At 36.4% G+C, this 60,556-nt stretch overlaps 1 pseudogene; it reads left to right on the forward strand.

Moving 5' to 3' along the window:
• Nucleotides 1–20,788: 20,788 nt before the first annotated feature.
• Nucleotides 20,789–21,429, forward strand: LOC141552853 (high mobility group protein B1 pseudogene; annotated as a pseudogene).
• Nucleotides 21,430–60,556: the final 39,127 nt, after the last annotated feature.

Genomic DNA, 60,556 nt, shown 5'->3' on the forward strand with positions numbered 1-60,556 from the left:
TTGAGGGACTGAATTTTAACTAGTTGTTGTAGTTTCATTTCATTCTGATACTGACTGAGGTCTATCACATCATATCATTGCATTAAAAATCCACAAATTCTATGGAAAATTTCTCTTGATCTGGCATTAACACTGATAAGTTTACTAAACACCTGTCAGATTGGCTAGAATGACAGGAAAAAATAATGCGGAATGTTGGAAGGGATGTGGGAAAACTGGGACACTGATAAATTGTTGGTGGAGTTGTGAATGCGTGCAACCATTATGGAGAATGCTATTATGCTCAAAAAGTTACCAAACTGTGCATACCCTTTGATACAACAGTGTTAATACTGGCTTATATCCCAAAGAGATTTTAGAGAAGGGAAAGGGACCTGTATGTACAAGAATGTTTGTGGCAGCCCTCTTTGTAGTGGCCAGAAACTGGAAACTGAGTGGATGCCCATCAATTGGAGAATAGCTGAATAAATTGTAGTATATGAATATTATGGAATATTATTGTTCTGTAAGAAACGACTAACAGGATGATTTCAGAAAGGCCTGGAGAGACTTATATGAACTGATGCTGAGTGAAATGAGCAGGACCAGAAGATGATTATACACTTCAACAACATCTATTTGATGATCAATTCTGATGGATGTGGCCCTCTTCAACAATGAGATGAACCAAATCAGTTCCAATAGAGCAGTAATAAACTGAACCAGCTACACCCAGCGAAAGAACTCTGGGAGATGACTATGAACCACTACATAGAATTCCCAATCTCTCTATTTTTGTCCACCTGCATTTTTTATTTCCTTCATAGGCTAATTGTATGATATTTCCAAGTCTGATTCTTCTTGTGCAGTAAAATAACTGTTTGGACCTGTATACATATATTGTATTTTACTTATACTTTAACATATTTAACATGTATTGGTCAACCTGCCAACTGGGGGAGGGGATGGGGAGAAGGAGGGGAAAAGTTGGAACAAAAGGTTTTGCAAGTGTCAATGCTGAAAAATTACCCATGCATATATCTTGTAAATAAAAAGCTATAATAAAAAATTAAATGTCTGGGGCCACTAAAAAAAAAAAAAAAAAAAAAAAACAATGATAGGTTTACAAAACAATAAAATTATCCTAATGTCAATTTATATACAGACACATATACATACATACATACATACATACATGGGTAATCAAATGAATATCTTTAATTTCAATATTATTTTATCTACTTGCAATGAAAAACAGGAAGTTTTCATTTTTTAGTCAATTGTTTACAAAGACATAAGGACAATTCTCTTTTCTACTATACTATTGCATCAGAAGTAGCTTTCACCAAAGCATTGTTCTGAACATATAAATATCTGTAGGTGGCATCAATGTTCCCTGTTTTCTACACTTAGCAATTCTGTAATCAACTTTATGTTGTACAAGCAATCCTTTTAATGAAACAGACATGATTTTTGAAAAGTTTAGTTTTGCTTATTAAAATCATCTCATTTTCTCTGAAAAAAATTGCCTTGCCAAAATATTATTCATTTATATTTTCAAAATGTCTTTTTAATTCATTAGCTTTTATGCCCCCTACACCAAAAGCATTTGTATATGTTAAACTGTTTTTTTTTTTCCCTTTCCATCAACAAAAGCACTTATGAATCCCAAAATAAATATAATGGATAAGATATTTTAGATTTGGACTTTTTCTATGGGTTTCTATATTTTTATACTTAAATTTTCTATTATGCTTTCTTATAATATAGTTTCATTTGATTTTAGTGGATTTTGTTTTTAATTTTTAACAATCTATCACAAAGGGATACAGTTTCACTTTTGAAAAAAATTGGAGCATGATGATTTCAGAAAAACCTGGAGAGATTTACATGAACTAATACTAAGTGAAGTGAATAGAAGCAGGAGAACAGCGTACACAGCAACAAGAAGATTATGTGATGATCAACTGGGATAGACTTGGCTCTTTTCAACAATGAGGTGATTCAGGCCAATTCCAATAGAAGTGGGTTGGAGAGAGCCATCTGCATCCAGAGAAAGTGCTGTGAAGACTGAATGTGGATCACAACATTGTATTTTCACCTTTTTTGTTATTGTTTGCTTGTTTTTGTTTTCTTTCTCATTTTTTCCTTTTTGATCTGAAAGAAAGAAACAGATATAAACAAACAAATAAGGAAACAAAGAAAGGAGAGAAGGGGGAGGGAGGGAGGGAGGGAGAGAGAGAGAGAGAGAGAGAGAGAGAGAGAGAGAGAGAGAGAGAGAGAGAGAAAAGAAAAGAAAAGAAAAGAAAAGAAAAGAAAAGAAAAGAAAAGAAAAGAAAAGAAAAGAAAAGAAAAGAGAGAAAGAACTGATGTCATTATACCAAACAGCAATTTCTTTGGGGGGGAGGGGAGTGTTGTAAAAAATGAGAGAAAAGAAAGATGCCCCATTGATAACGGACTATTACTGTTACAAGAAACAATGATTATGATGAATATAGAGAAGCCTAAAAGGACTTTAATTAATTACTCAAAATGAAGTAAGCAAAGCCAAGAAAACAATATACACAATGACCACAATGATATAAATAGAAAGAACAACTACAAAGCAATGAAAAATGAAGAACAAGGTTAACCCCAAAGAAGAGACATGAAAAGAACTTTCTCTCACTCCTTTACAAAGATAGGGTTGGTGGTCAATAAGTGTGGTCAAACTGAGATTTTTTCATTATATATTGTTTTGCTTATTTTTCCGCTCTGGTTTGTTTATATTTTTCTTTTAAAAATTTTATATGACATAACTCTCTGAGAGGCAGAGAGGAGAAGTATAGGAGGAAATTTAGGCAACAAAAAAATTAAATCCCTGAAAAAAATTTTATTTACAATTATTCTTGAGTTACATTAATTTTAAAGATTACTATTATTTGGAAAGCCATCTTATAGAATACTAAACAAATTGGTGCTGTTAAGGAATATGACAGACATAACGGTTAACAATTTTCTCACCAGTTTCATTTAACTTTTGAGTTTATATACTCCATATTCAAAATCATCAAAGAAATCAATGTCACAACTCACTTGTGTTAGGAGTTGTAGTGACAGGATAGTGATAATGAAAATTCATGCTTGAATTGAGATTTAACCTCAAATTTTAGCTTATTTATAGATACCATTTCACTGCTAGACTATATTCACTGTTGGTTAAACAAATTTGGTCCATATTAGTTTCATTTTTGTTGACTTTGATTGGAATTTCATCATTCTTGGAAAAAGTAGATCTATTCATATGGGAATTCTACTGAAAAAATACTCCAAAATTTTAGCTATTGCATGATATTTCCCAAGAGAGTCTCCCATATTCTCTTCCACCACATAGTTTGGAAAACCATCCTGGGGATGTACATATATACAAATATGTGTGTGTGTATGTGGTATGTGTGTACATATCCATGCATACATATATACATATATATTAAGAAACAAAATGCCCTGCCAACAACTTCACTGAGTAGCTGATAAATTCAGGAAAAGATTTTATTTTACTTCTTGCAAGAGTGAATAGCTAAACTAGTAAGCAGCTCTTGTGTAAAAGCACAGCCTTTTATTCCCTATCCCAAAATAGAAATCTTTCTCCTTTCCCTCACTGGCTATAAACTACAGAGGTTATAGTCTGTCTGCAGCACCTAATTCCCCATGAGTCTCCAACACTAATTACATCTCCCCTTGATATTCACTTTATTTGGACATAGTTCAGTCCCTACCCTGACTTCCTATTGATTGTGTACTACAAAGGTCTATTTGGAGAGCCTAATTCCCCACATGATATTTCTTATTCTAATTTATGGCTTCCCTCAATAATTGTTTTGTTTCCTCTTGTCAGCCTAACATTTAGATTTCATTTCTTAGTTTTAAATTTTGGTTTTTTTTTCTGATTTAATTTCACTTCTCTAATTTAAATTTAATAACTCTGTGGAAATTAAACCCTCATCCAAATTCTCACAATACACATATGTATTATGATTTTAAAGAAAAGTTCGGATTCGCTCCTATAAATGATTCTCTCAAGCTCAGTTAAAAAAGTAAAAGTAAAAAGTTTTAATCAAACAAGACAAGGTACAGACAATTTAGATTTACACAAAAAAACAAATAGAAATAAGAACAATTAACAACATGACAATTATAGCAGATAGAGGAAGAGAATACATCACCAATTCAAGGGAACCTCAAAAACTCAAATGGCTGGGAGCCCCGTTTCAGCCTCAATCAACTTGAATTGTTTAAAGATTTTCCTGGGCGAAGCGTCCTCCCCACAAGTGAAGCTCGACGGAGATATAGGACACTTAGCCTTTTATACCCTTTTTAGACAAAGAGGGTTTTCAGCCAAGAAGTCTGGCACGTATATCTGTGTAAAATATGTGACCATCTGGTGTTTTGATTCATTCCATATGTCTATATCTTGACGTATTTCCTTAGTAATTGTATATGCTTGGGGAGGAAGCCACCCAGCCCTAAGCATAAACATTCCTAGAGATGGCTAGTTCCTGGTATCTATTGTCAAGGATATATAGAGTTCATGGAATGGTCAAATTCCCATAATTTAGAAGCTCAGGCCTGTTAGATTTGAGTGAGCTTACAATTCTAATATGAAATCTTAATTTCTTATTCAACATATATACCCATACCCACACACACACACACACACACACACACACACACACACACACACACACACAAAATCAACACAATAGTCCCAGATTGTTTAGATCAATAACATTTCTCAAACAGGGAGTACATTCTTAATGCATTAAAAAAAACACCTTTTATTCTCTAAAAGGTGATCCTTACAAGTTAGACTTCAAGAATACCCTATTTGAAAGGCAAGCAATAAAGTCCTGAGGCAAAGAAGACTCCTGGATGCCTGTAGTAGTGATTTTTTTTATCCTCAGACATAAGAGAGTTGAAGACATTTTGCTGATGCAAGTGTAATAGTGTCACAGTAAGGGGATGGCCCCATTACATTTCTATTCAGCAATTTAAGTATAATTTAAAGCTGATTTCAGGTTTTTTTTTTTTTTTTTAGGGTTAGGTTGTTTTTGTTTTTGTTTTTTAATAGCACATGGGAAGATGGAGATATGTAGAAGCAGAGAGACTGACTAGTTAGTTGTGGATATAAGCAGAGGGAATGTGAATCAGTGAATCACCTCTGGGGATATGGGTCCATGAAAAGTGTAGAGCTCCTGTGGATAGGAGGACATGATTAGACATGCATGGGATACATTTCTAGATATCACAGATCTATCAAAGCAAATCAATGTAAATAAACCATGAAGTATAACCTTAACACTCAGTCTCCCTTTCTTTGAAAGATCTGTGATTTCAATGCACAGGCACTCCTTCCATTGACACAAATCTAAACTTTTCCACAGATTAGCAGACAGTCTTCATGAATTGCCACAGCTCAAAAATTTATCTAATCTTAATTCTGGTGATGAGTCTCCCTGAGTAAGTTTATCCTCAGGTAATAGACATGCAATCCATCACCAGTTCTCCAAAGGATTTCTATCTTTTTAGGACATGCTAGAGCTTGTACTACATTGGTATGTCCTTCAAGCACAAAGTATCAGCAGCATAGCAGATGAAAAATTGAAAGCATGAATTAAAAAGCCTTTATTAGATGTTTACTATGTGCAAAATACCATGCTAAGTGCTGGGAACTCCCATTCTAAAAAGGGAAGAGAACACATATAGGAAGTTTCATTTGCAAGTCAGATAAAAAGGCTCATTGGTCTTTAGTGTATACAGCAGCAAAGTGAACAGTCAACATATATTTATTAAGAGCTTGCTATATGCCAGGCACTGTACTAAGTATTTCAGATATGAAAAAACAAATAAACAAAAGCAAGCCCTTTCTTTTTTGTGGTATTTCATTTTCCAAATACATACAAATTTAGTTTTCAACATTAACCTTTGCAAAACCTTGTGTTCCAAAATTTTCTCTCTTCTCTTCCTCCCTTCCCCTTCCCCAAGACAGCAAACAATCTGATATGGGTTAAATACAATTCTCCTAAACATATTAACATATTTGTCATGCCAAGCAAAAAAAAAAAAAAACAAACAACAATATAAAAAAGGTGAAAATATGATGCTTTGATCCACATTCAGTCACCATAGTTCTCTCTGAATGGGGATGGCTCTTTCTAACACGTCTATTGGAATTGTCTTGAACCATCTCATTGTTAAAAAGAGCCAAGTCCATCACAATTGATCATCACATAACCTTGTACAATGCTTTTCTGAAATCAGCTTGCTCATCATTTCTTATATAACAATATTTCATTATATTCATATACCATAATTTATTCAATCATTCACCAACTGAGGGATATCCACTCAATTTCCAATTTCCTGCCAAAGAGTAAGCAACCCCTTTCTTTTTTAAAATTAAAGCTTTTTATTTTCAAAACATATGCATAAATAATTTTCAACATTCACCCCTACAAAATCTTATGTTCCAAATTTTTTCTCCCTCCCTTCCCCTAGATGGCAAGTAATGCAATATATGTTAAACATGTACAATTCTTCTATAAATATTTCTACAATCATCATGCTGCACAAAAAAAAATCAGATCAAAAGGGAAAAAACAACTCCTTTCTTAAAGAAATTCATAGTCTAAGGGAGGAAACAGTGTGCAACCAGCTACATATATATACAAGATATATTTAGAGAAAATGGCAGGCAATCTCAAAAGGAAATCACTAGGATTGATCAGGATCAGAAAAGCTTCTTATATAAGATAAAATTTGAGCTATAACTTGAAGTTATCCCAGGAGTCAAGGATAAGAAAAGAGCATATTCCCAAGTATAGGAGACAGCCAGTGAAAGAGCAAGGGGAATGAAGTGTAATATATAAGGACTACTAAAAAGGCCAGTATCTCTGAATCATAAAATACAAAGAAGGAGTCAAGTCTAAGAATGGAGGCATAGAAATGGATCAAGTTGTGAAGAGCTTTAGAAGCTAAACAGGACATTTTATATTTGATCCTAGGAGATAATAATGTTTACTGAGAGGAACTGACATTTAGACATGTACATGAGGCAGCTGAGAAGAAGATGAACTAGAGTCTATCTAGACTGGAGTAGGGAAAGATATGAGGCCAGGAGACCAACCAATAGATTCTGGGCAACAGTTCAGATAATAGGGGCTTGCATCTATATGTTAGAATAAATAATAATGCATCTTCTTTATTTATAAAACCATGTCCATTTCTGATATTGAATCATTTGACAGTACCAAAATCTTTGGTAGTGAAAAATGTTCTTTTTTTTTAATAGTTTTTATTTACCAGATATATGCACAGGTAATTTTACAACATTGACAATTGCCAAACATCTTGTTCTAATTTTTCCCCTCCTCCCCCATTCCCTCCCCCAGATAGCAGGTTGACAAATACATGTTAAATATATTAAAGTATAAATTAAATACAATATATGTATACATGTCCAAACAGTTGTTTTGCTGTACAAAAAGAATCGGACTTTGAAATCGTGTACAATTAGCCTGTGAAGGAAATCAAAAATGCAGGTGGACAAAAATAGAGGGATTGGGAATTCTATGTAGTGGTTCATAGTCATCTCCTAGAGTTCTTTCGCTGGGTGTAGCTGGTTCAGGTCATTACTGCTCAACTGGAATTGATTTGGTTCATCTCATTGTTGAAGAAGGCCACGTCCATCAGAATTGATCATCATATTAACTACATACTTGAACATTATCATTTTGGTTACATACCCTTGGAATTATAATTATAACTTAAAAAAAGACTTTGACCTAATTTTTCCCTAGTTTAAAGCAATAAGTTCAATAGTTGAATAATTTAAATGTATCAAAGTATTTTGAGACTTGGATATAACTTTAAAAGCCGAATGGTTATGGTGTATAAGTTGACTGGTAGTTCATTTGAAAGAATTGCCTTTTGAAGCACTGTAGCCTCGTTTGTGACCTAAGTTAAAATATCAGTAATGTTTGGGGTGACCATGTCTCCATATATCTAAATAAGACTATTGCATAAGCATAATGTTAATGTTTTGAAAAGTTCCTATTTGAGAATATGGAGCTAATAATGTCACTATCCTAGGAGGTTTATTCAGGTACCAAGTCCCTAGGTATGGAACAAAAAATTTTAAGATTGAAAATAAAAGAAATTGAAGTAATAAAAAAAAGAATTGATCATCATATAGTATTGTTGTTGAAGAAAATAATGATCTCTTGGTCCTGCTCATTTCTTTTTTTTTTTTTTTAAATTCATTTTTCCAAATTATCCCCTCCCTCTCTCCACTCCCTCCCCCCCATGGCAGGTAATCCCATACATTTTACATGTGTTACAATACAACCTAGATACAATACATGTGTGTAAATACCATTTTCTTGTTGCACATTAATTATTAGCTTCCGAATAAGTAACCTGGGTAGATAGACAGTAGTGCTAACAATTTACATTCACTTCCCAGTGTTCCTTCTTTGGGTGTAGTTACTTCTGTCCATCATTGATCAACTGGAAGTGAGTTGGATCTTCTTTATGTTGAAGATTTCCACTTCCATTAGAATACATCCTCATACAGTATTGTTGTTGAAGTGTATAGTGATCTTCTGGTTCTGCTCATTTCACTCAGCAACAGTTGATTTAAGTCTCTCCAGGCCTCTCTGTATTCCTCCTGCTGGTCATTTCTTACAGAGCAATAATATTCCATAACCTTCATATACCACAATTTACCCAACCATTCTCCAATTGATGGACATCCATTCAACTTCCAGTTTCTAGCTACAACAAAAAGAGCTGCCACAAACATTTTGGCACCTACAGGTCCCTTTCCGCTCTTTAGTATTTCTTTGGGATATAATCCCAATAACAGCAATGCTGGGTCAAAGGGTATGCACAGTTTGACAACTTTTTGGGCATAGTTCCAAATTGCTCTCCAGAATGGCTGGATTCTTTCACAACTCCACCAACAATGTATCAGTGTCCCAGTTTTCCCACATCCCCTCCAGCATTCATCATTATTTGTTCCTGTCATCTTAGCCAATCTGACAGGTGTGTAGTGGTATCTCAGAGTTGTCTTAATTTGCATTTCTCTGATCAGTAGTGATTTGGAACACTCTTTTATATGAGTGGAAATAGTTTCAATTTCATCATCTGAGAATTGTCTGTTCATATCCCTTGACCATTTATCAATTGGAGAATGGTTTGGTTTCCTATAAATCAGGGTCAGTTCTCTATATATTTTGGAAATGAGACCTTTGTCAGAACCTTTACTTTTAAAAATATTTTCCCAATTTGTTACTTCCCTTCTAATCTTGTTTGCATTAGTATTGTTTGTACAGAAACTTTTTAGTTTGATGTAATCAAAATCTTCTATTTTGTGATCAATAATGATCTCTAATTCTCCTCTGGTCATAAATTCCTTCCTCCTCCACAGGTCTGAGAGGTAGACTATTCTCTGTTCCTCTAATCTATTTATGATCTCATTCTTTATGCCTAAATCATGGACCCATTTTGATCTTATCTTGGTATATGGTGTTAAGTGTGGATCCATATCTAATTTCTGCCATACTAATTTCCAGTTTTCCCAACAGTTTCTTCCGAATAATGAATTTTTGTCCCTAATGTTGGTATCTTTGGGTTTGTCAAAGATTAGATTGCTATAGATGTACCCTTTTTTGTCCTTTGTATCTAATCTGTTCCACTGATCTACCGTTCTATTTCTTAGCCAGTACCAAATGGTTTTGGTGACTGCTGCTATATAATATAGCTTTAGATCAGGTACACTTAGGGTCCTGCTCATTTCACTCAGCATCAGTTGATGTAAGTCTCTCCAGATCTTCTGAAATCACCTGTTGGTCATTTCTTGCACAACAATAATATTCCATAATATTCACATACCACAATTTATTCAGCCATTCTCCAATTGATCATCCAGGTAGTTTCCAGTTTCTGGCCACTATAAAGAGGGCTGCCACAAACATTCTTGCACATACAGGTCCCTTTCCCTTCTTTAAGATCTATTTGGGATATAAGCCCAGTAGTAAAACTGCTGGGTCAAAGGGTATGCACAGTTTGACAACTTTTTAAGCATAGTTCCAAATTGCTCTCCAGAATGGCTGTATGTATTTACAATTCCACCAACAATGTATCAATGTCCCTCCAACATTGTTCATTATCTTTCCCTGTCATTCTAGCAAATCTGACAGGTTGTCTCAGAGTTGTCTTAATTTGCATTTCTCTGATTAATAATGACTTGGAGCATCTTTTCATATGGCTAGAAATAGTTTCAATTTCTTCATCTGAGAATTGTCTATTCATGTCCTTTGACCATTTATCAATTGGAGAATAGCTTGATTTCTTATTAATTAGAGTCAATTCTCTATGTATTTTGGAAATGAAGCCTTTATCAGAACCTTTGACTGTAAAAATGTTTTCCCAGTTTATTGTTTCCCTTCTAATCTTGTCTGCATTAGTTTTGTTTGTACAAAAACTTTTCAATTTGATATAATCAAAGTTTTCTACTTTGTGATCAATGATGATCTCTAGTTCTTCTTTCGACATAAATTCATTCTTCTTCCACAGGTCTGAGAGGTAAACTATCCTATGTTCCTCTAATTTATTTACAATCTCATTCTTTATGCCTAGGTCATGAATCCATTTTGACCTGATTTTGATGTACGGTGTTAAGTGTGGGTCAATGCCTAGTTTCTGCCATATTAATTTCCAATTTTCCCAGCAATTTTTGTCAAACATTGAGTTCTTATCCCAAAAGCTGGGATCCTTGGGTTTGTCAAACACTAGATTATTAAAGTTATTGATTATTTTGTCCTTTGGACCTAAACTATTCCACTGATCAACTAGTCTATTTCTTAGTCAATACAAAATGCTTTTGGTAACCGCTGCTTTATAATATAATTTTAGATCTGGTACAGCTAGGCCACCTTCAAAAAAATGTTCTTTTTTGAGTCTTTCAGTGGCTATGGCATCTGAGAAGATGGTCCAGGTCATATCTTTATAAGGACTGAGTCATTGAATGATGGTGGTAGGACAGGTGAGAGAGAGAGCGAAAACAACTGGAAGCTGGTACAAGAGCAGGACTAGTTGTCCAGGGCTGATGTCATTGTCAGCACTCTTGGGCTTATCTATCCATAAATGACTATTGGTCTGTCATTAAACTTTTCACTATAATACCACCTTACATTTGTATAATATTTTTTAATTTGTAAAGCAGTGTACATTAACAGAGTATCTCATTTGGAACTCAAAATAACTATCTAATAAAATATAGAATTCTGTTGTTCAGTTGTTTCACTTGTGTACAATTCTTCATGACCCCATTTGGTATTTTCTTGAAAAGAATACTGGAATGATTTGCCATGTCCTTGTACAGCTTATTTTCCAGATAAGGAAACTGAGCAAACAGGACTAAGTGACTTGATCAGGATCACAGAGATAGTAAGTATCTGAAACTGGATTTGAAATCAGTCTTCTTGACTCCAGGTCCAGTGCTTTATCTACTTTATCAACTAGCTGCCCAAAAGATAGGAGAGGTATCATTATCTTCATTTTACATACATGAAAAAACTTTCTAATAGACATTTAATTAGTAAATGGCAGAATCAGAACTGAGCTCAGGTTTCTTGACTTCAAGGTCATGCTCTTTCCACCATACTTGCTCTCTCTATTATATTACATCAGTATCCTTGTACTAGTATCCCTGCATAGGCTAAGGCACACAATAGATTAGCGGTAATTCTCCAAATATAAGTGGGCAAAGGGTGTGAAAAAATAGTTCACAAAAGAATAAGTGCAAACTATCGACAACCATATGAAGAAACTTTCAAATTATGAATAAAATAAGAAATTAAAATTAAAATTAAAATAACAGAGATTTTACCTGTCAAACTTGAAAAAAGTCATTTATTCATTCAACAAGTATTTACAAAGTACCTACTATGTAGACTGAGGACCACCGCTCACTTGGTAACTTGTAATAGGAAAGATAGAATGAGAGTAAAGATAAAAAGGGTGTAAATAATGTTGGAGGAAATGTGGGGAGGTAAACACAATAATGTCTCACATGCAGAGCTGTGAATTGGTCTTATCTTTCTGGGAAATAATTTGAAATTATAGGGGGATCAAGGGAGTCACTAAACTATTCCCTTTGACCCTTTCAGCCTATTATTACCCACATATCCCATGGAGATGAAAGACAGAAGACCAATACATATCAAAGCATTTGCAGAAGCATTTTTTATAGCAGCAAAAAATCAGAAACAAAATGAGTGCCCGTTGATGGGGAGTGATTGAACCATTTCTGGGATATGACTGCTTTAGAATGTTATTTACCTTAAGAAACAATGACAATAAAAAATCTAGGGAAACATGAGAAGACATATAAGTTGATTAAGGATGAAGTAAGAACTAGAAGGATAATATACATAATTACTGTGAAAACATAACTACAATAACAACATCCCTAAAACATAACTAAATACAAATAAGTTTCAATGAATCATTCCAGTTCCAAAAGATAGGGAACATACTTCTTCCTTCTGAGTAAACCAGGTGAGGGATTATTAGGAGCAAAATGCTGTACATTCTATCAAAATGATCATTTTGGGGGCAACTAGGTGGCACAGTGGATAGAGCACCAGCTTTGAATTCAAGAGGACCAGAGTTCAAATCTGGTCTCAGACACTTAACACTTCCTAGCTGTGTGACCCTGGGCAAGTCACTTAACCCCAGCCTCAGGGAGGGGGGGGGAAAATGATCATTTTGACAGTTGTGTTTGTCTAACTGTTTTTCTTTGTTACAAGGGAGGATTTTATGGAGCCAGGGAATATCCTAGGAAAGATATAGCCTAAAAGACAAAAAGCTGATAACACTTTAAAAAAATAATAAAATAAAATAAATTTTTAATGAGTAGGGGATTTGAAAGGCATAGTAGAAAGAGTAGGCAGAGGTACACAGGGACTTCAGACAGGGTAGGACTAAGCTGGATAGAAATGAGAATATATAAAGAGCTAATAGAAGAAAAGGCATTTTGCCTCAGCAGATGGTGACTGAGTCACAGGGATTAGATAGAAGGTTACGGGAACTTGTAAGCCATAGAAAAGAGGAAGAACCAGTTGAGCAGTGTTCCAATTTTCCAGAAAATTGTGATGACTGATTGTACCATCTCTAAAGTGGCAGCTTCTACAAATTTTCACCACACACATCAGGGGACTATCACTGGAGTTGAACAGGCTCTCTCAGGCTTGGCATCTGGGGTAGCAATATCCAGTGATCTCCAGGGCCAAATCAAATCTACATCTTGGTTTCCACTACATCATCCTAACTGAGCAAATTCACAAAGCTGAAATGAAAAGTTGAAAATTATCTGGCAAACTTGCTATCATGTAGATAGCAGCTTCTAATAAATTAATCTTTATTAGACTTATTCAGGTTGACAGCATATAATAATAAAGGGCCACTTTTGTAAGTCATGCACTTCTCTACTAAGGAGGAGAGGGCCTTACTTTTGAATTTAAGTAGATGAGGACCAATCTCACTGGGAAAGCTGGGCCTCTAATGAGAAGGGTTAGGTTCCTTCTCTCACCTTTGGCTCATTAGGTCCCCACCACAGATCCATAAGGGAAAATATTATTAAAAACTTAAGCTGTGGCTTATACATATATGGGGTTTCCACCAAAAGGAGAATGGAATAGAAAAATACTCAATGTACCATATTAATCAATCATGGGACAGCTATTTATTTCCTCTACACAAAAGAAATGCTAAATACACACAAGCACACTTCTCTACGTGGGAGATTATTGATACTTAAAACATTAAGATGTGATGTATAATATCATAGATTTAGAGATGAAAAGGATCTTAGAAACTATATAGCCCAGCCCCCTCATTTTACATATGAAACAGATCTAGGAAGGTTAAGTTTCTTGCCCAACATCAAACAAAGCAGAAAGGGGCTAGAAATAGGATTTAAACTCCTGTCCTTTATTCCAGTGCTCTTGATTTTTTTCAGGTTTGCTAAATAGGTATTTTGCATTTCACCTCAGATCTGCAGAATCCAAACTATTCCTTCTAAAGCCACTTCTGCTGGCAAGTCAGGAGTAAAGTTTTTTCTCCTGTTGGTGGGGATCCTTTCAGATTCCTTGTAGCAAATCAGCTCCAACCAAGAGATTAGGGTTTCCAGCTCTCATCATAAGATCATTAGGTCACCAATTCTCAGGGAAAGAAACACAAAGTGTGAAAGGAAGGAGGAACCAAGGCCCAGAGTCAGGTTTACCTAAGCCTATACATGTACTTTAGTGACCTTGTGTCCCAAGTATAGCATTTCTCCTGGGTTGGATGGGAAGTTCAGAGACAGAATGATACTTGTTACATTGGAAAATTGGGGGAAAAAAGAAGAAACTGAGCTGAAAGCTAAACTGATACAGCTTCCCCCTCATCTCTTAATTACCACTCCTTTCAAGGATTTGCCTTGGGGCTGGAGAATGAATAAAGAGACTGTTTCATCATCCTTAAATGCTCCTGTCCATCCATGCTAAGTCAATGTGTATGATCATCCAGAAGCAGGCAGGGCAGTTCAGTACATGTGCTATGGGATACAATCCCTATTACATGTTGTGGAAGGAGCAATATCCTGAACCCAGCCCCCATGTCCTCATAGCTAATTTTTCCTTGAAAGATACTGAGATCACCTTCTAGAATTGTTAGGTCCAAAAAACTAAGGGTCAGGAAATCAGCATAATTTCTTGATTGCCTGAATATAAGGTGTCCACCAGGGAGGTAATTTGTGCCCATCTGCACCGTCTCATCCACTATAATTCTTAGCTTTATCTTTTTTACACTGGTCCATGCAGTATTCAAGCAACATGCTGGTGACCTTCCCCTCAATTTTTGAATGTCCAGCATGTAACAATATGGCATTTTGGCAGTGACATATTCTTAATACATGATTACATCTTTTCTGGTCACATATGGTTTCAGTGACCTTTCTTCTATTCCTTTACCACACAAATCATCATTGGTAATGTGCTACAGCCTACTTTGTCTTTTGATTTCTAGTATTTTTGTTGTTCTGATCATTTCATGATTTGGATCCATGTGGCATCATAGAGAAAATGGTGGTTATAGATCTTTAAGAATACCTTATAATCCTTGAAAGCATAGCACAATATTTCAAATATTGTGGCCTGAAAGGCAGCTAGCTATCTAGCACAGTGGATAGAATGCTAGATCTGAAGTCAGGAAGACTCATCTTCATGAGCTGAAATCCAGGCTGCAAATAGGGTAACTCTGGGTAAGTTACTTAACCGTGTTTGCCTCAGTTTCCTCATGTGCAAAGTGAGCTGGAAAAGGAAATGGCAAACCATCCCTGTATCTTTGTCAATAAAACCCAAAACATTTAGCTAAAATTAAATAACATTCCAGCCTGATATTCTCTTTCTATTCCACTCCAGACCAAGATCCATGATCCATTAGCTGTCTAAAATATATACATATATACACATATCATCTTCATCCATAGAATCATTTCTTTGCTAATCTGAATATCAATATTAGAAAAATAAAGCATATGAAAAATCATGTTGCTTAGACTACACGTGTCCTCACAGGCAGCCTGAGTGTCTATGTCTCAGTGTATATATGTACACTCATGAATATATGTGTAGACATATGTATATTAATTGAGATATTATATACATATTTTATTCTAGTATAAATTATATATATTCTACATATTCCATATGCATATATGCATACTCTACATATGTTTATTCTGCATATGTACATTTATATAGAATAAAAATATATGCTTATATGAAAACTATCTATTTATATGTTGTAATCTGGGAAATTTGAATTTTTCATTTACTTTTTTTTTCTAATATAAATGTTCAGATTAACAAAGAGATAATAATAAATGCTAATATATATTAACAACTTCGATATTCTTTCTTAATAATGAAACACCAAAACCAGTTTTCTGAATAAGAGGAAGGAAACATTGTGTTATATTTGAGATATTGAGAAACACTTTTAATGAATCTAAGCTGCTCAATACAAGAAAATCCGTCTTTCTGACACCAATATTCTTGCAATAATTCTATGACTGTCATTTATGAAACACTACAACCTTCAAAACATTAAAATTGTGGGTGATCCTGGATTACCAACGACTGGGATGTATGTTGTGTGTGGCAGGGAGGAGAGGGGAATTATACAGGGGATGTTTTGTATAGAGAAGTTAGCCCATTCCTTGTGAGTCACAAGCCCCTCTTCTGGGAGAAACCACTGCAGGTCACCCTCTCTATGCCTCCCCTTTGCCTGTTTGAGATCTACAAAGTAATAATACAGGATATTTTGCAATAATTCAGTCTTGGATGAAAGCATAAACCAGGAAGACAAATAGAAAGAGATTAGGAGCACCTCTCTGAAACTCAAAAGGCTCAGTGGAAAATGATCATGGTTCTAAAAAGCTTTAGGAGGCAGATGACATAAATGGCTGCTATTCACCATATATTGACCTAAAATGGAAAACAGATTCATTAGAATAGTCCTAAGAAAGAACTATTACTTGAAAAAACCCTTTGTTGGTAAGAAAGATCATGGCACCTGGGTCAAAAACATCACAGTTTAAATAGATGGGAGGCACTTTGGTCTCCATCAGGCCAACTTAAGCCCGTACCCCTACTAATTATCAAAGCTCTAGAGACCCACTCTAGAGTCCACTGAGACTCCATTGTCATCACTTCACAAGTTAGCTATTTCAGAGGGCATCCATTGGTGGAGACATGAAAAAACAAAGGTCAGTAAAATACATCTGGGGACAACAATGGCCAAGTCCTACTCTCAAGAAGCTTTCATTGTACTAGAGCATAATAAATACCCAACAGAAATTGAAATAGCATTTAAAAAAATGACCTACAGAACACCACCAGCAAAAGAACAACAAAGTAAGATAGTTGACTTCAGAGGAGTTGATCTTGACCTCCCCTCCTTCCAGGGCTCCAGCCACCACAAAACTATATAGGTCCTTGAGGATAGGTGATCCAGGAAGGGAGACCCCTTCACTCTCCATGGGTTTGGATAGCACTGTTTCCCTGTCTATTCCTGAATATTATAAGAGCTGATAGCTACCCTTGGCAGATGTTAGCCACTGAACTTCTCGGCTATTAAATATGTGTGGAGAAAGAAACCAGAAAAATGAGAGGGCCCCAAAATATACTCCAGTCTCTAAGTAGGAATAGGAGGTAGAGACTTCCTGATAGAAATATGATCAATATGATCAGAAGATGAAGTGGCATGTAGAAAGAGCAAGAAATAATCCCTGAAACAGAGTTAGAATGGGTGGCCCTATCTAGCTTTGTCAGATTCAGAATCTTGCCCCGTGCCATTAAAAAAGCAACACACTTTTCTTTACTTCTTACTTTTTAAATTTTTTTTAACATTTTGCTTAATTGGCCCAAGATTTCTTAGGATTACAATACTAATGATAGCATTATTTACACAGCACTTAGTCTTTCTACATCTACAAACTAACCTGATTTTTCTCAACAACCTTGTGAGGTGCAAAGATGCAAGAAGACAGATGTTTACTAGAGCCCCCCTCCCCCAATACATTATCCCCAACACAAATTTTTTTTTTCTTAAAAGGTGAGAAATGCTTGTTTGCTTTTTTCTTTCTAATTTTTTTCCTTTTTGATCTGATTTTTCTTGTACAGCATGTGCTGTGTACATATGTGGAAATATGTACAGAAGAATTGTACATATTTAACATATATGGATTACTTGCTGTCTAGGAGAGGGGTGGAGAGAAGGGAGGGAAAAAATTTGGAATACAAGGATTTGCAAGGGTGAATGCTGGAAACTATCTTTGCATATATTTTGAGAAGAAAAAAAATATATTATTAAAAAAATTAGGTGACAAAGCCAACACTTGACATGGGGAGAGGTAAGGCTTAAGCTGTACCTTCATTGATGTAATCTCTTGGTAAAAGTAATTGGTCGCATAGTGCCTAGATCAATGGGCCTAGAGATAGGAAGATCTAAGTTTAGTTCTGGTCTCAAACAATACTAAATTTGACCCTATTCAAGTCATTTAACTTCTGTTTGCCTCAGTTTCCTCAACTATAAAATAGGGATAATGATTGCACCTACTTTGCAGGGTGTTCTGAAAATTAAATGAGATAATGTTTGTTTTTGTTTTTTTGTTTTTTACATTTTTATTATCAAGTTAACATTTCACCTGCATTTCTTTTAACTAATTAAACCTATTCTTAACTGATCACCTTGGGAAGAAAATATAAAGATTAAAAGTCACCTTGCTCTGAATTTGATATACTGACCATTACTATAATAATCCTTTCACTACCTATCTCTCACATTTGTTGTAAGGAAAGTATTTTTGTAGAATCTTATGGGGAGCCATAAAAATAGAAATAGTAATATATTATGTAGTAAGTTTAAATAGCTTATCTTCAAGTGCCCCCCAACTCTTCCTCAAATTTTTCTATTACATATAATGTAGAAGGAAAAAGTCTTGATTTTGTTTTAGTTATTTTCTAGGTGTTGCAACATTTTTTCATCTGTGAAATTAGGATAACACCACTTTCCTCACAGGATTGTTGTTAGAATCAAATGAGAGTTATTATTTTTTTATTATTATTACTAGCTGGGTGATCCTGGGAAAGTCATTTAATTGCTGTTTGTCTCACTCTCCTCATTTGCAAAATGGGATAATAACAGAACCTACTTCACAGAGTTGTTGTAAGGTTCAAATGAGATATTTGTAAAGCATTTAGCACATAATAGACACTACTATATAAATGTGTATTCTCCTTCCTAAACACACACACACACACACACACACACACACACACACACACACACACACACACACACATTGATTTTGGAATCAAAGGGCCTGTATTTCTCCATCACTTGCTGCCTCTATGATGTTAAGCAAGTTGTTTAACTCTCTGGGTCACAGTTTTTTCATTTATAATATGAGCATTTATACTAGACAACCTCAACACTTATCCTGAGGAGATCAGCATAAGCAACATAATTTCATTACCAGAAGATGCTGGTAGCATGACTATATGAGAGGCACGAGTTATTCCTCCATGTCTGTGTGTGTCCTGAACACATACATTTCCTTTATGGCTCTTTCTGTGTATGTTTCCATATGTTCCCTCTTCTCACTAATGGTGTGTATATTTGGGGAAGAGTATACCCAAGCTTACTCAATAACCTTCTTACTATGGCATTTGTTCGATGATTTTGCTTTGAAATGATTGTTTTTTGGCTATAGGTAAACACATCAGTTGGGCCATGACTTAAAGTTTTAGAGGATGTGGACACACAAAGAACCTTAAACCTAGGATAGCCATTTCTGGGGGACCTGCTCCAAAAGTGAGGATTCCCCTAGGTACCACATATACAAAGCAACTATAAATTTATTCCAATGGAGAAAAAGGAAAGGGATGGGCTATTATTAGGGACTTCTTCATGTGGGATCCATCAGAAGAGAGAAACAATGTAAAAATTGATCTATAAAGCTAAATAAAAACCAGATTATGAAGAGTTTTAAATTCCAAGTACTCCTCAGCATCCCTGGGCAAAATGGAGCAGCAATATAAAATGAAAATATGGCCTTATATAGCTGGAATGGGATAACATGGTCGGAGAATGTGAAGGTCCTTTAAAAGGATCCAATACCTTCATCTTAGAGGTGGCTCGAAAGAAGTTATCCAAGGTCACACAAGGAGGTAAACTGGAGAGTTGGGATTTGAACATGTTTCCTCTGATTCCAATTTCAGTGATCTACTTGTTGTTTGTCCTTTCTCGAAGAGAACTATAATGTCAGGGAGATGATGGAAAGACATGTAAGTGAGTTGGATTTAAGTGAGAGACGGCTATGCAAAGTCACCTGCCTCACTTTCCCCTCTAGAACCATCTAAGTCCAATAGCTAGTTATAGATCAGATGGATTGGAGATGGCTCTGGATGCATGAGATACATTATGTAGACTATTATGAACCCTATAGAAAACCTGCTTTCATACCACTTAAGCAATTCTTAATGGAAAAAACAAAGCAAATAATGTTTGTTTATAGACCAGAGAATCACAGGATTAGAAAGGATTTCAGTGAAAGTAGATAGGCAGACTGGAAAGCAGAGTGAATGAGGCATTAAGAGAATTATATAATGGAACAAAGATGTTATAGCACAGTAAAACAGCAATACCTTCACGTACAGAAATACCTTGGACTGGCTCTGTGCTATGACAGAGTTGGGATTTTTTTTCTTTTTGGCACATTGAGATGCCCACTAAATGACCTAAGACAGAACTTCTTAGAGTGGGAGAAAGTCCAAAAACGCTCTTTTCATCTGGGATCTATATTTTAATTGAGCCATGGGACTATATAATACAATGGAGCTATGTACAATTTTAGGTGTGCCATAAAATTTCTCTGGCTCATTCCCCTCTTTCACCCTGGAAAACATTTCTATAAAAATCTGCACTTCACACCCTCATCATCTAGGAAAAAAACTAGTAATTTCAATATCTGGCTCATTTTGTTCTCCCAAAAACAATCTTTGGTTTCCCTGCAAGCATGTAGGCTAATAAAGTGTCAAAAATCAGAAAGATTTTGTTTTCACAACAAAAATACAATGAAGGATAAAGATAGTGCCAGGCAAGTAAGAATCGGGTAAGCAATGGGCTCACTGTGTGGTACTGAAGGAAAATAATCAAAATGGACAAAGATGATCCTAAGAAGATTACCAGAACAGAAGATATTACTAATATCTTCATATGACTTTGTGCAAACTTGTTGAGAGAAATACAAGAAGCATCCAGATGGTTCTGTGAACTCACAATGTTCTAAAAATTACTCAGAAAGGTAGAAGATAATATCTGCTAAAGAGAAAGGGGAAATGGAGGACATGGCAAAAGCTGATAAGGTTTATCATAAATGAGAAATGAAAACTCATATGCCATCTAAAGGAGAAAGAAAAAAAGAAGAAGAGGAAGCTTAAGGATCCTAATGCACCAAAGAATCCTCTTCAGCAATTTTTTTATTCTGTTCTGAATATCATTTAAAAATCAAAGGGGAACATCCTAGTCTTTCTATTGGAGATATGGGCAAAAAATAAATAAATTGGGAGAAATATGAAATAACACTGCTGCAGATGACAAGCAATCTTATGAAAAGAAGGCAGCTAAACAGAAGGTGGAAATAGAAAAAGAATATTGCTGCATACAAAGCTAAAGGAAAACCTGGTGGGGGAAGGGGAGAAGAGGCATTGTTACTGCTGAGAAAAGCAAGAAAAAGAAAGAGGAGGAAGAAATGATGAAAACAAAGACAAGGAGGAGGATGAAGAAGGGGATGAATAAAAAATAACTTGGTCTAGAGCAGTTTTTTTTTCACTTGTCCATAAAGCATTTAGTCCCCTGTACACCACTCTCTCCTTTGAAAGAAAAAAAAAACTGAAATGTAAAAAGATTTGTTTTTATAATGTATAGTGTCTTTTGTGTATATATATAAATTAAGATACCACTGAATGTCTTTAGATAGCCTTATCTTTTAGTGGTATTTTCGATAGCCAGAATCCCTTGCCTGGTATATTATGGGGGGTGTGAATTGGCATGGAAATTTAAAGCAGGTCCTTGTTGGTGCATAGCACAAATTAGTTATATGGGAATGCAGTTTCTTTTCATTTTCAGTTGGCTTTGATGCAGTATATAAAATAATTGTCGTGTTAACTGATGCCACTCTATAATTGCAACCAAAAAAAGGCAGCTGTTTTGTTCACATTCTGAATGCTTCTAAGTAAATACAATTTTTAAAAAATTAAACAATATAGTGAAGGCTTATAACTGGACTCAGTTATGATCAGAAAAACCTTCCACCATCCATATAGAGAGGCTGATGAGTTGTTCTTCATTGCATCTCTATCTCCCTTACTTCCTTTTTTCTTTTGAGATGTTATAGTTTCCCTATTTAATCTTCTGTCACATCAGTAAACTGGTGAGCTCAGTCTCTGTATCTTTCACATCTTTTCAATGTCTCTGTTGTCAACTCAGTGCATGTGATTCCTGGGCACCTTTTAGGTCTCTCTGTTCAGCTTGGTGTAACAAAAATAATCAAGAGAACCCTCAATTTGATGAGCCCCAAATCAATCTCATGAAATAGATAAAGCATTACCTAATGTTTACAAGCATAGGGCTGAGCTCATGGACCTTTGTTTTAAGGGACACTTCCCATGGAGCTAGACATGTACCCTAGCCCAGTGCAAAGGGGACACAATGAACTCCTCTGATTTATCCCCAGTGGCTGAGGATACCGCCTGATGATTGGCTGACCAAGGATCAGAAGGATGAACTGTTTGAAGAGGAATCACCTCCCTCTGTGAGCTATAGAAGGACTCAGTCTCTTTAGTTTCCTAGCAAGTGCTCTCTCCATCTCTGAAAATCTTGGCAAGAGTTCAACAAACCTGTGGGAAGGAATTTCTCTGCCCCACTCCCTCCTGAAGCAGAAATGGCAATTTACAGCAGAAACAACTATAAGGGTATTTAGGCAAGTCTGAAACTGATTCCTGGACCTCCCATTTCTTGACTGACTCCTGCTCTTCTGTTGCCTTTTATGAATATGGAACTTGACTAGAAATCCAGAGAAATAAACATACTTCAGGCATTGGGAATTATCTCTTGAGCAATCTAAAATTTAAGTTTGAGAGCCAAAGACCAGTTGCCCCTGAGGAAGATATCCTTAACAGAGCACTTCTCAGAGGAGATTAAGCTAACTGATCATAACTAAGATCCTGTAGCTGAAGGCCTAAAGCTAAATCATTGCTGGACAAGAGATGTGGATTTCAATAGCACTCCAGGATAATTACTCCAACAAGTCAGGTCCAAGGTGAATAAGAAAGAAATGCCTGTTCATTGGTCACAAAAACAAGCAGCATAATGACTGCATTGAGCTATTTGAGTGTCTAATGTTTCTTGAATTTATTCCTGCTTCTGTGTTAATTCTTTGTATCTTATCCAGATTCTGTACAAGAAGAAATTTTTTAAAAGTCTCATAACTCATTTCCATATTGTACTTTGAGTACCTTCTGGAGGAGGAGATTCTGTTACTCACATGCAGGAAAACCCTAAGGCACAGTAAACTTCATTTCAGCATTTTCTCTGTTTTTATTCCAGAATTGAGACAGTATTGAGTAATTCCTCGGGAGTGCAGACCCCCAGGATCTGTTCCAAGTCCATGTGAGCTCAAAGTTCCTTTGAAGGTTCCTTGTTTACAGCCACATCTGCAGAGACTTCAAAGCACATAAATAGATGGCCATGGCTGTTACCCAACATCAGCACTTACAGAGTAAAGCCTACAGTGTCATTCCTGGTAGCATCAATATAGGCATTTACTAAAAAACAGCCCAACCAGGATTGGGCAGCCAAGGCTTTATTCCAGTGTGTGGGGAAAAAATAGGGGATATTGATCCTACTTAATACTTCCTCAATGAGGAGAATCAGTTAACCTTTTATAAAGGAAAGTTTCTTTAAGGCCTAAGGAATATAGTGATAAACAGGCAGAATTTTTTGTGTGCAAAAGAAGAGATTTATATTGATTGGAAAGAGTCTCTTAAAGACCCTTTTCATAAGAAATTTAATGATAAAAAGAGCAGAAAATATGTCTGTGCAAAGGAAGAGATTTTATTGATTTTCAAATAATGCAATATATTGCTACTGTTGTGGATTATGCCTAACAGGAACAGAAAAAATAACTTTTTTAATATATACTGATGTGTTTGTATGTGAAACACAGCTTTCAGGTGGGATTTGAACAATTTTAGAAAGAAATGATCTACAATATGGATCTCATTATCACCAAGATGAAGTGATTCCTCACTTATGTAGGAATGTGTAAAAAGATCCTTTGCTTATTAAAAACTAGAGAAATGTGATTACAAAGTAATAGTTTCAAGGGCACCAAAGAAACAAGACTACCAAGTTGGATATTTCAAAGCTGCAAAGCATGATGGGCATTTCAGCTAATTTGTATATATATATATATATATTTCCTTACAAAAGAGGGTAATAAAAATAAGAAAATAGAACATCAGAAACATTTGAAGACTGCAGTATGATCTTATAGGGGAAACTTGGGGAGTTGTGACTTAAGTGAAAAGTTAGTTCCTGAAAACCAGGAAGCTGTCATTTAGTCACTGAACAGAATCAACAACAGGAGAAGAGGAACCTGAAGAAATCAGCTAAGAGAAGACTTCAGTGAAGTGGTCCCTGATTGGTCTGAATGAGAATTTACTTCAATGGCCAAGAGTTCAAATGACAGTTTATTGACTGTTGGTACCATCTAGAGTAGGAGAAAGATAAAGCTTCTCACAAAGGCTTGTTGTCTTCAGCTGCCACCTCTGGTTTGACAAGGAAAAGCAGAGAAGGCATCCCATTTGCTTTGGTATCCTAATGAAAGGAGTTATAGTTCTTTCTTATTTTTCTTATTATTCTATTTCTTATTGGACAGTGCAGCATCCCTGGTGAGGGGATCACTGGTTAGACTAGGCTGTATAGCCCATAGAGTCAATTTAATGAGCCAATTTTAAATTGCATTAAGAGCCAACATTTTCTAAATGTCCTTTTGAAGATAATGGCTAATTGAGAAAACTCATAAAGATTGTGTTCAAGAGGAAATTTCTCTAGTTGAAGAATGATGAAGATCAAAAGTCAAACAGTTTTCTTGCCTTGCGGGTATTCTGAATGAACCAATAATATTGAAGTCTGCAATCCAGAGTTGTGAATTATCCTAAGCAAATTCTTTTTTCTTGTGTTTCTCTGCCAGGTTCCTATAGCTATGTACACAATCTTTGTCATAGCTATTGAAAGTATTAGTGGGATAATGTGATCTGGATTTATATAGGGATTGTGATATATTTTATGGAGTACTATATTAGTCCACATAATACTTAGTTTGCCTTTTTGTTAAATGAATAGTTATATTTAAGATCCAAAAATGTTATTATGAGTGCTGTAAACTCATTTGTATTTGATTTTGACACCACTAGTAGATTTTGTGAATGTTACCCCATTAGTTATAGCTCTAGATTAAAAGCAAGCAAGAAAGAAAGAAAGAAAGAAAGAAAGAAAGAAAGAAAGAAAGCTACATGTTAATTTTATCAAATCTTCTGCTTAGGTCTTAGTGGCCCCAGAATATTTAGCAAGGTATGATGAAAAGTTCTGGAGGAGTATGCATCTTAAGGGAGCAATGGCAGGATTCAAGATTTCATAGTTTCCTGCTAAATTAAGCATCCACTTAAGTAGCCTCCTCTCAAAATCTTGACACTAACCAGGATGAATTCTGGAAGGCCACATCAGCTTGTTTCCTAACACCTTGATCAATGCAGGTAGCTTTTTGCTGCTGATTGGGTAGGTCTGTGCACAACCTATAAAGAACTAGGACACTGTCCAAAACTTTCTGGTCCATCTCCAGAAACAAGATGTCCCATGCATATCAACTCCCAAAGTTCTCTTTTTCTTGTATTCCCCACATTCACATCTAATTGATAGAACTCTCTCCACCCCCACATTAGATGACCCTCTCACCACATTATCTGCTTTACTCAATTCCACCCACTTGCTATCAGCTATGGGATTGAACCCAAAATCCTCTCTTTTCTTGACAAAACTTTCCAGAGACTAGCAATGAGTTAGAAGCACAATCCAAGCAGCTATGACTATGGCTAGCAGAGTGGAGATTCTGGAAGTTGGTATGGACATCAGGAATCAGACCCTAACACTGTGTATGTCAGAGATACCTGCAAAAATAATAGAAGGGTCACAAGGAGGCATTGGTGTCCACGGGGACCAGACCATGATCTAAACACAAGTAGTACACATTCTGGATGACAAACAAACCAAAGGGCGTCATTAGAAGCAGCTGCCAAAGGGATTGAACAAATAAAGGCCCAAAATAGGGACAAACTCATTGTGTGCACAGATAACCAACTTATCACCAAAAGTATGAAGGAGTGGATTAACAACTAGAAAGAAAATAGCTGGAAAACAAATATAAATAAAGATGTTGTCTACAAAGACCAATTCACTAAACTGGATAATATGAGTTGGGACACAAATATTTAATGGAAGTATGTACCTGCTGGTTCAAAAGTTTGAAGGCAGTGCTGAAGCTCGAAGATGAGCAAAAAAAGCAACTAGAAAGAAATAAGAATACTAGATCAATACTTGCAGATGTTGAAACATTATTTTAAAGTATCAATTCCATACTCTCAAGAACAACCCAAAGTTCTAACATACCTTCTGTAAAAGTACTCTTTCAGGGCCAGGCAGTATAGATCCCTTAGGGTTGCAGGGTACCCTGCAGTTTGGAATGGCTTTTTTCTTTTCTGTTACAAGAATTTGAGCTCTTCAATCTGGAATTATGCCCAAAAAGTTATCAAACTGTGCATACCCTTTGACCCAGCATTGCTGCTATTGGGCTTATATCCCAAAGAAATACTAAAGAGCGGAAAGGGACCTGTATGTGCCAAAATGTTTGTGGCAGCTCTTTTTGTTGTAGCTAGAAACTGGAAGATGAATGGATGTCCATCGGTTGGAGAATGGTTGGGTAAATTATGGTATATGAAGGTTATGGAATATTATTGCTCTGTAAGAAATGACCAGCAGGAGGAATACAGAGAGGCCTGGAGAGACTTAAATCAACTGATGCTGAGTGAAATGAGCAGAACCAGAAGATCACTGTACACTTCAACAACAATACTGTATGAGGATGTATTCTGATGGAAGTGGAAATCTTCAACATAAAGAAAAACCAACTCACTTCCAGTTGATCAATGATGGACAGAGGTCGCTACACCCAGAGAAGAAACACTGGGAGGGGAATGTAAATTGTTAGCATTAATATCTGTCTGCCCAGGTTGCATATACCTTCGGAATCTAATGTTTATTGTGCAATAAGAAAATGATATTCACACACATGTATTGTATCTAGACTATATTGTAACACATGTAAAATGTATGGGATTGCCTGTCATCGGGGGGAGGGAATAAGGGAGGGGGGGGATAATTTGGAAAAATGAATACAAGGGATAATATTATAAAATATATATATATATATATAATAAAAAATTATTAATTTAAAAAAAAAAAGAATTTGAGCTCTTATTGTTGGGGACCTGTGATAGCACTCATTCCCATTTAGCTACTTAACATCAATGTGCTTTCTCAAAAGAATATTTTACTTCAAAGGTATAGCAAAAACAAACATATAAACATTTTTCTTATTACTCCCTGGGTACAATTCAGTGCCCAATTCAGTCTCTGGGGGGATTAAGCTCAAAACTTAATTCAGTTCTTACATAGCAATCGTCTGAGTTCACATCCAAAATTCATATTGCTGCTCAACGAGTCCTGCTGGACTGAAATCTTGAAAGCCATTATTTATTCCTGAGAGCATGAATGCTAGGCTGGATGCAGATTCTAGTTACGACTCCCAAATTCCAATGGCTTCTTCTCCCGCTCTTTAAAATTCTGTTCGTTCTGAATGGAAAAGGACAAATGACTAAGGACTTAGGCCTATTCATCAGGGCCATACAGCCTCAGAGAGGAAGATTTTAAAGCCTCTTTAAATTCCATGAGAGAAATCAACCAAAGGAGATGACTAAAGCCAACTTGGGATTTTTAGAATGCTGATAGTTCTGACTCTGCAACTTGAAAAAGATTCCTCTTTTTCAACCAGAACCAGTTTTAGCATGTCCATGCACAAGTGCAGCCCCAAAAGTTTTCAGTAACTCTCTACTCAAAGGCCAAGAATTCCCACTTGTCAGAGAGAGATAACAGTCTTGGTATGAAGAACTGACAATGCAACTTGGTACAAAACTCCCTCCAACTTTCTAGATTGTTAGTATATAACACAAAGTGATTGGATCTGACAAAGGGAACATCGAGCTCTGTGTGTGTGTGTGTGTGTGTGTGTGTGTGTGTGTGTGTGTGTGTGTGCATAGTCATATACATACACACACAAACATATATGTATATACATATAGGCTGAGTAAGGCCTAAATTTGATTCTATTTCTCATCCTAGTTATCTCTGAAGAGTTCCAAGCATCAAGTCCAGATTTCAGTCCTTCTAATTATGGCTGCCTCAAGCTAGGTGGAAAGAGTCCTGGAGTTGGGATCAGGAGGACTCATCTTACTGAGTTCAAATCTGACTTCAATGACCCTGGGCTAGTCACTTAAACCTATTTGTCTCCATTTTTCACTTGTAAAAAAGAGTTAGAGAAGGAAACAATAAAGCACTCCAGTATCTCTACCCAGAAAACCCTATATGGAGTCACAGAGTCAAACATGACAGAAAAATGAGAACAAGTCATATAGGTTTGAGATCATTGAAAGGTTTTTACAATGATGTCATTTTGAGGAGTCCTGATCTATGATATCATCACTAAAAGGAACACCTAACATAAAAACTCTTCTTTAAATAACATTAAGCATTTTGTTTATGATTAATGTAATGTTAGAGAATTGCCTGGGACTTGGAGAAATTAAGTGATTTGTCCAGGAATAGTTATCTAGTATATTTCAGAGGTAGCTGAAGCCAGGTCTTCCTGACTTCAAGGCTGATTCTCTAAAAGTGGCAGAGATCTACAAAAAAAATTCTGGTAATAGTCACAAAATCTCAGAAACATCTCCCACAAAAATCTAGGGAACAGTGTGTACTCGGGAGGTAAGGTCAAGAAGGAGAAAAACTAAGGCCACTGGATTTAGCAATGAAAAGTTGCTTTCTCAAAGTTCTTCATGCTTCTCCCTCTTCCTCTGGCCCCTTTTGCTCATAGTGGTAGTGTTGTGGGCCACATATGGTCCACTGGCAATGTGCTTGATACCTTTATTATGTTAATAATAATTTTTATATGGTGCTTGCTATTCCATATAGGGTATTGTGCTAAGTGCTCTATAATTATTATCTCATTTAATCAGGGAGATACTATTATTATCCCCACCTAATAGGTGAGGAAACAAGCCAACAAAGGTTAAATGACTTGCCCAAAATCACATAGTAAATATCTGACACTGGATTTGAACTCAAGTCTTCCCAATACCAAACCTGATATTCTATTCACTGTACCACCTGACTGCCCAGTAGATAATTATTAGACTAATTTAAGTCAGAAAAAAGCTGAGTTTAAATCCTACCTTCCAAACTGTAAATGAAGAGATTGGACAAGAGTGTTGAATTATTGGATTAAATTTATTTTTAACTAATATAACCTATGCATCATTAATCAACAAGCATTTATTTAGCAATTGCCATGTACCTGGCACTGTGTTAGGTGCTAGGAATACAAAAATGAAAATGAAACAGATATAAGCATAAAAAAAAAAAGTAACGGGGGGAGTCACTATCTGGTGGGTGGACAAGGATTAAAAAGTTTTCATATAAAAATTTTTTAAAAGAAAAAGAAAAGTTTTCATATAAAAGTATGAACACTGAAAGAAACCAGACATTCTCATGCATTGTGATTGTTAGTGGAAAAAGAAAAAAAGAATGCCTTCTCCCACAAAGTTAATATTGTCATCCATAACTCTATCCCGTATCCTTGACACTAAACAAGAGCAGATGGGCAAAATCCACAAAAAGAGAAATCTTTTGACTCTGCTGCTCTTACTGGTACTTCTCGAGAAGCATAAGATCTGGCTACTTCTATTTTAAGAGCTTTCCAGCAGGAGTGACAGCTAAAGAGCCATCTTCCAGAGAGAGGAAATAATGAAAGATTGGAATAGGTGTCAGCACCAAGCAAACGGGAAATGGAAAACCTTGACTAGTAGCTTAGTGGCTCCCACTAAAGAGCTCTGTGTGAAGGTTTCTCTTTGATTTCTCAGTCTCTAAAGACATGGAGGGCTTTTTGAAGTCAGTGAATCTGACCCTGAAGCAAGGTGGGGGAAAAGATGTTTCACACATTTTTAATCCTCTAGCCTCTAGCTAATAAGAGGACAATTTTCAACAGGTATATTAAAGTGGATACTTCTTGTTTCCAAGAAGTTTATAATCTGACCGAAGGGATGAAAGGAAGACATACATGTTCAATAATTATGATGCTAGGGAGGATGAGATAAGTGGAAAGAATGGATTCAAGCAAAATATTTTGAGGAGAGGTCACTTTACTGGAAAAAGTAGGAGTCTGGAAAGGTTTAATAGAAGTGCTGAAACTTGAGTTGGCTTTTGAAGGAGAGGAAGGATTGTCTCGAGACTTCCCTTCTCCCTTCCTCCCCACACAACTTTAGGGAAATAATCTATTCAGTATTGTCATGAGCCCTAAGCAGAAGCTTAGGATGGTGAGTGCCTCAAATTTAAAACAACCCCTAGGATGCCATCTTGGCCATGAGGCATATTAAGGACCCATGATCTTGCAGTTTAGCTTCTTTATCTCTTTTCCTTCTCTTTCTCATGGATTGTAATAAAATCAACTTTATCTTTGCTAGTTTGAAGGAGGAAGCAATCTACTGCCTAATGACTCTAACTCAGTTTCTTGATTCAATCATAGGCTATCTAGAATGTGGTTCTCCTCTTTGGCCACTCACATATGTCAGCCTTATTCCTTCCATATGACTATCCCATTCTTCCTTTCATTATTCCCTCTGGGACTCCTATTATTAATAAGTCAATAAAACTTAAATTCAAACTTGGCCTGATATTTTCTGGTTATATGACTCAGGGCAAGTTACTTAACTCCTGCTTAACTCAGTTTCTTCATCAATAAAATAGAGATATTCCTCCCCCTCCCTACTGTTGAGAAATAAAATGAAATAATATTTATAAAGCATAGTGCCTGCATACAATAGGCACTTTATAATGTTCATTCTCTTCCCCTCATTAGATATCTCCTCCTTAAGGATATTACTTTTGTATATATTTTGTAATTAATTATCTAAGTGCTTTGTTGTCTGTCTTTCTCTCCTTCAACACTTCCTTCCCCCCTCCCCAGAATGTAATTTGCTTTATGGTAGAGTCTTTTCCACTTTTGGCCTATGTATCTCCACTATCTAGGGAAGTGTCTGACATAGGAGAACTTAATAATTGCTTACTAAATTGAATTGAATGTTGGGGAGTCCATTCCAGAGGTGGAGAACATTGATGAAAGGCATGAATGAATGAGTGATCAATTAAGTATTGATGTCTTAAGGAAGAAATTTTGAACATGAAAGAATTAAAACCTTAAGGGAATAGTCTCCAAACTGGATGGCAACGTGGTTGTCAGAGCTTTCAAGAAGATGACCAGGAGGCAACTAGATGGCACTATGTATAAAGTACCAGCCTTAAAGTCAGAAGGACCTGAGTTCAAACATAATTTATTAGCTGTGTGACCCTGAGCAAGTCATTTAACCCCAATTGCCTTACCAAAAAAAAAAAAAAAAAAAAAAAGGATAGCCAATAAGTAGGGGATAAAGCAAAGCATGACTAGGATCTATTTGGATCAAGTGAGATAGGTACTAATAAATATAGCAGCGTTCCAGGATAGAATTTGCAGAGAAGAAAGAATTAAAATTTGGGGGGAGGGATTGGAATGTTGGGCAAGGGAAGATAAATGGCAACTCATAATCCAATTTTATTGAAACAGGGGAAAGAATGAGATCAGGCTGGAAAGATGAGTTATATTACTGTAAATTGGAGATCTTAATAGTTAAGGAGAAAGATTGAGGAGAGGGAAGGAGATTCAAGGAAAAATAAATGAGAGTAAGAGCTGAATATACTGGATTAGATCACCCAAATCACAAGTGGCATAGGATTCATGGAAGAAGATTGATGTGAGACCCACTTTGAAAAAGAATGAAAATGAATAAGTTTGGAGGACTCATCTTTCAAAGACAAATTCTTACTTAAGATACTATAATCCCTTGATTTTAAAATGGGCTTAATTTTAACAAAATGGAACTTAAACTCTCTTGTTCACACTGTTGATGGACAAGTTTCTGCACTGTTGGTGAAGTTATTACCACCTACAATTTCACTGTGGGGCTCCAACACTCAGGAGATAAAGTGGGCCCAGGAAACAAAGTCAAGAGCTCATTAGAATCTCACTCCTCACACCACTAATCTTCAGACCCTATATATCTCAAAACCTAGCCATCTTGACACACTTCCAAGCAAAGATTTATAAAGATTTAATAGCAAAGAGATGTAATGGGGACTTGGATTATTAAGATCTCATTTCAATTTCAAAAGATCCTATGAAGTATTACCTTAAATAATTAAAATGATGAAGTATTATCTTAAATAATTAAAACTAAATTATAGGGTTTTTTTTCTTCAAAATAAATGAAAAAGTGTGCTCAGAGTTTTAAAAGGCTAAATTGACTTTTGTTTTTGGTGATTCACTTGCTGGATATCTCTAGCCACTCTACCCTTAGGGAGAATTTGCTTTATCTGCCTTTCACTTTCTAAATTCATTTTCTTTTACTTTCAAAGCAAGTATTTTTAAAGTAGTGATGGCTAAAAGAGCACCATTCTCAGTACCATGATCCCTCAGACACAGAGACAGACAAACAAATATCAGACACTGACACTGAGGAGTCAGTCCAAAAATAATGACTTATATATATTTCAGGAATGCATCTTCCACTATACTTAGGGTTTGGAATTCAACCTCATTAGAGAAGGGTGAGTTCATTACCTCAAATGGGAATAACCTTGAGCCAAGCACAAATTTATGGTGTGTATATTAAAATATGATGTTGGCACCCTCACCCACACAAATGTCCTCTCTTGGTTAAATCTACTAACTGTTATGGCTACTACTCTCACCATTAGCAGAATGTTCTCTGAGTCTACAGATATAGTATGCAATGCTGTTTCTTTAGTAAGACTCTATTTCAGATATCACCAATGACCCAGGTACATTTTCTCTACCCAGGGCTCTATATTTAAAAAAAAAAAAAAAAAAATCTGATTCTGGTGACTGAATACAAAGGATCAATTTTCTCTTCCTCTGAATCATTGCTGCAACCTAAATTAATCCAGGAAATTCTCCATGATAAAATTTTAAAGATAGGTTGGATCAAGAATGTTCCAAAAATGAGTGGTAGGACCCCCAAATTCTGTATAGGTTCTCATAGTACAACATGGTTATTGAGTATGGGACAGTCTTTTCTTCATTTTACAGACAGAGCAATTCCTCCCCATTGTCACATGATCAAGCCATCTTTACCCACACACATACATACTCATATTTCCATGACGACATCCTTCTTCAAAATACCTTAATTGTCATATAATGCAGCTACACTGAGGTAGCTAAGTAGTGCAATGAATAAAGGACTGGGCGTGGGGTTAGGAAAATATTAGTTCACATCCAACCTCAAGTACTCCTACTTGTATGACTCTGGGCAAATCATTTTACTTCTCTCTGCCTCAGTGTCCTTATCTGTAAAATGGAGATAATAGCACGTACTTTGTGGGGCTATTGTGAGGATTGAAAAAATGTTTTATTGACTGCTTTTGTTTTTGCATCACCTTCATTTCCAAATGTATCCCTTATCCTCTCCTGCCCAAAACACTAGACTATTATATAGCAATGTGTATATATATATATATAATTTACATATGTACAGATACATGTATGTGCACATATGTGTATATATGCCAAATACCCATATATGCATGCATGTACACACAAGTATACATGTACCTGCATATGTGTATATCTGTGTATATGGTTATGCACATACACATATATACACATAACGAGAGAGACAGAGAAACCAAGAGAAGGATAAAGAGAGGAAAAACAGTTCAGCAAAACCACATCACATCACATCAGTGGAATATGAGAATATAAATAAGCTCTATGCCTATGGAGGCAGCCCAGTGGTTCAATAGATATGGCACTGAAGATATGTGTTCAAATTCGGTGTCTGATGCTTGCTACTCATGTGACCCTGAACAAATTGCTTCACTTCAGTGAGCCTCAATTTCCTCATCTCTAAAATTGAAATAATGATAGCACCTACCCCTCAGGGTTATTGGGGGATCAAATGAGATAATATTTCTAAAATACTTAGCACAATCTAGGGGAGGGAGGAAGGGGGAAAGGAGGGAGAAAAATATGAAACACAAGGTTTTGCAGGGGGGAATGTTGAAAATTATCTTTGCATGTATTTTGAAAAAGAAAAAGTTATTTTTTAAAAAAGAAAGAAACAATACTTAGCACAGTACCTGCTGCTTTATTTCCTTCCTTCTATAGTCCCTCACTTCTGCATAGAAGATGTTTTTTCACATGCCTTCTCCAAGGCTAAGATTGACAATCGTAATTGCATATCAAACAGTTTCATGTGTTCTTTCTATTGTTATAGTCATTAATTTTGTGGATTTCCTGGTCCCACTTACTTTAGGCTGCCACCTTAGATTAGCATCACCATGCATCTTTTAATGAACATAGACTCATTATTCTTATGTCCTTGATTGTTTTTCATTTCAACTATTGTTCATTAAGCATCTACTACATGGAAGGTACCTTGTTAGACCCTGGGCATATAAAGATGAAAAATGTTACTAATTCCTCATGCGGGGTCTATGTTACCACCTATATGTCTTCCTTATCTTCTTGGTTGCCAATATCTCCTCTAAAGAATTAACCTGTATTTATTTTATTTATAATAAAGGTAACATATAGTGTGCATAAGGAATTAAGATCACACATTCTAATATGCATATAGCACTTTTAAAGTTTATAAACAATTTACAAATATTATTTCATTTGGTCCTCATAAAAGCCCTGGGAGGTAGATGCTATTATAATCTCAGTTTTATAGATGAGGCCATGAAGACAAAGAGGTTAAATGATTTGCCCAGAGTCACACATCGAGGATTGTTTAAGGTTGAATTTGAACCCAAGTTTTCCTTGCTCCAGGTCCACTGATCTATCCTCTGAACCCCAAATGTTTCTAGATACTTTGTACACACTTAATTTATATTTACTCATAAAAGAATTTGTTGTATCACAGAATATAAATTCCTTGGGGCAGAGACTATTTAATTTTTGACTGCATTCTTGGGGCCTGACACATAATAGCACCTTTGGGGCCCATTGAAAGGAACTAGGAATTAGAAAAGGCAGAGGTGAAGAGGTGGGACATAATCTGGGTAAAGAGGAAATCGAATGTCAAGTACAGGAAACAAAAAGGCAAGTTGATTGGAATGTGGATCATGGGAGGGGGGAACAGAGTGAGATCAGTTTGGAAGGATAAATTATCTTTAGATTATGCAGGGCTCTCTACATGCCAGGAGAATTCAAATTTCATCTACAGGCGATTGGCAGTTGTGAAACATCATTGATGCTCTTTGAGCAAGTAACATGTATTTTAGGATTGTATTTTAGGAATGTCAATTTTTGTTATCTTATGGGGAAGTTATTTTATGGGGAAGTTTGATTTTTAGAGTGAAGAGTAGAGGTAGACTAATTAGTATTGCAGTAGTCCAATAAGAAGTAATAAAACTTGAATTTCAGTGATACCTATATGTTGAGAGGGAAAGGATCTTTAAGCTCTAACATTCATTAAGGACAAAGCAAAATAAAACAAAAAAATCCTTCACTTAGCCCTGAATCCTTTCAAGTCATTGACTGATATATCTTCTCCATTTTAGTGCCAAATTTCCAGTAAAAATCACGTACACTTGGAGTTTGAGAAAGGAGTTACTGATGAGAAGAAAAAGAGAGGGTAGTATCTGCAAGACTCACCTTATAAAACTCTTTTAAAGAGATAATGACTATCAAGGGCTTTGCAAACTTTAAAGTACCCAAAACCTTTTCATCCATTTCCTTTAAGACTCTATCCTGGGTCCTCTTCTTTTCTCTATATACACTCTTACAGTGATTGAGTGAGTGAATCTGCTTCAAATGGTTCAATTATCTATGCAGATGACTCCCAAATCTATATCATCGGAGCTAATCTCTCCCCAGAGCTTTTGTTCCACATCTCCATCTATCTTCTAGTCATCTCTTTATAGATGTCCTGAAGGCTTCTCAATTATAGCATTTCTATAACAGAACTCCCCTCCCTCCTCCAAACTCCTGCATTGAGGGCTCCAACATCCCTGCTTTGGAAACTTGGAGTTATTATTGACTCTATTTTCCCTCACCTCACACATCCAATCAAGGGTCAATCTTTCTTGATTCCATGTTCAAAATATTTCTTATATCTGTCCCCTTCTCTTCACTTGCACAGTCAACAATCCAAAACAAAATCCATTTCTGACTTCAGCTATAAAAACAGATTCCTAATTGGTCTCACTGCTTCCAAACCTGTCCCTCATTCTCTACACCACTGCACCAAAGAATCTTTATTACAGCACAAGGAAATTGATTAGGGATTTGTATTTTATCCTGGTAGTCATAGGGAAATTTTACTTGTTAAACATGCTAAAGTCATAGATTCAGCCATGTCAACTCTCTTCTTCTAAGATTAAATACAAATTCCCCAGTCTGACATCTGTAACACTCTATAATCTAATTCCAACCTATCTTTCCAGCTTCATTTTCTATTACTTCTTGTCATAGTCATAATTCTCTTGCTTTTTGCACAAGCCAGCCTCCAGCCCCAGAATGCCATCCTGCTTCATTCCTGCCACTTCTCAGAATCCTTCTATTCCCTTAAAGCTGAGTTTAGATGCCTTGGCCTCTGTGAAACCTATCTTGAACTGTCTCCTCCCACTCAATATTCATGAACATATTGGCTCACCCCCTGTAAATTCCTTGAGGGTGGAGACTTAGTGTGGATATATTGGATGGAGTCATTGTTTGTCCTTCATTTTTTGAAGAGGACCAATGACATCACAGGTAATGTCCTGATTTGCAAGTGAATTGGATTTAAGTGAGGCAGAGTTGTGTGGAACAATTAGCTGGTGTGGTAAATAGAGCACTGGCCTTGGAATCAGGAGGACCTGAGTTCAAATCCAGCCTCAGACACTTACACTTCCTGGCTGTGTAACCCTGGGCAATTGCCTGGCAAAAAAATAAAAATAAAAAAAAAAAAAACAGAGCTGTGCAAACTGTCACCCTCACTCTCCCTGAGTCAAGGAGTCCTGCCTCAGAGTCTTTCTTGCTGTGTGATTCTGTGCAAATTGCAACCTCTCTGAAGCCTAATTTCTTTATCTGTAAAATGAGGGGGTTGGGTTCTGGCCTCTAAAATCCTTTCTAGCACAGTTTAATTATCAGCTTTTTATGTCTAGCACAAAGCATAATCCCTGGCACATAGTAGAATTGAAAAAATTAGTGTTAAGGGTGAAGCAAAGATAAATTTAATATTGGGAAATAGCACGCTACTATGGAAAGAGCCCCAGTTCTTTGGAGGCATTCCATTTTCTGCATCCAAATCCTGCTTCTGACATTTACTGCCAGTGTGACCTTGAGAAAATCATTTAAACTCTTGGGCCTCAATACCATAACATATAAAATGAGGTTGAATAACTGCTCTCCAAAGTCATTTCCATTCTAAGTCTATGATCTTGCGATTCTTTGTTAGCCCCTAGTTTATACAACATATATTCAGATAACTCAAGCCAGTTTCCCTATTTATCTGGAAAATTCAAAAGAAACCAGGCTATTATGCCTGAATTTCTTGGATAACTGTAGCTGTGTAGGCTTGATTTAATGGAAAGGAAGAATCTGGAGTCCCTGCAGTGATGATGGAGTTTGAACAGACTCAGTAAAACAAACAATTCATCTGAAAGGCTGCACCAAGCTGGTCATTACTTTTCAGAGATGTCAGTTTGAGCTGATTTCCCTATAGATTTGCAATGCTGAACTATTGTAATTAAATGGTAACTTGAAAATGAGGGAAATAAGAATGCAGACTGTGAGGATAGGGCCCTAAATACTCCACTTGTGATTTCAGATTCCTCCCCACTCATAGACCTATAGCAGTCCAGCCCCAGGTCATAAATAGGAGTGTGGGGGACCATTTGTCAGTGTTGCTTCACAATGGCTCCCCTTTGGAGGTCTATTCTGCTCTGAATTTCCTTGGATCACAGAGCTTGGAAATTGCAGCAACAGAATGCTTAATAAGACAGCTTGACAATTCTGGAAATGAGAATGAGGTAGGCATGGAGTGTGGATCCAAAGGGCAGATTCAGCTTTCAGGTGACATTAAGAAACATCCAAAATACCAGGTGTCATTCCCACTTGTCACCAGGCATCTGTTGCTATGGCTTATTAAGCTGGTATGTATCAGGTATGGCAGTAATTCAGTGACAGTATAGGACCTGTTCACTTAAGGTTTTCGAACAGAATTAAACTGGCTGGTAGATGCATTGCAGGACTACTAGCAATGAAATGTGCATCATTCTATTTTTAATTCCTTAATTATTTTTTAAACAAACCTCACCTTTTCCTATATTGTGTTGTGTGCCATCCCCAAATGTAGAGTTGGGGGGGAGGGAGGAGAGAAGGAGAATGTAATCCAGAGAAAAGGCTGAATCAGGACGCTTGGGAATGCAGTGCCAAATTCTGCTGCCAGAATGTAGGAATTCTGCAGGACATTTTTACTGATTCTCCTCCAGTCCTTTCAGGAACATGTGACTGACTGCAATCCCACAGCCTCTGAATCTACCATCAGAAATGAGATGGGGTGAGGTGAGGGAGTGGGGGAGGAAAAGAGAGAACTGTAAGTCTCAGAGAGGGGCCAGTCACCAAGCAGGGCACTGACGATGGTGAAGACTAGGTTCATAAAAATAACAAGCAGCTTGTCACTTCTGAACACATGGTTTAAAAAATACCTCCTAATTAAGAAGAATAGTCAGCTTCCAGACCCCAGAAATGAAAGTGGCACAACCCTAAATGGTGGCAAATGTGCCCTTTTCTGACATTCGGGTTTTTTCAGATTATTTCTAAGCATGGAAAACTCAGGACCATACTCAGAGGAGGTCTGGGGGAGAGAGGGATAAAATCAATCAAAATCCTTTTTTGCTTACAAGTTTTTATTGTTTTTTACTGGATGTGATGCCATGGCAATAGGTATTTAATCAATGAGCCTGACAATGAGTTAACTGGTGAGATTGGGGGAAGGGGAGAAAAACAATTAAAGAAATATGATGTGGTCCCTGCTAGGAGTTAGGGAGGCAAAATAACAGATGTGAAACAGAGAGTGAGTTCACAAACAATGACTAAATCATACCCTTGCAAATGCTGGTGATTTCATTCATAAGGGCATCTCAGTCATAGATAGAGACCGTGACTTTTCTATGTCTTAGGAGACAAATTCAAGGATTGTTCTGGCCAAAAAATAACAATGAAAAATATCCTTGGTTTTCTTCAAGTCCTAACCAAAATCCACCATCTCCAGGTTGCCTTTTCCAATCTCTCTTAACTCTAGTTCCTTCCCTTCATTAGTTCTTTTCTATTTAACCTGTACAAAGTTTTTATGTATGTTTGTTTTTTATCTCTCCCATTAGATTGTGAGGACAACTAGTTCAGTGATTAGAGACAGAGCTTGGAGTCAGGAAGACCTGAGTTCAAATGTGGCCTCAGACACTTAATAGGTATGACTCTGTGCAAGTCACTTAACCCTGTTTGCCTCAATTCTGCAAAGTGATTTGGAGAAGGAAATGGTGAACAGCTCCAGTATTTTGGCCAAAAAACAACAACAGACAAAAACAAGCAAAAAAAAACACAAATGGGATCACGAAGAATCGGACAAAAATGAAATGAATAACAAAATTAGATTGTGAGCTCCTTGGGGACTGGGACTACTCCTGCCTTTCTTTGTATCCCCAGCACTTAGTTCACTATCTGGTGCTTTATAAATGCTTATTAACTGATAAATCAATTAGCATGTATGGTATAGACATTTTTAGTAGTACAGTAGATAACTAGATGACAAGAAATGAAACATCTTTGTGGTTAAAATCTTTTGTTTCTTTAATTCATTTGATCATTCAAAGAGAGTAAATGACATAAAGGCAGGTCCTAAATTGTGGAAAATATCATGGAGATGGGCTCTTGAAGGTTTTTTTAATAGCAGGAAGAGGGCATTTCAGATAAAGGGCAAAAGGCATGATCAACTATGTAGAAGCAGGAATGAGTAAGCTAGGGGAGAGGTGGAGAGGAGAGGGCAGGTAAAGGACAGATAGGGGGTGAGAAAATTTCTGCCCTTATAAAACCTCAGTCTAGGCAGAAAGAGAGGACCTCCATGCATAGAGGATTAAAATCCAAAGTCTCTAAAAAGTAAAATTCTCTCAGCCAGCCTAAAAGAACACAGTAATCAAAATAACAGTTGCCTAGGTGCCAGACATTTGGGAACCAAACGCAGGGTGATGCTATTTGACATCTACATCATGTTTTCAAAATATCAGCCTTATGACTCCTTCAGCCATTGCCAGAATAGGGTGGGGAAGGTTTCTTTTTCACCCTGATTTTTAAAAATAATTCAAATTCTAGCAACAATCTCCCTTGTAAATGAAAAGGCAAGAGAACCTTTTGTGTCCTTGAAATTAGAGTGCTTGCAGAGAGCTCAGCATGTCTCTGGGGCTAAAGCTTGATCAATTAAAGCAGCAAGCCAATATCCTGACCCTCCCTCAGCTGGAAGACATGGACTATTTGATCAGCATGGCTTCCTTTGGTTAAAGGTAATGGGCCAAGATAGCAACCTTGTCCCTTGCCCCTTGCCCATCATAAATAAGCACTTCTAATTTAGTTTTCTGCACTTATATCTAAAAGGATTTAGAGCTGGAAGGAGTGCTTAACAGTCTTCAGTCAAGTACTGAGATTTTGAGGAGGAAACAAAGGACCCAGGGAGATGAAGTTTTCCCTTATCATCTAAGGAAGTAGAATTAGGATTAGCACCTAGGTCCTTCACTCTAAATCCTGGGTTCTTTCCATTATACCACTGTGCCTCCCCTTATGCTTATTGTCTGTACTATCCACATCTTTCAAATACCAAATGTACACTTGCCAAAAGGACTATTTTATGGAGAATTTGCATATGACGTGCTCACATGGTGGTCAGAAAAAGCGATACAAGGACACTCTCAAGGTTTCTCTTAAGAACTTTAGAATCAATTGTAGAAAATGGAAGACAATGACATAGGACCACCCAGCATGGCCTGCCTTCATCAGAGAAAGTGCTGTGAGCAAAGCAGAATTGAATTGGCTTAGAAGAAATGTGAAATGCACAAATAAAGAAGCCATCCCAAATATTCATAGAGACAATTTATTTCCCATCTGTGGTAGAGCATTCAGAGCATGTATTGGTCTGATCAGCCATAGTCGGATACTCTAAGGTCAGTGATGTCATTTTGGTCCTCTTCAAGAATGAAAGACAACCAGGAGATCATTATACACCTCAACAACGATACTGTATAAGGATGTATTCTGATGGAAGTGGATATCTTCAACAAAGAGAAGATCTAATTCAGTTCCAATTGATCAATGATGGACAGAAACAGCTACACCCAGAGAAGGAACACTGGGAAATGAGTGTAAACGGTTTGCATTTTTGTTTTTCTTCCCAGGTTATTTTTACCTTCTGAATCCAATTCTTCCTATGCAACAAAAAAATTCGGTTCTGCACACATATATTGTATCTAGTATATACTATAACATATGTAACATGTATGGTACTGCCTGCCATCTAGGGGAGGGGGTGGAGGGAAGGAGGGGAAAATTCGGATCAGAAGGGAATGCAAGGGATAATGTTGTAAAAAATTACCCATGCATATGTACTGTCAATAAAAAGTTATAATTTAAAAATTAATTTTAAAAAATTAAAAAAAAAAAAAAAAGAAGGAAAGACTAGCATCAACCAACTATCCTACTGTTGAATTCAGGTCATCATTTACTTGATGCCCAACCATGTACCTCTCACACACACTGAGTTCTAGTTTCCATCATGCCCCTGCACAAATCTCAGAATTTCAGAGGAGAAAAAGATTTTAGTGGCATCTAGCCCAACCCATATTCAAAAGAATTCCTCACTATAACTGTAAGTGGTCATCCAGATATTGCATGAAGATTTCTAATGGAGAGGTAGGGAATCTCCAGATTTCCAATGAAAACCTCTTGACAAATTAATATTTAATTTTAACAAGGACTCTTTCAATCTAAGCATTCAACCAGTTTCAAATATACTTATAACATCTAGTTCCCATGTTCATTTTTGTTACAAGAATAGAGTGAGATACTTTATCAAATGCTTCTCTAAAATCTAAGTGAACCATATCTGTAGAATTACACTGACCATTCATTCATTCCTCTCCACGCCTCAGTGATATTTCTCACCCTGAAACTCTCTCTGTGCTTTGGGGACCTTCTCATTCTGGAACATACTTTCACTTCTGGGCCACCTTCTCCCTTTAGTGAATTCCTCCCAGTGCTTCTGTTTTCTTATATGTTATTCAGTCATTTTCATCGTGTCTGACTCTTTCTGACCCCACTTGACGTGTTCTTGGCAGATACTGGAGTGATTTGCCATTTCCTTCTGTTCATTTTGCAGATGAGGAGCTGAATCACACAGGGTTAAGTGAGTTGTCCAGGGTCACACAGCAAGTATATGTCTTCTGGGCACCCTATACACTGTACCATCTAGCTTCTGTTCTAGAGAGATCCCTGGAGGCTTGCTATCCTTTATTTCTTTCTCACTTTGCTTTTGACTCTCTAGACTTCCCCACCATAATCCCCTTGAATCACCCCAAGTGCTTAGCACAGTGCCCAACACATAGCAAGTCCTTAATAATAGAGACAGATAAATGACACATTGGATAGAGCACAGGCCTTAGAGTCAGGAGTTCAAATCTGGCCTTAGTCACTTATTAGTTGTGTGACCCTAGGCAAGTAACATAACTCTGATTGCCTCAAAAAAAAAAAAAATTGTTGACTGACTGCCTGCCTGATCGATCTACTAGATTAATAACTGCCCAAAAGGAAATAAGGTTTGTCTGAAAAGATCTGTTTATGATGAAGCTGTGCCATCTCTTTAAATTAAGTGCTCTTTTTTCAAGATTTTCATTAACCCTGGTTTTAAAGATTCTAAAATTTTCTCTAGGAAACAAAGAAAAGATCACTAGGCTATAGTGTGTCCTCTTTGAAAGTCAGGATATTTGGCCTCCAGCTCTGACAAGTGTCACTTAAAAGCAGCAAAAAATACATCCTCTTCCACTTCTTTCCATATCTGAGAATGTTGTTCATCTGGGCCAAGTGACTTGAATTTATTGAAGGCAATTAGAGCTCTCCTATTAAAACAAGTCATTTATTAAAGAACTATTATATATGCCAGGCACTATGCTAAGCCAAGGGGATATAAATACAAGCATAAAGATAGTCCCTGTTCTCAGGAAGCTTATATTCTACTAAAGAAAAACAACACATAAAAAAATCTGAAAGGCAGAGAAAGAAAAAAAGATGGCCAGTTTGAGTATTTCCTCAAAATAGAGGAATTCACCAATGGGAGAAGGAAGCCATGGGGATAAAAATATAATTATCTCCTAACTTATTTTGGGTATCAGACCTCTAAGTTACTCTTATTGTTTCTTTTTCAATACAAAGATTACTCTCTTTGGCAAAAAAAAAAACAAAACCCGGAGTTGACCTCAATCCCTTTGTTGTTAGTTATCATCCCAACCACCCTGAGCAGCCAGACAGTCCTTACTTTGAGCCTTTTTCCTCCCAATAGAGCTATAACACATACAAAAACAACTCCCAACCCAAACCCTTTCCTTCTTCAGCCTTAGATCACGCTTAGAGTTTTTTGGTCTTATGTTGTTTTATCATTCCTCCACTATCTTTACAAGATGGTGCTACACTCTTTTATCCATCCTGTAAACTCCCATCTATTGTAAATATTTTTGAAGATCCAAGTTAGTGGGTGAGACCCCTGCATATCTACACTGGTCTCTTTTGACAACTGTTTTTCTTCCATATGTATGAGGGTGTGTGAAAGCAGTGCTCTTATTTTCCCTTGAGGAGACTCCAGAGAGCTGAAACAGTTGGATTTCATACCTACTCTGATTTTAAACCTTTCATCATCAGTTTCCAATACTGGCATTGCTGCATGTTTGGGATTGGGGGGGGGGGGAAGTTAAGGAAAGATCTAGAATATCATAGAGCCACTTCCCTCCCAAATCAACCACCCCATCCTTACATGCATGCACAAACTCACACCCCCACACATATAACACACTATTAATGCTGTTCATGTTCTCCTTATTCACATTGTTTTCCATACCACTTCACTCTGACTACAATTTCATACTCCTCCATTTTGTATACCTCCTGCTAAGATCTACCTGTAACTCTTAACATGAGTGTATATTTTGGGGTAGTTAGTCAGTGTCGTGGATAAGAGCACCAGCCCTGAAGTCAGGAGGATCTGAATTCAAATCTGACCTCAGACACATCATAGCTATGGACCTCTCACCATCGCAAAAGGTTAGGCTTGGGGAAACATTTTTTTAATAATAGCTTTTTATTTTCAAAATATATAGAAAGATAGTTTTCAACAGTCACCCTTGCAAAATCTTGTGTTCCAAATCTTTTCTCCCTCCCTTCACCCCACCTCCTGCCCTAGATAACAAGTAATCTAATATATGTTAACCATGCAATTCATCTATACATAATTTTGAAGAAACTTCTCATATCTTTTCATTTAAGTGTTTTGTATCATTTTGATACATTTACTTTAGATTTGGAGGAATGTGCAGAAACTAGGCATGGACCCACATTTAACACCACATACTAAGATAAGATCAAAATGGGTCCAAGATTTAGGCATAAAGAAGGAGATCATAAATAAATTAGAGGAACATAGAGGAACTATCCTATGTACTCAGACTTGTGGAGGAGGAAGGAACTTGTGTCCAAAGGAGAACTAGAAATCATTATTGATCACAAAATAGAAAATTTTGATTACATCAAATTAAAAAGTTTTTCCACAAACAAAACTAATGCAAACAAGATTAGAAGGGAAGTAACAAATTGGGGAAAAATTTTTACAGTTAAAGGTTCTGATAAAGGCCTCATCTCCAAAATATACAGAGAACTGACTTTAATTTATAAGAAATCAAGCCATTCTCCAATTGGAAAATGGTCAAAGGATATGAACAGACAATTTTCAGATGATGAAATTAAAACTATTTCCACTCATATGAAAGAGTGTTCCAAATCACTACTGATCAGAGAAATGCAAATTAAGACAACTCTGAGATATCATTACACACCCAGAAAAGTGTAAACTGTGAGCATTTTTGTTTGTTTGTTTGTTTTTTTGTTTTTCTTCCCAGATTATTTTTACCTTCTGAATACAATTCTTCCTTTGCAACAACAATAACAACAAAATTCGGTTCTGCACATATATATTGTACTTAGGATATAAGATATGTAATATGTATGGGAATGCCTGCCATCGAGGGGAGGGGGTGGAGGGAAGGAGGGAGGTGCCTATGCATGTGCACTGTCAAAAAAATGTTATAATTATAAAATTAATAAAAATAAAATAAAATAACATTTAAAAAAAGATTTGGAGGAATGTTATTGGTGGGTTTTTTCCATACATATTGTTACAGTTATTGTATATATTATTTTCTAACTACTTCATTCTATATCAGTTCATGTAGATGTTTTCAAGCTTGTTTATATTCATCATGTATCTTTTCTGAAAATATACTCCATTATCTTCATTTACCACAATTTGTTTAGCCAATCTCCAATCAGTGAGTGTCTACTTTGTTTCCAATTCTTAGCAATCACAAAAAGTGCTACTATATAATTAGAGAATGGATGAATAAGTTTTGGTATATGAATATTATGGAATATTATTGTTCTATAAGAAACAATCAGCAGGATGATTTTAGAGAGGCCTGGAAAGACTTACAGGAACTGATGCTGAGTGAAATGAGCAGAACCAGGAGATCATTATACAAGGCAACAAGAAGATTATAAGATGATCAATTCTGATGGACATGACTCTTTTCAGCAGCGAGATGATTCAGGCCTGTTCCAATGGTCTTGTGCTAGAGAGAGCAATCTGTACCCAGAGAGTGGTCTGTGGGGACTGAGTGTGGATCACAACATAGTATTTTCACTTTGTTGTTGTTTGCTTGCTTTTTGTTTTCTTTCTCATTTTTTTCCCTTTTTAAGCTGATTTTTCTTGTGTAGCAGGATAATTGTGGAAATATTCATAAAAGAATTGCACATGTTTAGCAGATATTGAATTACTTGCCATCTTGGGGAGGGGACAAAGGAAGGGAGGGAGAAAAAATTTGTAACACAAGGTTTTTGCAAGGTGAATGTTGAAAACTATGTATATGTATATTTTGAAAATTAAAAAGCTTTAAAAAATTAAAAAATGAGGAGAAAATGCTGCTATATACATATTTTAGAATTTATGAGTACTTTCCCCCCTCATTAATTTCTTCCTTGAGGTATAAGCTGAGTAATGGAGTTTCTGGTTCAGAGGATATGGATATTTTAGCCCACTTATTTACATAATTCAAAATTGCTCTCCAAAATGGTTGTACCATTTAGTACATTGGCTTCACCAATAATGAATTAGTATGCCTCTCTTTCCACAAACCCTCCAACATTGACTGTTGCAATTTTTTAATCTTTATTACCAATTTGTAGGGTATGAAATAAAACCTCAGGGTTGTTTTGATTTGCATTTCTCTTATTATTAGTGTTTGGGAGCATTTTTTTTTTTTAATGAGATTTCCTAAGGGCTTATCAATTTTATTAGTTTTTTCAAGGAGCCAACTTTTAGTCATATTTGTAGTTTCTATGGGGTGTTTTCTTTTTAATTTATTTTCTTCATAATTTTATTATCTCTTTTACATTTAAGTTTATTTGTTTATTTTTTAACTTTAAAAAATCCACATTCACTTTATTAATCCTCATTTTTTTCTCTTTTGTTAATGTATAATTGTAAGGATAAGATTTTCTCCCTGAAGATTGCTTTAGATGCATTGCAGAAAGTTCTGGTATATTGTTTGATTATTATCATTCTCTTTAATCAATTATTAATTCTTTTGGTTGTTCTTTGATCTACTCACTATTTAAGCTTTTATTGTTAAGTCTCAATATTGTATATCTTGTGTTGTAGCATCTTCTAAATGGAACAACAAAAGAATATACATATCTCTACATCCAAGAAAAATGATTGCTAATAACCAATCATTACTATATTTGGGGAATATAGGATATAAGGGGCATACAGGATCTGTATCTTTTGTTTGTGGTCCCTGGATCAATCTGTACTTTTATTGCATTATGTGTTTGCAATTTCTTTGTGCCTGGTCAATTTTTATAAAAATTCCATGTGATGTGTGATGTATGGAAAGTCCAACAGACAAAATTTCTGGTTAATTAATGATGATCCTGTTAATCATGGCTAGCAAATAATTATTAAAGGGAGTCAATGGTATTCCCAGGGACCAATAATGAACTATGGAGACCTTAAATATTTATATTCATTTCAAAGAGTAGCTATTCCTAACAGGTGGGAATCAATTGGTTAACAATTAATAATAAAACGAATATCATAAGAAGGAGCCAAGGAACATGACTTTGACTGTGTCATTCTTAGTCATTTGTATACCCAGACCACCCTATCCCCTCATCTGTACAGAAGGATCCCCCCATTTGTGCCTGATTAAAACACAATGGGCCCAAATTCACAGAGATTAAGTTCTCCTTACAAGGTCTTCTAGTTGGGCAATACAAGAAACATGTACCTGGAAGACTTTAGTAATCTCTCCTATCAGCAAGGGACTGGATTTTGAATGAGGAAATAAAAAGGATCCCCCAGATATATTGATAATTGGTTATTAGCAATCATTTTTCTCAGATGCAGAAAAATATGTATGTTCTTTTGTTGTTCCATTTAGAAGATACCATAAGTCTTTTAACTCTAGTTTTTCTGTTTAGTTCCATATTTTCCCCTTTTATCTTTTTGTAAGCCTTATCCAAAACTAATAGAGGGTTATTGAAATCATTATTGTGTTTTTGTCTATGTCATTTTGAAGCTCAGATAATATTTCCTTTATGAATTGGGATGCTAAGGCATTTGGCACATATAAGTTTGTTTCTGATATTGGTTCTTTTCAACATAATATAGTTTCCTTGTTTATCTCTATTTTTTTAATGTTTGTTTTGTTTCATCTGATAAATCACGGAAACTCTTACTTTTGGGGTATTCACTTAATGCATGGTACATTTTCCTCCACCCCCTCAGTCTTATTTTGTATGTCTTTATTTTTTTAATGTTCCTTATAAGCCATGATATCATAGGGCTTTGTTTTCTTATCCGCCTTTTTAAAAATTGAATGGTTTAATCCCTTCATATTTAAAGTTACAAGACTTAGGTTTAAATTTTTTTGTTAGATTTTCCCTCTTCTGCTATAAATACAGTATTATATTTCTTCAGTTACTTCCCTTTAATCTTTTTTTTTTAAGTAGTCCTGTTGGCTCTCTTCTCATTTGTAAGCCCTTTCCCATTAGATTTTTGTTTCTTCTCTACTGATTTATGTAGTTATATATTTCTTCCCCCTCTTTATTTCCTTTGTTATTCAAGTAGATTCTCCCCTCCTTTCCTCCTCTTCAGATAGTCCTGTTCATTAGTTTGTAAAATTTGGCATCTATTTTCAAAAAGGATTTCTCTCACTCTATGATCCAATCTTTTTGTTTACTCTGGGCCTTCATTCTCTGATCCATGACCTTTATAATCATCTGATCTCTCTCTTTTCTCTGTATTCTTCTTACTATCCAAGCACTTTTTGCCACTGTTTTATAGAGCTTATCCTATGAATTCTCCTTTTCTGTTTTGCCTCACTCTTTTTTTTTCTTTTATTAATTATAGTTTTTATTTACCAGATATATGCATGGGTAATTCTACAGCATTGACAATTGCCAAACCCCTTGTTCTAATCTTTCCCCTCCTTCCCCCCACCCCCGTATGGCAGGTCGACCAATATATGCCAAATATGTTAAAGTATAAATTTAATACAATATATGTATACATGTCCAAACATGTTTTGCTGTACAAAAAGAATTGGACTTTGAAATAGTGTATAATTAGCCTGTGAAGGAAATCAAAAATCCAGGAAGACAAAATTAGAGAGATTGGGAATTCTAGGTAGTGGTTGATAGTCATCTCCCAGAGTTCTTTCACTGGGTGTAGCTGGTTCAGTTCATTACTGCTCTATTGGAATTGATTTGGTTCATCATATTGTTAAAGAGGGCCATGTCCATCAGAATTGATCATCATATAGTGTTGTTGTTGAAGTATATAATGATCTCTTGGTCCTGCTCATTTCACTCAGCATCAGTTCATGTAAGTCTCTCCAAGCCTTTCTGAAATCATCCTGCTGGTCATTTCTTACAGAACAATAATATTGCATAATATTCATATACCACAATTTATTCAGCCATTCTCCAATTGATGTACATCCACTCAGTTTCCAGTTTCTGGCCACTACAAAGAGGGCTGCCACAAACATTCTTTGTGCCTCACTCTTAAAGCAATATCAATTATTGTCAATATCACTACCCTATGGGAAGGTCCCTCTTTGACCTCTGATCTATGCTTTCTCATTTTAAACATTTTTTCTACATTTACCTAAAAATCTCCCTGAGTCCATGCTCACCCATTCCTCCAGGGGTCAGTTTCTCCCAGGTGTTCCAACTCCTCTTCTAGAGCAAGTAGACTTTTCAAGTACCTGATCCTCCAGGCCTCATTCATTGTAAGGACCTCATCTCCCTTTACCCATAGAACATTCATCAATGGAACTCTTTTCCATCTCCAAAGTAAAGGCTCCCTCCTTTCCTTCATTTTTCAGTCTTTACTCCTTCCTTTTTACCCACTCCTCTATTGATTCTTCTGGAAATCACCTTTCCCTCATTGCTAGCCCTTGGTTTGACCCCAGGACATCACTTCCTCCTCTTTAGCTCTCTACTCCCCTGCCCCTTTTTATGTACTGTCCCATGTTAAAATGGAGTCCCACATGATTCAAGGCAATTCTAATAGACATGATGGAAAGTGCCATCCACATCCATAGAGAACTACAAGCATTGAATGTGGATTGAAACATAGTATTTTCACCACTTATTGTTGTTGTTTGTTTGCTTGCTTCGTTTTTTGCTTTTTATTCCCTTTGATCTGGCTTTTCTTGCACAGTATGACAAATATGGAAATATGTTTGGAAAGATTGCACATGTTTAACCTACGTCAGATTGCTTCCTGTCTTGGTAGGATAGGGAGAGGGGAAAAGAGGAAGAAAAATTTGGAACACAAGGTTTTTCAGGGGTGAACGTTGAAAACTATCTTTGCATGTATTTGGCAAAATAAAGTAATACTAAATAAATGAAATTTTAGAAAAGAAAAATATAGTCCAGCAAAAGCAGCATTCATCTGTAAGCAGGATGTCTCCAGATTCTGTCCTTAAAAGGTGGCCTCCCATCTACCTCTTCACTTTTACCTCGATCAGATTTATGCCTTTACTACTGTCTCCTTATTAACATTTAGAAAGCATTTTCTTATGGGTCTTTGTATTGTCACTCTGTTACTGTTGCTGATCTTGCCTGTGACATTTATTTACTCCTGCATTTCTATTACTTAAGGTGTTGGAAGAAGCAAATAATCTTTTCAGTTCTTGTCAAACTCTTTTTTGTTATTGAATGTCCATCTTTTATCCTTTTGGTTAAGCTAACATTTGCAGGATAGGTCACCTTGAGCTGCATTTGGAGCTCCATTGCTCTTTGAAACACATTATTACATTTCTTCCTCCATTTCCTAATAGGTACAGAATAATCTTGTATTACTTAAAGGTCTTACTTCTGATGACTTATCTAATTTGTTTCTGAATTGAACTATTTGCTTTAACCAGCTTGGAGCTTGCAATCTATGGACTTTTTTTTTTCTTTTTCTGGAGATGATTTGTAAATTCTTTAAAGGTTCAGAAGTTTTCTGTGGTTCTCTATTACTTGCTTGAGATTGTGTTGAGATTTTTTTGTCCTTTTGTGTTCTGGAAAACCTATGATTCTTTTGTTATCTCTATTCATTGTCTTTAAGATCAGTATGTTTTGCAAGCATAGTGAATATATTTTCTTTAAATGTTACTAGTTTTTGCTTCTCTTTCTTCTATTGTCCTTTATTTCTGTGTATTTGCATTCCCAATCTATTGTTACTTTGGTAGGATTTTCCATTGTACATTGAAGTTTTTCAATTCTGTTCATTAGTTTTGCCATGTAGGACAATAAATTATTCTCCCATCTTTGTATTGTAGTTCCATGTTTTCCTCAGTTCCACTGGGTTCTCATCAAGTATTGGATCATTTTTCTCTATTTTGCAGTATTTATTCAAAAGCCCAAACTTATTTCCTAGATATTGAAAGACATCTTTTCTTCTGTTTTTACTGTTTTTTTGTTGATCTCTCCATTTATATTCAAAGTTTTGGACATTTCTTCTTCCTGAAATCTTTGATACTTTTTAAGTTTTTCCCTTTTGTATTTCTTATCACTCATTTCCTGACTCCCTCCACTTGGATTGTAGTTTCTTTTGGGGTTAGATATCAAAGCATCTCAGCCTATTCCCATACTGAACAATTCGTGGTTCAACAGCCTAGGTCTCTGTTTAAGCTGACTTTTGTGTGGTCAGAAATGGCCTCATCTGGATGCTGTGCTCTTTCCCTTAGATTTGATAAGTGTGGCACAGTGCTTCTCACATGTTGTCCTGTCCTAGTGACCTAACCTATTCCCTCTATTCATCAGTTCCCTGGTCTGACCCTCTCTTTTTATTCTTCAGTTCTCTAATCTGGTGCTGGCAGCACAACATTTAGCATCAGTAGGGCTTCCAGCTTGTGGTCCTTACCAGCAGACTTTGCTTGTGAAGGCTTGTGGCAAAGCTAGCTGTTGAGATCTAAGCAAAAGCTTTTCACCTAAAGCCAGGACCCCCGTGGCATTAGAAAAAGGGAAGAGGGACTTCATGGGGGGTTGGAGAGAAGTTAAGTTTATAGTATCCATTTAGTTCCATATACAAAATGTTTCATAAAATTATACTTTAATACTTCCATTTCAATGTCTCATTTAAATTTCCTAATTCAAGAAAAGGAAACCATGGTAGATATGAACATAGATAGCCAAAGCAAAAAACAGAATATCTACTTTATTTTACCTCCTAAAACAATTCATAATTTTCTCAGCTGTAATGATTTAGAAAATAAATGACATCTATATATTATAGTTAAAAGTAAATTATCTATACTATATTTACATAAAGTAGGTCCTGATGAATATATTTTTTAAAACAGCTTAAAGCCATCATGAGCTATTAATCAGTCAAGTAATATGCTAAACTATAAGAAACCAGGAAGAAATAAAAAAAATTTTATTTGTGAGTTTCTATGTGATCACAATTATCAAAAAGAAATTGGGTGTTTTTTTTTTTTTTGGTAACCTGTATTGTGTCCTTAGCTTTGCTAGCACAGCCTTACTGTTGGTAGTGTGGGAGGTGGGCATGAGGTGCTGAGTGAGTTCAGAATCAGTGAACAATAGTTCCTGGATTTGGGGTTATTTGCTTTTTATTTTTTTTTTTTAACATTCTTTTGGATTCTGAATATTCTAGGTTCCATAGAATCATGTTTTTATCTTTAGTAGATATTTTCTCTTTTGGAAGGGTTTGAGAGGTTATAGGGATTGGAAAAAATGTTCAGTCTGCCATTTTGTTGCTCCTGTGACCCCAGAAGTCAGGTTCTATTATTCCTACCCATATACAGAGTAAAAGAAAAATAATTTCAGAAAAGTAAGTTTTAATAGCCAGAAGGATTGGGAAAAGCCTCTTAAAGAAGGTGAGATTTGAGGAAGCTTTAAGGAAGGCCAGAAAAATAAGAAGCATATCAGGGATAGTAAATACAAATGCAGAGATAGAAAATGAGTGCTATGTCCAAAGAATAACAAGTAGGCCAGCTAGATCATAGAATGCAAGGAGGGAAGTAAAATATAGTCATGCTGGAAAGAGAGGAAAGTCCTTGGTTCTGAAGAGCTTTAAATGCCAAATAAAGGACTTTAGATTTGAGGTAAGAGGATTCCCCTGAAATTAATTGAGTCAGAAGGAGACATGGTCAGAAATATGCTTTAGAAAAGTTACTTTGGCAATTAACTACAGGATGGATAAGTTTGGGGAGAAATTTGAGGCAGGAAATTTTGCAATGCTGTTGTTGTTCAGTTGAGTCATGTCCAATTCTTTGTGACTCCATTGGGGTTTTCTTGGCAAACTAAAGTGATTTGCCGTTTTCTTCTCCAGCTCATTTTACAGATGAGGAACTGAGCCATACAGGGTTACATGACTTGCCCAAGGTCACACAGCTAGTAAGTGTCTAAGCCCAGATCTGAACTCAAGATAATAAGTTTTCCTAATTCTATGCCTGCCTAACTATCCATTAAGTCACTTACCTGCCCATTATAATAGTACAATAGAAAGGAAATGAGAGTCTGAATTAGCATTATAACTATATGGGTAGGAAAGGGGGAGGGGTTATACTAGACATGTTAAAGTAGAAAAAACAGAATTTGACAATGAATTGGATATGTGGGCTAAGTAAAAGTTGGGAATCAAAAATAATGTCAAAGTTTTGATCCTGGATTACTAGGCAGTTGGTGATGTCCTTGACAGAGGAAAATTTGAAAGGGGAAAGTGTTAATAGTCAATGACTATAATAATCTCGTGTTTGATAAACCTAAAGACTCTAGCTTCTGGGATAAGAACCCACTATTTTACAAAAATTGCTAAGGAAATTGGAAAATAGTATGGCAGAAGGCAGGCACTGACCAACACCTAACACCCTATACCAAGGTCAAAATGGGTTTATGATTTAGATAAAAAGGGTGATACTATAAGCAAATTAGGAGAGAACAAGGGAAGATCTACCTTTCAGATTTGTGTAGAGGAAAGGAATTTATGGCCAAAGAAGAACTAGAGCCTGTTTTATAGTGGCAAAGAATTGGAGAGTGAGTGGATGCCCATCAGTTGGGAAATGACTGAACAAGTTATGGTATGAATGTTATGGAATATTGTTGTTGTATAAGAAACAAATCAGCAGAATGATTTCAGAAAAGCCTGGAGAGAGCTACATGAACAGATATGAAATGAAGTAAGACCAAGAGAACATTGCACACAGTGGCAACAATATTATATGATGATCAACTCTGATGGACTTGGCCCTTTTTTTTTTTTTTTTTTTTTTTTTTTTTTTGAGGCTGGGGTTAAGTGACTTGCCCAGGGTCACACAGATAGGAAGTGTTAAGTGTCCGAGACCAGATTTGAACTCAGGTCCTCCTGAATTTAGGGCTGGTGCTCTATCCACTGCGCCACCTAGCTGCCCCCCTGACTTGGCTCTTTTCAACAAAGAGGTGATTCCAATAACCTTGTGATGGAGAGAACCAATTGCATCCAAAAAGTAGGCTGTGAGGACTGAATGTAGATCACAAAACAGTATTTTCACGTAGTTGTTATTGTGTTTGCTTGCTTTTTTTTCTTTCTTTCTCATTTTTTTCCCTTTTTGATCTGATTTTTCTTGTGTGGCATGATAAATGTGGAAATATGTATAGAAGAATTACACCTGTTTAACATATATTGGATTACTTGCTATTTATGAAAAGAAGGTGGGTGGAAGAGAGGTAGAAGAATTTGGAACCCAAAGGTTTACAAGAGTGAATGTTGAAAACTAAAAAATAGAAAATAAAAAGCTATTATTTAAAAAAAAGAAAGAAAGAAAAGGGAAAGTATTTACAGAAGAGGAAGAGAAGTAGAATGAATTCTGTTCATACATGCTGTGTTTCAAACTTCCTAAATATAATTCAAGTTATCCAAAAAGACTACATTCCAAGGACACATGTGGATATCTCTATCCATATAGAGATATATGACTGACTCAGAAGATAAACTAAAACTGAATTTATAGATCTCAGCATCTAGGCCAAAGTTGAAGGGAGGAAGGGAGGAAGAAGAGGGGACTGCTGAGACCATCAAGTAAGATAGTATAAAGAGAGCTCAGGAGATAACTTTAGGGAATAACTATGTTTAGTGAGTATGACACTGATGAAGTATCAACAAATGAAATAAAAGGTGAATAAAGAGGAGGAAAATTAGGACAGAGTGGTTCCAGGACTACCTAGAGAGGAGAGGGTATCCATGAAGAGAAGGCGATCAATAGTATCAAATGTACAGTGGTTAAGAACGATGAGGATTTTTAAAAGGCCATTAAATTTGGCAATTAAGAGTACCTCTGGGGAGGACAATTCAAATTTTAAAAAACAAACAAACCTAACTGCAGAGAATTTAGAAGAGAGGAAGCAAAGGCACTGAGGATAGATGGATAGATAGATAGATAGATAGATAGATAGATAGATAGATAGAAACATAGAGAACAATAGCTAATGGAGATAATAGGATGAAGCAAAGTGGTTTTTTTTTCAAAGGATGTGGGGGTCATAGGCATATATGTTGGCAATGGGGGAGAAGCCAGAAATTGAAGATAAAATAGTGGGGAAAATAGTAGGACAATATGCTGGAGTTGTGGGGTAATGGCCTCAGGGACTAGATTTGACAATGGGAAGGACCACCTCTTCAAAAAGTCTGAAACGAATGAGATAGTGAATAAAATAAAGATATCTAAATAATGTAAAATGGGGCAGAAGAGGTAGAGAGAAGCCTAAGGCAGTTTTCCTCATTTTATTTTTTTTCCCAGTAACATGACTTGTGATTTACAAGGGGAAGGGAATGCTATGAGAAAGCTGCGGAGAAGTGAGAAGGTATGGAATAGCTGCTGTGGAGAGTGGAAAAGCAAATCAATTAGGAAGGAATAGAATGTTTGCCTTGCTACAGTGAAAGTACAGTTCAGATCAGAGAACCTAAATTTATCCTGGATCCATTTAGCACACTTTTATGATTTGCTCTTTGCTCCCTTTAGCATGACATGAGATGGTAGAAATAGTCTGGAACTGGAGTATAGCAAAACATTATCATTACTAGTATATGGAGTGTGATGGAATACTACTGTGCTGTAAAATATGATTTTAGAAAATGGTTGATTTTAGAAAGACAAGGAAAGACATGAAGTCGAGAACTTGTATACATAGTATCAGTTTGAAGAAGAATTATGAACTGAGTAATTCTAAGTATTATAAATATTCAAATCAACTACAAAGGACCTATGGAAGAAAATGTTATCCCTCTCCAGAGAAAAAAGTAATAAAGTATGCATAGTTTGGTTTCACATATATATATATACATATTGTGCCTTCACAGTAGCAAGGCAAACATTCTATTCCTCCCTAATTAATTTACTTTCCATTCTCCACAGCAGCTGTTCCACCCTTCTCACCTCTCCTCAAGCTTCTCATAATACCTTTTCCCCTTGTAGATCTCAAGTCATATTTTATTGAAAAAAAAAAAAAAATATATATATATATATACACACTCATAAACATGTGTGTGTGTGTGTGTGTGTAAGATAGTGATCTTCTCTGGTGTAGGGTGGGGAGGAAGGGAAGGAGGCAAAGTTAAAATATAACCCAAAAAAATTAATAAAATTAAATGTTAAAAAATAGGACACTGGGGCAAGGGATTCGGTAGAAGTAGAAGACAGGCTAGACTTTAACTGTCTCACAAAGAGCCAATACTCAAAGATTGGGAAGTAAGGAAAAGGATATAGATATTACAGGAATAGTGGCCTGGAAAAGAACTAAGGAGTTAAGAGACTGGAGATCATGGTAAGGATAAGAAATAGGAATAGGAGTTGTAAAGCAGAAAAAATACAGAGTGATAAAAATTATAATCAGAAAAGGGAATACCAAAATCCATGGCATGGAAATAGAGCAGACATTCAAGGTAATGACCACAGCCCGGTTAGACTAGGAAATAATTAGCAAATATGGTCAGCTAAGCTCCCTTTGAGTGGTCAACAATTTCAATTAGCCAGTTGACACATGGATTCTAGCTCCTAAATGCTCTTCTACTTTCAAGTCTCTCCAATCTATTTTTCACACAAATGACAGAGCAGTATTCCTAAAGCATAGATACAACTATGTCATTCTCTATTCAAAAAACTCCAATGGCACACTATCACTTCTAGGATCAAATACAAACTCCTCTATTTGGTATTTAAAGCCCCTCACAATCTGACCTCAACCTTCTTTTCAAGGTTTCTTACATTTCATCTTCCTTCACATAATCTATCATCACCAAAAAAGATCTTTATTACTGTTTGTCACATAAAAAATTCCATTTCTCATCTTCACACCTTTGCATAGGTTATCTGCTCTGCTTAGAATGCCCTCTCTCTCTTACCTCTGCCTCTGATAATTAATCCCTGGGACCACTGCCTACATGAGGTTTTTCTAAGTCCCCAAAGCTGCTAGTACATAATCTATACTTAATTCTTCTAATAGACTCCTTGAAAGCAGAAACTATTTCTTTTTTCCTCTATAGCCTCAGAATCTACTTTAGTGCCTGCCATGTATATGCTTATTGATTGATTAAATCTCAGTGAGGCAATCTACTAGGTACATGGACTTTGATATAAATAATTTTACATTGTTGTCCAAGCATCTTATGGTGCTTTATGGTTTATAGAGCAATTTTCTTCCCATAAACCTGTAAGGGAGAGAGAAAAGACTTATACTTTCTATTTTACAGATAAAGAAACTAAGGTTCAGGAGGTTAAATAATTTATCCAAGATCATATAACTATAAATGGCAGGACCAGATTGTGGATATAGGTCTCCATTAACTCCAACTCCAGTATTTTTAACTTTGCCTCTCCAACTAATGAGGGAAAGGAAAGGGGGAACCCCATTTCTCAGCGCATAGATAGTAAGATAATCCCATGAGGCGCAGTGTCCCCTGTAAATGAATTTACAGGCCCGAAGACATAGATTGATAAATAAAAGGTTTATTGTAGAAATTTGGAAGTAAAGCTTAGTTAGAAAGACGCCAGGGCCGAAGGTGGCCGCTGGGCGGGCAGGAACCCTTATATGGCTGGAAGCATACCATGTGTTGGTTGGGAGGGCTCCTGCAATGAGAGCGTTCCAACTTGTTTCTTTTATACCTAGAAAATGGGCGGTACCCAAGTTCTCGGTGGGCTTTTCAGTTAGCTCAGATCAGGTGAGCTCTGGGGAAAGCTGAGCTGATGGTGGGGCTGGGCCCAGATATTCAAAGGGTACCTTTGACCAGGATTTGTGAATCAAGGTCAGTCATGGGTTGGGAAATTAGAAAGGAATCTTAAACGGACCTCAACCCTCATCATTTCTCCCCTTAAACAGTTGAGACTTAAATTCATTTAAGAAAAAAAGAAAATTTGGGGCAGTGTCCTTTATTTAAGGCAAAGTTGAAGATTTTCTCCAAAGATCTTCAGAGTAGCGGGGTCCCCTCGTCTTGTTCCCCCCTCAAACCATCACCTCCAGATGCATGTGGGAAAAGGGGCATCTATCTCTTCTTTAACTGCTTCGAGCTGACAAGGGTCGTAGAGATTTAGGGTTCCATGCTAGGAGGTGAGGCGTGAGGTGTGGGGGATAGCAGGGCATCAAGGAGGTGTCCCAGTCAGTTGTCCCCAGTCAATGTTCTCCAGGCTGAAAGGCCAGCTGAGAATCAAAGTGTGAAGCCTAGAGAAAACAGATCTCGGGAACAGATTAAAAGTGGGGTGTCATCCAGGGTGGAGATGGTGACATTCAGGAGAATGGGGCCTTTAGCAAGAAATGCATCAGGTCCCTTCTGTGGGCTGCTTGTCTGATGGCCCATCTAATCATCAAAGAGAAATAGGAGAAAATGCTGAGAGAAAAGATTATTTGTAGCCTAGCTCTTTCACCCTTAATTTCCAGGAAAGCTAATTTCTCCTGGGATTGGGATTAAAGGCTGTGGACTCAGAAGTCAGGAAAGGCAAGAGGCCTTGATATCTAGTAGATTTAATGAACCACTGCTCTTTTGTTAGACAGGATCTAGGGATGGGTATGTATCTCCAGTTGTCAGAGCTGCAGATCAAGATAAGAATGTGGTTTAAGTTCTTTGAAATATTGGAAAAACTGCTATTTTTCTTGAAGAGAGTTAGTTATTCAATAAGCAAAGATCCTGAATCTTTTCCTTCCCAGTTTCCCCACTCTTTATGGGGGAGGGGTGAAAAGTATCAGCATAGCCTACCCAGCTTACCAGCCCCTGGGGTGTTCAGGCTGTCTTGAGATAAAAGGGAAACAAGGCCAGAACTCAAATTCCTACCGGGGGCAGGATGCTGGGGGTCCAGTTCAACTCTTATGGTCTCCTGCTCGAATTCAGGGCAGCTTAAGTCTAGAAGAGATTTGCATTAAAAGGGCACCTCTGCTTCTCTCTGAGTGTCTGGAGGCAGGAGTTGCCCTGAGAAGAGAACTCAGGTTAACCAGATAAAGGGAAACCAACAGGTGTTAGAAATCAGTTTTGGTCTTACAGATCTCTTATGAGTTGTCCAGTAGTAGACAGATGACCAGGCTAAATACTTATTTGACCAAGCATTTAGGATACAATGATTACATATAATCAGGCTAGAAACAACAAGTTATGACAATTGAATTGCATTAACAATTTCTATTGACTATTGCTCTGATCTTAAAATCAGTTACATGAGGAAAAAATGCAAGAACATAAATTCTAAACAAATATTATCATAACCTTATGTTGATAACAATAAGGAATTTGTCCCAATGAGTTCATATCCAAGTAGATGTTTCATAAGTGAACATTATTCATACAAATCAGTTTATTTTTTTAAATACCCAATGCAAATATAATCATATACAGAATGTCTAATTCCACATAAGAGAATTCAAGAAGTTAGAAGTTAAACTTTTAGAAATAAATCCTATAAAATATAAATATAAATCCATAAAGTATAGATGACATTCACAGAAACTCAGGCTAAGTTTGAATATTGCTCTTTCCCAACCTTTTGGCTTCAAAGGACTCAGAAGCTTTGCTGGGTATGTCCTAATCGCAGGGAAGCCCTGTCAAGGTGGGTGGAGATAGATTAGTTAATCTGTTCAGTGGAGTTTATTGAGAGGCAGTAACCGGACCCCAACTCTATAGCCTTCATTCCCTTTAGGCGTCCCTAAGAGAAAGAAATACAACAAAAACTTTTATTTTGCCAGAGCTGTGCTATGATGTCTCAATGAGCAATGCTTGGCTTGAGAGTAGAGCTCCAGACAGCGTCAATCAAGTCCCGGGAAATTGAGCTGTCCCAACTCACTGATAGAGGGTGAAGGTTTGTGTTACCTCATGAACAGGAAGACAGAAATAGAGGCAAGAGCAATATTGGAGTAGTCTCTAGAGAGATGACATAATCAGTAGAGACAGCATAAGAGATTCCCATAGCTTGGGATGGGAGAGGCATTCTGCTATTTTGAAACATAAGATCTTATCAAATATTCTGATAAAAGAGGCAGGGGGAGGTTTTGCAGAACTAAGAGGCAGGGAAACTGAGGCAGGACTGAGGCAGGATAATT

The sequence above is a fragment of the Sminthopsis crassicaudata genome, chromosome 2, assembly GCF_048593235.1.
Source record: "Sminthopsis crassicaudata isolate SCR6 chromosome 2, ASM4859323v1, whole genome shotgun sequence".
Taxonomy (NCBI): domain Eukaryota; kingdom Metazoa; phylum Chordata; class Mammalia; order Dasyuromorphia; family Dasyuridae; genus Sminthopsis; species Sminthopsis crassicaudata.